At 47.1% G+C, this 71,460-nt stretch overlaps 1 protein-coding gene and 1 pseudogene across 1 annotated transcript; both read left to right on the top strand.

Moving 5' to 3' along the window:
* The first annotated feature begins 3,047 nt into the window (after nt 1-3,047).
* LOC116553930 lies at nt 3,048-28,971 on the top strand (annotated as a pseudogene).
* ADRA2A (adrenoceptor alpha 2A) lies at nt 3,472-7,233 on the top strand. The gene has a single exon (XM_032281609.1). The coding sequence runs from the start codon at nt 4,431-4,433 to the stop codon at nt 5,829-5,831; it is 1,401 nt and encodes a 466-aa protein (XP_032137500.1). The 5' UTR covers nt 3,472-4,430; the 3' UTR covers nt 5,832-7,233.
* Nucleotides 28,972-71,460: the final 42,489 nt, after the last annotated feature.

Raw genomic sequence — 71,460 nt, forward strand, 5'->3', positions numbered from 1 at the left:
GTCCTAATCTAGTACTTCATCAACGGACTGAAAGGACAGGGCTAGGAGGATTTGCCAACTTGTCAATGCTCTCATTTCTGATGAATATTTTGCAGCTTTTGGTAGTGTGATCAAGGCTCGAGATTTCACGGTAAGGCACTTACAAAGCTCATTGGGCTTACCACCAGGAAAAATGGAGTTCAGCTCTGTCCTTGCCGCTTATTAGCTGCGCAGTTAGTCTCTTGCCTAGTTTCCCCCATCTGCAAAGGCAGATAATATCTACATTACAGGATGGTTTTGAGAATTATATAATGTATAGCGCATAAACTGCTTGGCATTGCGCCTGGCATGTGGTCAGTGCTAATTAGTATTTATTTTCATAAATAATTTAAATAATAAAGGACCCCATTTGTGTCCCCAGAAATGACTCCTTCTCAGGCCATCAAACTCAAACTCCATATGTACAGTGGCTCTCGACTGTTTGCTCTGGCCCAGCTCCCTGGAGGGCTACGACACTGTCATAGCAGTCTCACTGGCTCAGGGCAGTGATTCTCAATCTGGGGCCCATTCTTTCTAGCTCAAATTGGCTTCCTAAAAGTCCCCAGGTAATTTGGACACTGCCTCCTGTTCCCACAAGGGCACTTGCTCATCATACCTGTCCCCCACTGAGATTTATTGCTTTGGGTGGTGAGTCTTCAGCAGGGTGTGCACACCTGCAGCTCTCAAGGAGTTTTGTCAAAATACACATTCTGCATCCCACCTTGGACTTAGTAAGATATAATTTCCCTGGTGGGGCATTGCTAAGTGTATTTTCACTTCCTAGGAAATACTGATGTATAGGCCTGGTTGAGAATCATTGTCTTTGTGGATGTCTCTCTGCTCAGCAATGTCTCACTCAGCTGGCACAGCATGAAATCTTCTAGCAAAAATTAATGGTGTCCAGATAGCTTTTCAAAGCTCAGAGATACTGACCCTGTGTGACAAACTAAGGAGGCAGAACCTGTGGTGATAAGGACATATGACAGGAAGAACTCTGTGTATAAAGGGGCCACGTATATCACCGTACACATGGTGTATACTTCATGGTACTTCATAAAGGGCAGCACTTGTTATTATTGATATTCGTTGTGTACTGGCCTCAGGGTTCCTGGCTCCTGAAAAGACCTGTTCCCATTTTAGGAGCAAAGACTCCAAATCAGGGAATTAAGAAACCAGCTGGCTGTTTGAGGAGCATTTAGAAAATGTGACAAGAGGTGTCATACACAGGCTAGCAGCAGACATTTTAAGAAAGGTAATTACTGTAAACTTTGTTTTTATTTCCCTTTTGGGTTCTGAAATTAGATAGGAAGGACAGCAGTGTGTTGGAAGCTGGGGTGGAGATGGTGAGTGACGGTCTCCAAAGACGCAGTCCCCAAGTTCTGCAAACAGCAACACAGCAAACCCCAGATTGGCACAGGCTTTGATTTTTGTCTCTTAGCATTCATTCTTGAGGTGTGGGGTTCCTAGTTGCTGTGCAAAAATGAGTGTAGCCACGTTTCCAACTGAGCCTATTGGCGATGTCTGCAACCCCTGCCAAGAGCCTCAGAGCAGAGACTTTAGTAGAAGATGGAAAACGAATGACTCAACAGAGTGAGGAAATTCTCTGTCTTCTGTTTCTTTAGATTGTCCCGAAAGGGAGACCAGAAATGCTGCTCAGAGCTAAGACTGGAAAGGGAGGTTATACCATTAGAGCAAAGACTGGGAGACAAAGGAACTGAAGTCAAATGGGACTTTTGTGAAATACTTTGGCAAGTACAGATTTTGAGATTAATTACATGAATCGATAACTGTATCACTGATGCAGATTGCAGACATCAGCTGGGAACGAAGGTAATTCTCAGGCCCCTTAATTTAGCCCTTAGCCCCCATCCAGACCTAAGCCTGCACCCGGCTGCACAGAGAGGCAGTCTGTTCCATCCTTGGAATTCCAGCTTAGGTAACTTCATAAGGCATTTTGGTTTAGTGGTTCCTTAAATAAGACAACGTTTCTTAAAGTCTAATCTCTCTCCTGCTGAAATTTCCTACCCTTCTGGGCTTTACCCTTAAACTGCTTGCGGCTCATCTGAAAAGTGCAGCTAGCAGGGTGCAAGCTGGTGCTCTAGCGACTGTTAAAATCAATCCTAGGACAACTAGCACGCACGGAAAAACTTGCCATTCTCCGCTGCCCCCACCTCCGACAGAGAGAACACGGAAAATATTCTCCCTTCCTTGGCCACTCCCTCCTCCCCTTACTGAAGGATGTTGTGTGTGTGCATCTGAATGGGGGTGGGGTGGGAGGGTGGAGTCTAGCTTTCTTGCCTCAACAAAAACATAATGGTTCCCAGCAGGCCAGAGCTGGGCAACCAAGGAGGCAGGGTCCTGTCCTCTCTCGGATCTGCAGGAAGGGAGGGGTGTGCCGGTCCAGGGTGGGATGCTGGTTCTGGCCGGCGGTGCGTGCTGAGCCCTTCCTGATGTGACTTCTTTATTAGACAAACCCTCACTCCCGCCAAGAGTAGACACACTAGTATCTGCTTTACGAAGATTTCTGCAACACGGCAGGGTGCAATTCAAAATCTGGGTTCTCCTTTTCTGAGCTTAGAACCCAATTTGTTCTGAGCTAGGAGAAGGCTCTGTAGGCAGAAGATCCAAGAGAAGGGAGAAGGCGCCCGGCGTCAGCGGGTCGCTTCCAGCCGTGACCACGAGCGGCCAGCAGGTGTCAGTGCGTCCTCGCTCTGCCCCGGCGCTCGGCTCCAGGACCCCTCCCCACCTTGGTCTAAGGGGGCGCGGTCCAGACCTCGGGTCGCGCGGGTCCCGCAGACAGCTGGGCGGCTGGTAGGACACGTAGCCACTTCTCCCCTAAGCTGAGGTCTGAACTCTGGCCTGTTCCACTTCCCCGTGGGTGCTGTCCATTCCGCCCCAGGGGTTCCATCCGAACCCGCGCCTTCTTCCCTCGCCAGGACCCCTCTCTCCCCAGCAGCTAGGAGCACCGACGGGCCGGGTCCGCTCTGGCTCGGGGCTGGGAGGCTCCAGCTGTGACTCACACCGGAGGTTGCTTCCCTCGATTTGGGCCGGGATTCCCCTCCACTCTTTCTTCCCTTTTCTCCCAAGATCCAGCTCCTTGGGAGCACTCACGCGTGCCCGTTGCGTTCTGCTCCGCCGGCCCGGAGCTGCACCGCCAACTCCCAGCAGGGGCCGCTTCCCCGCCGTCCGCCTCCCCCGCCTCCCCCCCCCCCCCCAACCCCCCACCCCCTTCAAGCCTCTGGTTCAAGGTACCCGCCTCTCCAAAAGGTTCATCTCGCCTGAGGGCGATGCTCCCCGGGTCCCGCGTTGGGCGCGGACGCTAGACTGGCAGAGGGGTGGTGCGAGGGGCGGGGGAGGGTCGGCTTCCCACGTGGGGGCTGACGCCGGCTGCTCAGCAACGCCGGCTTGATCCTGGGGCTATAAAACGTGTCCACCGTGAGCGCAGCGGAGCAGCATTGGCCCCGGCTCCGTGCAGACGCCGAGCAGCCGGCGCGCCGCCGCCCGGCCACTCCAGCGCCTTCTTCCCCAGCCTTGCGCTACTGCCCCAACTCGCGCTGTCCTCGGACCCCGGCCCATGCAGCAGCGCTCGGCGCCCCCCAAGCCGACGCCCAGGAGATCCCCTGCTTCCGTCGCAGCTCCTGAAGAGCTGATCGTTCACCTGCCCCAGCCCGCCTGAGGACTGGGGTGCCTTCATGCGGCCCCCACACTCTTCACCCCGCCGCCGCCGTCCCCGAGCTCCGCACAGTGCGCCCCAGCCGCAGCAGGGCGCACAACTTTGGAAGTCTCGCGGCGCTCCGATAGGCGGCAGAGTCAGCGCCTCAGCCCCGGGCCGGACCCGGCCAGCACCGCAGCGTCTGGGGGAAGCCAGAGAGTCGGTAATCGCTTCGGGGATATAAGGAGACAGACATAGGACCCTGAGCTCGCATCAGCACCCCTCAGCTGCCTCCCGGGGTGGGGGCGGGCCCCGCACACGGTAAGACCTCTTGCTTTCGCTCAGGCTCAAGAGTCAAAATATAGCTATTGATATGTATATGTATATTTAATTTCCTGTCATCCTTCCAAGTTATCAGGCCACCGATGATTTTTGTTCTCTCTTCTTGAAGAATAAATCTCTCTTTATCCATCGGCTCGCCCTACTCTCTCCCGCCGCTTAGAAATAAAACTTGGCTGTGTTAGGAGCTCGGAGCGAGAAGGCGCCCACCGAGAGCGTCCGAAGCGCCGGCCAGGCGCAGTTCGTGGGATCCGGGCCATGGGCCGCTAAAGGTCACCTAGCTTGGTCCCGGCCTCCCTGCGGCCCCCTCCCTATGTGAGCCGCGGGCAGGCGAGCGGGGCGCCGGAGGAAGAGGAGGACCCACGGGCGCCTGGCCGGAAGGCAGCTGGCAGCAGGCCCAGGCGAGCGGGCGCCCGCGTTCATGTTCCGCCAGGAGCAGCCGCTGTCCGAGGGCAGCTTTGCGCCCATGGGCTCCTTGCAGCCGGACGCGGGCAACGCGAGCTGGAACGGGACCGAGGCGCCGGGGGGCGGCGCCCGGGCCACCCCTTACTCCCTGCAGGTGACGCTGACGCTGGTGTGCCTGGCCGGCCTGCTCATGCTGCTCACCGTGTTCGGCAACGTGCTAGTCATCATCGCCGTGTTCACGAGCCGCGCGCTCAAGGCGCCCCAAAACCTCTTCCTGGTGTCTCTGGCCTCGGCCGACATCCTAGTGGCCACGCTTGTCATCCCGTTCTCGCTGGCCAACGAGGTCATGGGCTACTGGTACTTCGGCAAGGCGTGGTGCGAGATCTACCTGGCGCTCGACGTCCTCTTCTGCACGTCGTCCATCGTGCACCTGTGCGCCATCAGCCTGGACCGCTACTGGTCCATCACGCAGGCCATCGAGTACAACCTGAAGCGCACGCCGCGTCGCATCAAGGCCATCATCATCACCGTGTGGGTCATCTCGGCCGTCATCTCCTTCCCGCCGCTCATCTCCATCGAGAAGAAGGGCGGCGGCGACGGCCAGCAGCCGGCCGAGCCGCGCTGCGAGATCAACGACCAGAAGTGGTACGTCATTTCGTCGTGCATCGGCTCCTTCTTCGCGCCCTGCCTCATCATGATCCTGGTCTACGTGCGCATCTACCAGATCGCCAAGCGTCGCACCCGCGTGCCGCCCAGCCGCCGGGGTCCGGACGCCGCCACCGCCGCGCCGCCGGGGGGCGCCGAGCGCAGGCCCAACGGCCTGGGCCCCGAGCGCGGCGCGGGTCTGGCAGGCGCGGAGGCCGAGCCACCGCCCACCCAGCTCAACGGCGCCCCCGGCGAGCCCGCGCCTGCCGGGCTGCGCGACGCCGACGCGCTGGACCTGGAGGAGAGCTCGTCGTCGGACCACGCCGAGCGGCCCCCGGGGCTCCGCAGACACGATCGCGGCCCCCGGGCCAAGGGCAAGGCCCGGGCGAGCCAGGTGAAGCCGGGGGACAGCCTGCCGCGGCGCGGGCCGGGGGCCACGGGGCTCGGGATGCCGGCGGCTGGGCCGGGGGAGGAGCGCGCCGGGGCGGCCAAGGCGTCGCGCTGGCGCGGGCGGCAGAACCGCGAGAAGCGCTTCACGTTCGTGCTGGCCGTGGTCATCGGCGTGTTCGTGGTGTGCTGGTTCCCCTTCTTCTTCACCTACACGCTCACGGCCGTCGGGTGCTCCGTGCCGCGCACGCTCTTCAAGTTCTTCTTCTGGTTTGGCTACTGCAACAGCTCGCTGAACCCGGTCATCTACACCATCTTCAACCACGACTTCCGCCGCGCCTTCAAGAAGATCCTCTGCCGGGGGGACAGGAAGCGGATCGTGTGAGCTTTCCGCGGGCGCTCGCGTAGACTCGTGCCGACCGCAGGCAGCGGGCATCGAGGGGTGCTCAGCCCCAGGGCGCTTGGAAACCCGGGTCCTGCCTGCTCTGCGTTTCCTCGCCTGGGGTTGCTCTGCAGCCCCCTTCAGGTGGGCGTCTGCTGCTCCTACGAGGGAAGCCTCCTTGCTGCCAGGCCCGTGCCCCTCCAGTTGTTGGTTTGGCCACTCTTGACCTGGAGGCAGCTTCCTAGTGGGCCACCCCTAATCAGTATTGCTTCCTAAAGGTATTTTCACCCTCTTTCCCTGGTACAGCGCTCTCAGCTCTTCAGAGCAAGCACTGGACCACAAGGGCATGGCTCACAAACGGTTAATGGTTGGGGGTTACCTAGCCCTGGCTAATTCACCTTCCATCCCCACTCTCTCTCTCTTTTTTTAAAAATGCTCATGGCAGCCCTGCCTGCCCTTCTCATCTCCCACTGTAAATATACACTATTTTTGATAGTACACATGGGGACCCCATATCTCATGGCCTTGGTTTTGATGTTGGAATCCTGGCCTTGGGAGATTTGCCTTCCAGGCAGACACAGCTGTCTGGTTCAGGCCAAGCCCCTTTGCAATGCAAGCCCTTTCTGGAGTTATGATGTCCCTCTATGTTGTCCTTTTCACCAGCAACTGGTGACTGTCCTTTAGACATGGACCTGCTTTGAGATTTCCTGACAAGGAAAATATTCATGTCCTTTTTTTTTTTCCTGTGCCTAACAGCATAATTGCCTTTTCCTATGTAAATATTACGATGATGGACATAAGTAAATGAACCTTTCTGCCTCACATCAGCCCTTTGTATAAAGCCATTATTCTCTGATGCACTGTTTGCCCCAGTAACTCACTTTAAAACCTCTCTTTCCAGTGCTCCCTCTCTCCCTGCAGGGCCACTGCTTGAAGAAGAATATGTATGTTTCTGTCTTGTATGTATGCCTGCCCCTCCTGCCCCGAAAGTGCTGACTATGGGGAAATCTTTTAGCTGCTGTTTTTAGATACCAAGGAGTGGAAATTATGTGGAAGAAGCAAACCTGATACAATTTGCCCAAGGTAAACAGTTTGAAAAGACAAATGGGCCTGCCAAGCTGTACAGTTCCTGCCCCCAGAGCTATTAGGTATCAAAGTGTTGTCCTTTCCCCGCTCCCTGCTTTTCTGGTTGAGATCGTGTCATTGATGAACAGCCAAAGTCAGGGGAGGAGGGCGGAGACCTGGTGTTTACATCTGCGTTTCTACATGTTTTAGAGTCAATTTAAGGCCTGCACTCTTATTTCACTAAAGAAAAACTAATGTCAGCACATGTTGCTATGACAGTGGATTTTTTTAAATAAAAAAGTTTACAGATCAAATGTGAAATAAATATGAATGAAGTGGCCCTCTTGTCTGTTATCTGAGTTTTCAGAAGCTTTAAGACTCTCAGAATATCTGATTTTATGGATTTTTTAAAAATAAAAAATACATGTACATTATAAAATTTTTTTAAACGTTTGGTCAATAACAAAGCTACCATTTACTAAGTGTTCCTGATGTGCTAGACACTGTGGTTAACCGGTTGTAGGCATTGCCTCATTTACTTTTCTCAAGCACCCAGTGAGGTAAGTTTTACTATTTCCATTTTACAGGTGAAGCAACTGAGTCTCAGAGCAAGTGACTTGCTCAAGGTTAACAAGTGGTGGAAATGCACTGTACCCAGCTTTATCTGGTTCTAGGGTACGTACTCTTAACCCCAGGACCGTTCTAGAGTTTTGGCATTAACCCTTCTCAGAACCCTCCCAGTGGAGAGGTGTCTATGCAAAGTGTGCTATCTACACCAGGTGTGAGATATATCCCAAGTATGTAATATACACCAGGTGTATACATACTCCAGTGTCTATATGCCCTAATGTATCTATATACCTCAAAGTGTGTATCCACTCCAAAAAGTGCGGTATATGCACCAAGTGTGGAATATTCTCCAGAATGTGTATCATACCTTAAAGCATGATAATATATGATAGGCAGCATATACTCCAGAGTGTGGTTATGCACAAAGTGTGATCCAAACACCTGACTAGAACCATGTATCAGTTGGTGGTTTGAATTATCTCTGGCTGAAAGGCACGCATCTTTCTTGTTGCATTGCTGTAATATCAAAGTCTGCTCTGCTGTCTAGGAGGGCTTGTGTTCCTCACACTGTGGTTATGGCACTTTGAAGCGGGAAGGGGCCTTAGAGATCCAGGAGTCCAACCCCTCATCTGACAGATGAAAAGGCAAATGCAGATTCAATAGGGAGTGACTTGTTCAGGATCCCCCGGCGCTAGGTGACAGGTCTGGCTCCAGGCTGCCTGGGCTGGGAAGTAGCTGAGAGGCGTGTAGTAGTCGTTCTGTGCATGTCGTCAGACGCAGTACTGATGAAGAGCCACTCATGGAGGAGGGGGGCTGGAGGGGCAAACACAAGTGCCAGGTTGTGGTTTTTGGGGGAGGCCAGACTTTGTGAGCCCAGCCCCCTGCAGTGTGTGTAGACCAGCTCTGGACACCCCCCCAGAAGCAGGTCCTCTGCACCCTCTGGGCAGTACTTGCAGCATCTCCTCATCTTCCTTTGCTTCTCTGGTCTAGGAGAGGGTGTCTGTATATGCAGCGGGGGGAGGATGGAGAGCCCTGAGAAATGATCTGGGCACTGAGAGGTCTGGGAGAGGGATGACCGTGGCTCTGAGGGGGTGAGGAGGTGCCATCATCTGGATCCTCTGAGCCGGCAGACGGAAGGGTGGCCAGTTGCTGGGCTCCAGTGACCCTGGCTCAGAGGCTTCACAAGCCAGCCTCCTGCCCTGTGGCGCCAAGGCTGGCTCCCTGGTCTGCTTCTGTGGCCTGCTCCCCACCCCACCCTCACTCTGCCTCTCCTCTCCTTCCTCGCACCAGGGCACCCATCGCCCCAAAGGCAAACAGTGCCAGACAATAGCCTGCCTGGCAGGCCCCCAGGACCCAGGCTGTGTCCCAGCCACAGGAGCAGATACAAACACTGCTTGCTGTTGACTCTTTGCTCTGTCCTGTCTGCCAGGGAAGTGTTTGCCTTGTCTCCACCCCCAGAGGCCCACTTCTCCAGGAAAGGGAGAAGCAGCGTGGGCCATGGTGCTACACGAGGGGCCTCTGGTGTCATGCTCCCTCCTCCTTGATACAGAAGCAGAGAAGCCTCAGAGATGGATGGAGCCTGCAGAAAGTAGGGGAGACAGGGCTGGAGCCCAGCCCTGGGTGGGTTTCTGATTTCACAGTAGGAATCATTGTTTATTCATTTGCAAAGGACTCAAGCAACAGTCTGCCGAGGTATGGGGTGGGGAGGGGAATTGAGGCAAAATAGCTCCTAAAGGGATCTTGGCTTAAAGAGCAGGAGATAAGACTCTAACCCCGTAGCCTCCTGTCCATAGTATCTGTTCCTGAGAATCTGGGCCAAGAGGGTCTGTCTGCATGGCAGAATCTCCTGTTTTATGTAACTTTGGCTGGGATATTGAAAGCCATTGGCTTTTGGGTCTCAAGTGTGTCTTGCTAGATTTACTCCTGCAAGTGCCCTGGGTTGGGGGAAGGGCAGTGCCTTCGCTGGAACCTGGGCACAAGCACGATCTCCTCCTCCCCAAGGCTTTGTTCAATTTCTTCTAGGCTAAAAGGCTGGGGGAGAGAATGATGAAAACATGGCTTGGGCTTTCCCCTGTCTATGAGTCTATAATCAAATCAGAGATTTAGAGCCAGAAGCATCCTCATCAGTCCTTAACTCCTACCTTGTACTGGCAGATCAAGGGACCTGAGACCTAGAAAAGCTGTTGGTTATGCAGCATTCCAGGGGACCTTGGGCCCACTCCTCCCTGTGACTCTCTGTCTGATGCCATATACACCCAACATGTTTTGGGAGTGGTGACTTGCTAATCAACCCCAGAGGACCCCATGTGCCTGCTTTGTGTCAAGCACCATGCTAGGTGCATGCACTGTGCAAAGCTCACCGCTTGTCCCTGTGAAATGAGATTAGGGCCTGCCTCTGCCCTCTGGAAGCTTTGGAGCTACATGGGGAGACAGGATGTGCCTGTGAAAAGCACTAAATAGCCACACACAGTGACAGTGTGGCAGTGGGAGAGTGGATGCTGTGTGCCCACCAAGGGTAATGGGCATCTGTACTGTGAGTGAGCAGTGGGGGAGAGTTGGCTGTGGCTGGGAGCTCAGGGCGTAGGATGTGGGAGTTGAGATGCCCACACTTTGACTGAGAAGGCAAGGCCCACAAAAGAAGCTCTGGTTCTAGCAGCTAAGTCCTGTGGGACCATTGCCAGGTGGGCAGTGGCACCTGGGTCCAGGTCAGACCTCAGCTTTCATCCAACGTTATCCTTGGGGAAGGCATGGCAAGGTCCTGTCCCCATTTGGGTACACCTGTAAGGAAGTTTATCTCCTTGACTCAGTAGCATAATAGGATCCAGGTACCCAGGTCCAGAGCCTAGTGCCAGGCTAGCCCTTGGGCCTCTGCCCTGGGCCATGCCACCTCTCACAGTGGGCCTGAGAGTTCAGGGTGCAGGAAGGGCACCTTCCTCAATAGAGGGCATGCCTGAGGGGGAGGCCGCGACAAGTCACGGGGCGAAATCACTAACACTCGGATTTGCTTTGGGAACATTGATCTCTTTGATTACCAGAAAACCTGGGGCTTCGAGTGAGTTAAATGCAAAAAGAGAGAACACTGCCTGTTGGAAAGGGCCGAGACTGAGCATGATGAGGCCTGGGTTCTAGGCCCAGTTTTGTCTTTTACCAGCGGTGTGATCTTGAGCAAATCCTTCTCTGAGTCCCTGCTTCTTTGTTTATGAAATGAAAGTGGTCAGTCTAATATTATTTAAAAGTGTGTTCTGTGCAGTTAATTCATCTACGAAATCTGTATGATCTCCATTATCCCTCACTATTATCATTCTCTCTGCCTCTGCTGTCTATCAACTACATATCGTCGATTCTGTCTGTCATCTGTCTGGGGAAATGCTGGGGTAAGCAGTCTTCAATAGGAACCTCTCCTTTGGGGTCTCTCAGGACTTTGATGTGCCTGTGTGGTTTGTGACTGTCTGAGAGAGGATGACATGGTGTGCTATGTTTTCCAAACTCCCTGGACTGTGGAATTTCATGTTTTTTTTACAGAGCATCTCAGTGAATCATGTTTGCTGGAACACTCGTTGGGTAATACTGGGTTAAGGGATCTCATGGGGCTTTTCTGCTGATCCGTTTTATGATTCTATGAAATGCTGGGTCTGCTCTCTCCTTCTGTCCAGGACATAGGTGAGGCACACTGCGCATGGCCAAGCCATGTGTTCTCTGTAGGGTTAGTTGGTCTAAGGGCCAGGGGCCTCACTGAGGCTGGGGTAGAAGTGAGGGTTTGGTGTGTTTTCCAAACATAGGCTAAGCCAACATGTATGTGTGTTTAACATGTAATTAAGTGTGTATGGGTGTGTGTATGTATCTGTGTGTGTGTAAACAGGTACAAATGGACACTGAGGACCACCTTGCTCGTCTGGGCCTGGCGTGGAAGCATCTGGGGAGTTGAGGGTATACATGTACAGACCAGGGGAAGAGGTCACAAAGGGAATTAAAGGGGAGTGTGGTGCATGTCGCCGGTTCTCATTTCAGTTGGCCCCACCCTGCTTGTGGGTCTGCTCCTCAGAGATGGAATGCCACGCCCCTTCTAGCAGGAAGATGGGATGATGTGCATTCTGGAATGTGCACATTCTGGAGCAGCCAAAAAACACTGCTTCTCTGGCAGGCATACTCTGTAGCTTCCAGGTTGTCCTGTTCTCCATGAAAGGGGCAGTCCTCTGACTACGGGAAACTCTGGAGGGGATGAGAGGCCAGGGTGAGAGGCTACTACTGTTCTCCCCAGCTTTTTCAAGGGCAGGGACTTGAGACCTCTTTAAAATCTGTACCTGAGAAAAACAAGATGGCACCCTGTGAAGGGATGAGAGAAGGGGAATTGAAAACGGACTATTTGAAAGGTACAGGTGGGGTTAAGAGAAACCTACAAGGGCCAGGGAAGGACCCTGGGACTTACACAGTAGGAAGCTGTCAGCCCCTTCAGAAGGGGCCAGGGGAGGGAGGCACTAGCCACACTATTAGAACTGAGATTTTGGGGAAGGATGCCTGGCAGGCACTGCTGGCAGAGGACCCCTGCAACCATTGCTAAGCTGTGTCTGGACAGGCAGAGAAGGGAGAATCAGCACATTCTCCACTCTCGCTCCTGCATCCTGATCTGCTGGTGGCTGCACTTAGCTGGAACTCGGCAGAGAAGAAAGAGTAAGGGAGCAGCTTACAAGGCTCAGCCTTCTAGGGCCCAACATGGACAAGGGCAGAAACTATGGCTGGGGTGGAGCGCAGGGCGGGTAGCAAGCAGAGGCTGTCTAGTGTAGAACCCAAAGCCTGAGAAAGGCAGAGTAATAGCACTTTGGGGAACAGGCTGGAGGGAGGCCAGCTGCCTGCTTTCTGCAGTTTGTCCAAGGGCCAGCTGCTTGGGTCCCTGGGCATCTGTAGAAGAAAAGCACAGGCCCTCCTTCGTCCCTGACTATGCAGATGCGAGGCTTTATGCGGGGTTGTTATGTGTGATCAGATTACATGATCATGTGTGTGTGCACGTGCACACACACACACACACACACACACACACACTATCCTCTTCCCTGTCTTCCCTGCCACCTGATCAGGTGAGAGAGAGAATGAGAGAGAGCCCCAGGAACCCATGTGGCTGGCTCCTCTTGGCCTACAGTTCTCTGGGCAAACCCTATCCCATGTCTGTGGTTCAGACAGAGCTCAGAACTGCCCAGCAGTGATGGCCACGGAGACTGAGGCTGGGGTGAGGGGAGATGAGGACTGGCCCAGGCAGATATCCTCACCTGTCCCCCCGTTACACTGGGGAGTCTGCTGCTTCGTTCTCAGCATGCTCCCTGGACACATTTGAGGGGTTGCTTTTTATGCCCTTGCCCTAGGGGAGGCACAGAGACATTTAATGAATGAATGATAGAGTCCTTCCTTCCTTTATGCATTCAACTATGTTTTGGAGCTGTCCCCAAGCTAATGTCACTAACATCACTCTATTTGTACTAGGTGTTGGGGTAGAGTGGGAAACAAACTAATTAGGATCTTTACCCCACAGAGCTTCTTCTTTTGTGAGGGGACAGCTTCCTCTTGTGTTGGGGGAAAGCTTCTTCTTTTGTTGTGGGAGAGGTTTTTCTTTTGTGGCGGGAGAGCTTCTTCCTTTGTGGGGGGAGAGCTTTTTCTTTTGCAGGGGAAGAGCTTCTTCTTTTGTTGGGGGAGAGCTTCTTTTGCAGGGAAGCTTCTTCCTTTGTGGGCTCCAGCAAGTGGTAAGCCTAGCAATGCGGGTGCCATGGGGAAAGCTGACCCAGGAGAAGGCATTGGGGTGGGAGCCTGGAGAAGCGTGCAGCCAGATGAGAGATGGGGTGGGGGGCATTGTATGTTCAAGCAACTAATGAGGTCCACTTTAGTAGAACTATGGGATGTGAGAGTGGTGAGGGTGGAGGAGGATAGGGCAGATCATGCAGCCACAGGAAAAGGATTGTATCTTGAAGGCATGGGGAGCCATGAGAGGTTTCTTAGGCAGGAGAGGGACATGATCAGATTTTTTTTTTTTTTTTTGGTTCAGAACAATCATTCTGGCTGCTGGGTGGAGACTGATGGGGGAGGGTTATTGGGGGCAGTAATTCAGCCAGAGGTATCAGTAGCTTGACTAGGGTGCTGACGCCACAGGGAAGTCAGGGGGCCCTTGCTCCCAAGGTCACCCAGTGGCAGTGCCAGTCTCTGTGCAAACCTAGATATTGGGATTTTAGAGCTTCCCCTGCCTGCCAAACACCACTGCCTCCACCCTCTGTGAATTTCCATCTTTAGGGAGTGGTTCCTTGGCTCAGAGCTTCTTATTCATGGTCAAATGCAAATATCTCCTGGAGCATGAATTCAGTCGGCCATGGTGTGCCACATTGACTTAACAGGCCATGGGAACTGACCTGGACTCGCTTCTCATTTCTGAACGTCACCTGTTGTATCCACATAACAGGCCAGAGAAGATTAGAGGAGACACCATGGAGCCCAGGCATGTCAGGTCCCCAAAGATTAGTTGACTGTCGAGGGTGAATGACAGCTTGCAAGGACTCATCCCTGCCAACCCCATGGATTCTGCTTGGGGTCAGAAGATCTGATAAGCCCCAAATCTGGAACTCTCCCTGCTGACTCCCGTGCCAGGCTGTTCAGGCCCTCAGAGATAAAAGTCATCCATTTCCAAGAAGTTAGGGAACCTGTGACTTGACAGGGATGTCTACTTTGCCTGCCATGAGGAGCTCTCAGCACCGAACTCGCTGCTCTTGGGTGGGTCTTTTCCTTTGACTCTCCACATTTGTTTGTTTGCCTGAAACCTAATCCTTCCATTTTGAACACTTACTTGGAATGGAGCTGTCCCTCCCAGGAGTTCCCAGAGAGGGTGTCCAGGTCTTGGAGGGAATGTCTGGTATTCCTGAGAAGGGCACTTTAAAGCTAAGACTTTGGAATCAGGAAGATCTGAATTAAAATCCTGGTTCCATCACATAGCTTTGATTTAACCTTGAACAGATGGCTAAGCCCCAGTTTCTCCACGTGTAACTTGTAGAAGAAGTTGCCAGTCTTTTAGTGGGTTGCCAAGCCTGTGCTTGACATCTGGTAGAGGCTCAGTAGTGCTAACCTTTTCTCTCCAGTTTGGGAGCTAGGCGGCTCCTTTGGTCCTGTAACTGCTCTGGGCTGAGCTGGGCAGGGCAGGGCAGGGCAGGGCAGGGAAGGGCAGGGCAGGGCAGTGTTTTAGGGTGATTTGTGGCAGAGATTTGACCTCTTAGGTCTTAGCTTTCTCTCTTTCCAGCCTGATGGAAGACCTTACATCTTCAATAGCACAAGAGGTTGGGCCTGGAAGAACTCCAAGACCCATATGAGACCTGAAGCAACCATGCTGCAGTTCTAGACTTGAAACTGAGGTCTCCTGATGCCAGGTTAGTGTCCTTGTAGCTTCGCTGCACGCCAGGTTGATTTAACGATCTCCGGAACATAATGCTTGTTTCTGCCTCCATAACTCTGCTTCAATTTGCCTGCATGTGGAATGCCACATACATGCTCCCTCTGCTGCCTCCCAAAATCATACCCAAACTTTAAAGCCAAGCTACATCACCACACATGACAATGTTAATAGTGGAAAGAACCTGGGGTTGGCATCAGTTATATGGTGGCTTAATCCTTGGATCTGTCTTCCTGTCAGTTCCCCTGCCCACCTCCAAAGGTAGCAAATGCCCAATGGAGGTATCTGGGCGAGGGCGCCATGCTGCTGCTAAGAGGAGCTACCTATGGGCTTGCCCCCCTCCCCTCCCATTCTTGAAAGTTCCAAGGGAGGGTCTTTTCTTCTCATTCAAATGAATTGGGGCCAGAGACTGGTATCTTCACCAGTTCTTCTATGCCCACTACTGGAGAGCTTTTGGTCAGAAGAGTTTCAGACCTAAACTGAAAGGGCTGGGAGTGGTGGCTCGTGCCTGTAATCCCAGCACTTTGGGAGGCTGAGGCTGGTGGATCATTTAAGACTGAGAGTTCAAGATGAGCCTGGCTAACATGGTGAAACCTGGTTTCTACAAGAATTGCTTGAACCCGGGAGGTGTAGGTTGCAGTGAGTGGAGACCGTGTCACTGCACTCCAGCCTGGGTGATACAGGGAAGCTCTGTCTCAAAAAAGAAAAAAGAAACTACATAAACCTAAAGGAAAACATGAGAAATGTAGAGTTTCTGCTTTGGGAAAGTTTTCTCCCCTCTAAGCCACCCCTAACTCATGAGTTTTCCCAAGCTCTCCAGCATGGGGCTAAGAAGAGCTTAGATTTTGGTGTTTGATGGACTGGGGTTTGCATCCTGGCCTCATCTCTGGCAGTCTGCGTGACCCTGGACAAGTTGTTCTTTTCCCTATGGCATCAGGTAAAAATGGGTAAAATATTACCTGTCTCATGGGGCTGCTGTAGAACTAAATGAGGAGATGACTTTGCAGTAATAACTCAGCATGTAACATAGAGGATGGCTTTGGTCCTGTGAGCTATAGGTCCGGGCACAGGACTGTCTCTGTGTAATCTCTGACGCTCTTCCAATTCCATCTCCAACACTTGCTTCCTGCTCCCCAGCTTTGTGGAATGTGGCCTTTGGATCCATATTTCACTTCAGGGCTACACCAGGGTTCCCTGTCTTAGTCCCAGTCTAAGTTCTGAAAGTGCAGAGCAAATAGGAGGAAGTAAAGAGAGCTAATTGCAGTAATTTCTTTACTGTTTTATGCTTTGGTTTATTCATATGTAAAAAAATATTTTTTTTTTTTTTGGGTAAGAAACACCTCAATATAAGTTAAGTGTTTAGAACAATGTCTGTGCAAAGTAATTGCTCAACAATGGCTAGCTTTTATTTACTTATTTATTTGGCACTTACTGTGAATTCGTCACTTACTGTGAATTCGTCACTATGCTAAGTCCTGAGGATACAAATGGGAAAAATCTAATTCCTGTCCTGAGTTTCATGTTGGCGGTAAAGTAAACAACTCTAGTAACTCACTGTGTTACAGACAATGGCAAGAAATTAGCAACAGTAGTTCTCACCAATAATAGGGCATTAACTCTGCAACATGTATTTCGTTTACATACTGGCATATTTTGTGTATTTAAGAAGAAAACAAATCTATGTAAAAACGGTTCATAATATAGATTTAAGAGAAAAAGACAGATGATAACCAAGAGAGTATGACCTCATAGAAATTGAAGGCAAAGCAAAACAAAATTGGAAACTGTTAGTAGTTATCTTTGGTGGGCTGCAGTCAATTTTTTCATAAAAATTTATTCTTACATTTTTCTGTAATGATCATGTATAACTTTTGTAGCAGAATTAAAAGTTCTTTGAAAGCAAGAAGGAAACACTACAGTGTCTCCAGTGTGGAGGGAAGATATGTTATTGTCTGTTGAAGACATGAAGGCTGGGATGAGAGAGGATGGACATATTCAATTCATAAACATTTAAAAATAGATGTTTACAGCAGGAAAAAACCCAGCTTCACCAAAAAGGAAATCAACACGATGGGAAAAGACATTAGGTAGAAAATATTCAGAAAAATTTCCAATCCTGCACGTTTAAGACTGATTCCTTATAATAAGAGGAGTTTGATATTGATGTTGATGGTTGGCACTTAGGGAAATAAACACATCCCCATTTGGTTAATGGAAAAACTTCCTAGCAATGAAAGAAATGAGCCTGAGAACAACTGTGGGAGATCTCACAGAAGAAAATGCTGGAAACAATAAAATCATGTAAAATACTAAAATCACAGTGCAAAAGAGAAATCATAGAATGCAAGGCTAGGAAAGCCACGGCTGGGCTGGAGTTGGATGGCAGGTGTCTGTTCAGACTGCTGCATGCTCGTGCTCTGTTGGATGCTAGTATTTTAAATAGCCTCCCTAGAAACACGTGTCTTCATACACACCTGGTATCATATGTAAATTGAGCCTTATCTTCTGGAGAGAGATCTGGCAATATTGTAAGAAAAGCCATAACATTACATCCAATATTTTTTTTCTCCACTGTCGTGTTCTTGAAAAACACTCATTAAAGAACTAATATTAAGAGAAAAAAGATGCCCACAGTAATGCTGCGTATGTTAGCAAGCATTGAGAACTATCCAATGTCCACTCATAGCTTGAATCACTCAGCACAACTCACTTGCCTTGTGCTGCACAATCTTACTCTCAGTTTTCCTAACGACCAGTGTGGTCCCTTGCTCTCTCGCTTTCTAATTGGTTTGTATTTGGTACATGCTATTGTTGTCTTCTGGGTCTTGTCTCCTCTTAGTGATGATGATGGTGATACCTGTTTGTTGATAATGACGCCTCACTTTCTATCCCAGGAATGCAATGGAGAATTGTCTTATGCACATTTTCTCTGACCCAGCCTTGGGCTCCTACTATCATGGGGCAGGGATGACTCAGACTCTGCTGGTCTCAGCTTTGCAGATGTGATCCGGACAACTCCCCTAGCTGGGGGCAGGATGGGAGCAAAATTGACGGAAGCAGTAGACATACGACACGCTTTGTGAGGCGTCAGCTCCAGGCTCTTTGCGGGGCTGGAGACTTTCTTGTACCTTCTACATATGCCCTGCTTTTCTACAGCACTCCCAACACCCTCTTTTCACTTGGCAGAGAGAACTATGGTGATGGTATTGGACTGGTCTATAGCTCATCAGGGTCATGTGTGGGATGGAGGCCACAATTGAAAATCAACCCACTCGTTATGTGGTAAATGTCTGTGGTTGGCCTCCCCAGCCACGGCCACCATTCCCTCTTCTGGCAACAGCCTCACTTCCATCTGTGTATTACTCTCAATCAGTGTGTTTGGGGTGGGCTCCAGGGTGACTCTATGAGCTAAGCCCGAGTTTGTGGCCTGCCAGTGTATCTCCCATTCTGGCCCAGTGATTGAGTCAGGAGCCCATCTCTGAATCGGTCAGAGCCTATAAGAGGCCAGAAGACTTTCATTGGAATTGTTGAGAAAGAGGCAGTGTTTTTTTACACTGGATGTGCCATGTGCATCCATGATCTGGGCCACCATGGGAGATGGAAGAGCTCTGAAAGAGGAAAAGACATGGAGCCCTAATAACACCAATTGAATCCTTAATCTAGTTGTGTGTGAAGTGAGACCCATCTCTGGACTTCTAAAAAATTCATGAGCCAATACACTTCCTTTTTTTAAATTAAGCCAATCTGAGTTGAGTTTTCTGTCACTTGCAACAAGAAAGTCCTGACAGATACAGTCCTGTGACCTTTGGGTCAAAGTTACCTTGTCAATATGCTCAAAGATTGCATGAATTTGAAGTGAGTTTATTTGTTTTGCTTCTTTAGTTGGGTGTCACTTTGTCCTTGGGTTATGATCAGTTTTGTAATCCAAACTATATTGACACTTCCTTAAACGGTTCTTTGAACTGATATTGAGTCCATCGAACCAAGGTCAGAAACCCATAACTCACATGCTGTCCTAAGGGGGCCAAAAGGTTGGGTATATAAGGTTACTTGAAACAACTCCTTGGACCGGGTGGGAGGAACTTTCAGTTATCCATCAATTTCTGGGATTCTTGTATGTTATTGGATAGGAGGTAAAGGACTCCTGACCATCTGGGCTTCCAGTCTCAGGGTTCAACTTACCATTTGCATGTTTCTCAAGAGGACAGAACAGTTGTTCTCACAACTATTTCCTGTCTCTGCAAACAGCATGACACTGTCATCGTCCCAGAGGCATGGCCCAAATCCTCGCTGTCCTGTAACAGGAGCTGTTGCCCCCGAGTGACTTATTTCATGGTGAAACCTTCCAGAAATGGGTTTAGACATTGTTGGAATGTGTATGCATTTTTGTGCATTGCATTTCGGGGATGTTATTTGATCTAGTTGGCAAAGTGAAACCAGATGAGCTGAGAACATAGGTCATTTGGACTGCCAGCCTTCTGCACTTAAATATTCTGCTTTATTCCCCTCACATTTCTATAGAAGTTCAGCTTTCAAAACTATGTAACAGTATTTGGGCACAAGACCGTGTGAATCCCAATTATTTCTGTGAATCATCTGTGTGTGTACATGGATCCAGTAGCCCTGACTCCCCAAATTCCTCCACGTCTCCCATTTACAGTCTTTCTGGGTGGCTTCATCACACCACGAAAGGGGATGTATTCTGGATCCTTGTCTTGCCATATTATTTGGTTACTTATTATTTATTGGTCTCTGTAAGTGTTTCCTCCCTCTCTAGCCTGAAATTGCTGGGTAGGTCAAGGCTGTGCCTCTCCCGCTCCCCGCCCAAGGTCTAGCACAGCGTCTGCATGCTGAGGGTGTTTGCTACGGCCTTGTTGACCCTTGGGCCTTTGTTGCCATGGTGATGGGGTTGGCCAGGAGGTGTGGGGGAAGAGCCTGAAGGCAAAACTTAGGGGTGGGAGGGGAGGTGGGGGTGAGAGGGGAGGTGTGTGTGGGGTGGCTCAGGGAGTAAGGGTCCGGGGAAAGAAGGAGGCTAGAACCTTGCTTCTTTGTCCAAGGAAGGTTCATGTGGCCCATTAGCTTCATTGAGAATGAACCTGGATTCATGGCTTGAGGTGGAGCTGGAGACTTAGAAGCAATGCCCTGCCTATGTGGGGTCTTTCCCCTGGGCCAGCCCTTCTCTTGGGCCAGTTCTGTTAGGTGGTCTGTGTCCTTCCCCATGGAATATGAAGGACACAGAGGGGCTAATGGCCAAAGAGCTATGGGCAAAGGATGTGCCCTTGTTCTTCTTGGATGGGAAGCATGGAGGGCACCTGGAGTTGGTCCCCTGTCCTCTGCTGTCTGTAGCCGTGTTCTCAGGATCTCATGGAGGCAGCAAGACCCAGCCTTGCTCTCAAAGCAGCAGGTCTTGATTCCTACCACCTCTGCCTTAGCTAGCCCGCTGTGCCTCTGTGGGAGCCCCTCCTCAACCTCAGGCCCCAGCACATTGTCAGCATGCTCAGCTGTTGACCAGGGAAGAAACTTACAGCTCACTAGAGGAGTGGCCCTGCCCCTCCATCCCCCACCTGAGATGGCCTGGGGCTCTTGCTGGATCCCAGATCTGCCTCTCTGTCTCTCTCTCTGTCTCTCTCTGTGTGTGTGTGTGTGTGTGTGTGAGTGAGAGAGAGAGAGAGAGAGAGAGAGAGAGAGAGACTATAAAATTGGGGAGGGAGAGAGAACAAGTGGAAAGTCACAGAGAGCACTTCCTCCCTCTCGGCTACCCCTGTCCCCAGCCCTACGGAAGCTGCCTGTCCTGTACCTAAGGAAGTTGAGAAGCGCATGCAGTCTGGAGGGCGCAGTGCTTCCAGGGCTTCTCACTTCCAGGAGTGTGCTTTGGGGAAAGGAACTCAAATATACAACAGCTCCTCCTGTGTTACCAAGTGTGTAGACTTGTATAGGCAGCTGGGCCTGGCCCCTGAGCTGATCTCCCAGGGCCATGAAAAGAGGCTCTGATCCTCCTATTTACTCTCCTCCCGACTCAAGCACAGCCTCTCCCCTTCCACTGTCTCTACTTCTTCATCTGTAAAATGGGTATCCTACTGCCTCCCTCCAAATGTAAGTCTAAGGAGTGGTGGTGAGGTGGTGCTTTGCAAACTCTAATGTTCCTTGCCACAGTGCTGATGGACAGGGCAGATGACAGAGCACAGGAGCCCTGCACTGAAGTGCTGGGTTGTCCGCAGAGGGATGAGGAGGGACAGGAGAGGCTGCTCCAAGGAAGGAGTTTGGTTCCCGCAAGAGTCTTGGATCTTCGTCTCCTTGCACTGGGCCACAAGGAACCAGAGGCTCAGCAGGGCTTTGGGCTGTTGGATGTAGGAGCTGCAGGGAATGGAAAAATAGGCACAGTTCCTCACTGCCTCAGATTTATCTAGTTCTTTGTCCCTGGTCTCAGAGGGCTCCTTTCCAGACTGTGGCGGGAACTACAGGGGCCCTTGGATCTTCAAGTGTGATATTTTTTTATGGAGGTGGTGTTAGGAAACTCAGGAAGAAATCTGGCATCCTGGCATTGCCCACCCCTAAAAATAAGATGTGATGTGGCTAATGAGAAAGCATACAGGCCTGGCTCTGCATGGCCTAATATAGCCTGGCATTCAAACCCCAACCAGGACATAAATGGGGACTGGTAATTGAAAACATGAGAGGTCTCTTGGATGGGATGGCGGGGAGCCTGCTGCGAATTCTGAGGCGGGCACACCAGGGGCATCTGAAAAGAGGCCCCAGGGGACTGTCTTGGGTTTCCCAGTGTGGGCGGGGTTGGGGCCTGGCTGAGGGCACCCCGCTGCAGCCTCCTGTCCACACTCTGCCTAGCGGGTTAGCATTGGATTGACTGGTCCAATTAGCCCTCATGGGGAGGAGTGGTGGGCTCCATGCCACCAGAGGTCATAAATTCCATCACCCTGACCTCTTGAGAGCAGAGCAGACCGAACTCTCCATTCTCCTGCCCTGCCAGCATCCTGGCTAGCTGGTTTTGGCCCTACATGGACTCTCTGAGAGAATGTGGCCCAGTCCTCCCCCTCAAACAGCAGATTGATGCCAACCTCGAGTGTGGAAACATCATGGAGGCAATGCCAGGCGCTTGTTCTTCCTCATCCTCTCTCCTCCTGTAAAGACACATCCATGAGTCAGCCAAGAAGCTAAAGGATGCTGTTTGGTGCTGACTTGCAACTCAGGTCTGGGGAGGTAGAGGGAGCAGAACGCGGGATAGGAGAAACAAGTTTGGGAGTGAGGATGGTTTCCCTGTGGCCACCTTGCAGGGTGACCAGTTCATCTCTGTTTGCCTCCGACCTTCCTGATCTTGGCACTGAAAGTCCCAAATCCCAGAAAACCTCTCAGTCCAGGGAGAACCGGGATGGTTGGTCATCCTTTCCCATGAAAACCTCAGAAGCCTGCTCCTCAGGGGAGCACCATCTCTGGACTGGTGTCCTGGGTGACTCAGCCAAGGACCCAGAGCCTTCTGCTGGCAGAGCTGGGACTTGAATACAAATCCAGGGCTGTTTGCCCCCAGTCTGTATGACTCAGGTCCTTCCAAGAAGCGGGACACCTGGCTCTCTCCAAGGTTCTTGGCCAAGACCTTTCCCCAGGATGGAAGTGGTGGTGGAATAGCCAAAAGAGGGAGGAGGGGGTGAACGAGTCACCCTTGGAGATAAAAAAGTAAGACCCCTGGCTCAGAGATGCGGGATCTCAAGAGGGGAAAGGTGCGATCTCTGCCCTTAGGGAGTTCACACCCTGCTTAGAAAAGTGCAGTGGGCTTGCCTTTGGGTGCCTGGCTTAGGTGCCACTCGGTGGCACCTACCCACACTCACCAGGGAACAACAGACAAAGGGTGTGACTTATCAAGATTGCATTACTCGAATTTCCCTTATAGAATGTATTCATTCAAGAAGTATGTATTGAATATTTGTTCTTAAGTGTATTGTTCCCTCTGTTTGAAACATACTCTTCTCTTTCCCCTCCTTCTCCTCCTTCACCCCCATGTCCCAATTCCACCCATTCCTCAGGTCCCAGCTCAACACGTAATATTACTGAACACTGAGTATGGATCAGGTACCGTAGTAAGCATCTTACACTGCTTTAATTAAATGTGTAGAGTCCTCATGAAAACCATGATTCTGTTATACCCATTTTACAGATGAAGAAAGGAGTGGTTGACTGGCTTGCCCAGTGACACATGGCTCTTTACTGTTAGGCTGGGTTGCAGCCTGGCTTGCAGCTTCCTTCCCTGCAAGGAAGGCTTTCCTGAGCCCCAGTGCCCAGTGGCCAAAGTCTCTGCTGGAGTACTTGTCACCAAGCTGTGACATGCAGTCTCCTTGTCCGTCTCCTCCATGAGATGGGGTTCCTAGAGGGCTGGACTCCATCCTGGTGTATCCCTGATAGTAGGCATTTAAAAGGAGTTTGGTAAATACCTACTGGATGAATAAATGAATGAACGGATGGATGAATGATTGATTTGCCTCAATGGCTATAGGAGCTCTGAGCTCCTCAGCAAAGGCTTTGTTTCGTTGCTATGGGATACTCCATACTGGCAGCGTTGGGTGGAGGAGCTCCCGAAGGCACAAGGCAAACACAGCCCTCCTAAGTAACCATATAACTGACATCAGGAAACAAACCTATTTTTAAATACTAAAATAAATTTAAACTTTTAATGTAAATGACATATTTTTATGAATTCTTAGGATGAGACTGAGATTTGGAGGAAATTTCATGCTTGTGTTGGTATCCACAGGCAAGCCTCAAATTCTACCCTTCACCTAGCCCCCTGCAAATTCTCCTCTGCTGTTGGAGTGTTTGGGGAAAAAGTTTGAGAAATGCCACTGGGAGGAGCTGGCTGGAACTCAGGACATGGGATGTCTGGACTCAGCTCGGGCTGGAGGGAGGGCATCTCAGGGAGGGGCACTGCAGGAACAAAGGTGGGTAATGCGGACAGGTGGCTCTCTCCTTGTTCCTTGTTCCTGGATCTGGGCGAGCAGCCAAGTCCCTGTGAACGGCTCTGTACATGCCAGTGGCTGTCGAAGCCACATCCTGAAGTACCACCACCACCACTACTTGGAAAACCTCAAGCTATTTTTAGTCCCTTTAGCTCAAGAAAATATTATATCATCTCTTTTCCTCCCTACAAGCCAATTCATTGTTGATCCTGTCCCATCGTAAAACGCTGTTCTCCTTTTTAGCTATGGGAAACCAATCAGCTGCAGGGTGGAGTCCCTCTGCTATTTTCATATTTTGTGTCACTTGTTCACATGGGAGAAATCTTGACATTTTCCCACGTTGGGGCCCTGGGCAACCTGGCTTTGAATTTTAGGGATGTAATTGCTCTGGATCATGCGAGGGGGCCAATGAGAATGACCGACCCACAGGACTCAGGGTTCCAGGCGCCTGATGTTGGCATGACTGGGGCTCAATGCCGACGATCTTGTTTATTTTAGAAGCCTTTCCAAGAAGAAGAGGAGGAACCAGTGCCCTGGCCACATCCTTCATTGAAGGAATCTGCTCTGATTCAGCAGGAAGGCTGGAAGATGCTTGGCAGTTCCAGTTCATTGCAGGTTTACAAAATGCTTTTCCATCTTGATCTCTTTTGGTCAAAGTTCTGGGAGTTGGGGTTGGCAGAAGGCATCATCTACCTCCTACCAACTTGTGGCACTAAGGAAACAGAAACGGGCAGAAACGTAGCCCAGGGCCCTTTGGAACTAGAAGTGGCAGAACAGGGGTGCAACTGGAGGGGCATGGTGACTGATGTGAGGGGTCAGGGGTACAGACAAACATGGTTGTGTATCAGGCTTTTCCATTTACTGGGTGAGTATCTGCACGGTCACTTCTCTTCTCTGAGACTCAGTTTCCTCAGATGTAAAATGGGGATAATAGCCTCTCATAAGTTGGGTACTATGTGATAATGGATGTGAAGTATGTAGTAAGTGCTCAATACACAGTCCCTATTCGTACTGTCAGTAATACTATTTCTCGCTGCAGATGTCCCATCTCTCTATGTACCTTGCCCAATCTTCTCCTCTCCCCTCACAAGAGGGTCCCATCTGTTATCTCTTTCAACTTGCAGACAAAGAAGCTTAAGGAATATGTAAATAGTTTAAAAATGCAAGGCACAGGCATATCTCTGTTTGTTTGATCTGCCAAGAGACATCCTTGCCACTTCTCTGCCACTTCTAGCTCCGTGGGGCCTTGGGCTACTTTTCTGCCCATTTGTTTCCTTAGTTGTAGGAGGAAGATGATACCTTCTGCCCACCCTAACTCCCAGAACTTTGACCAAAAGAGATCAAGGTTGGAAAGCATTTTGTAAACTGCAACGACCTAGAGATGTGCGTGTCCTTTCAGCGGTGAAAGGGGAGCAAGAGAAGCTGTCGCCATGGGCTGGAGTCTGACCTGGCATTGTCTGGACAATGGCTGGCATTTGTGGGGCTGTGAGTTTCTAAGAAAGAAATTGTCTTGGCAGCTCAGCACTATTAAGCATTGGGCAGCTGTCTAGAGCCCCATCTGTAGGAGACACACACAAAAAAACCCACTGGAAATTTAACGTCACGGGCAATGTTTACCCAAGTGCTTTCAGGGAAAGTTTGATGAAATTGGAAGATCCTTTTTGGATGAGCTGTGTGGGAACTGGCAGTCTCCTAGAATACCAAGAGCATAAGATGGTCCCTAAATAGGGTGGAGACAGCCATCTGATGAGCCTTCAGTTTGCTGGGTATATTTGGAGCCAAAGCTGAATGGTTTGGGGAACCCCCTTGCCAGGGGATACATGGGTCTCTCTATCATGAGTCTGGGCTGAGGCTGGAAAGCTGGAAAGGGAGGAAGGTGCAGTGAATATCAGGCATGTGACTGTCCTGCTATTTAGGAATTTACCCAGACTATCTCCCCCCAGCGTGGGGTTGCTATGATAGGGGTGCATATATTAGGCAGATGCTGTGGGAACTCCCTAAATGGGTGACCCGATCTAGGGTGGACCTGGGCATGCTTAGAGGAAAACAAACCCTGACAGGAATTCAGGTGGCCCAGGAGGTGAGGGTGCTGGAAGTGAGTGTGTCTCACAAAAGCCCTGCCCTTGAGGCAAAGGCTGGATGGAGGCTGGCCCAGTTCCTTCTGTTCCTAATCCTACACGATCTCCTTGAATTTCATGGGCCTCAGGGGTGACCATGGGCCGATGGTTGAGTGCTCCAAGTCAGAAGCTTCCTCTCTACTTTGCAGTGAAAACAACAACCTCCCCACAACCAGTACGAATGAGCCATGGCTTGCGCTTCCCATGGGCTAGGAGGATGGTCCAGCTAGACAACCAGCTGTGCACGTGCTGAGCCCCTGCTGCGTGCCAGCTACCTTGTGAGGTGGCTCCTCCTGTACACAGTTTTTAATAAGCTTGCAAAGTCAGAATTCCCATGTTACAGAGGAGGAAGCTGAGGCTGGGGTTAAGGACAGCCTCTAGTGGGTTAGTCCTGGTCTAGAAGGACCCTCTCTCCGGTGCATGTCTTCCAGTTCTAATGTCCACGCTGGATGAGATTTCCAGTGGCCCTGCCCTCCCTGCTGGATCCTTGTGGGTTTTTGTTGTGGGTCAGGGAACTTTAGGGCTCACAGGTGCCGGCTGACTTTCGGTGTGGGGAGCTGGGCTCCAAACTCAGCCTGCTGGTGGGCTCCCACCCTATTAGGGACCATTCATAGCTGCTGGGGCCTCTCACTTAGGTGAAGAGGAAGCAAATAGGTAGTTGTTTGTGGGGCCCTGCACAGAAGGTGGGATGTGCTTAGGGGAATGGGGTGGGACTCCTTGTCCCTGCACCTTGCCAGCTCTCCTGGGGACTTTGTGGTGGGAACCCCAGGGGCCAGTGTTGTCTTTCTTCTGCTTCCTGGGGTGGGGTCTGGGGAGGTGTGAAAAGGAAATGCAGGCCCTGGGCAGAGGTCAGGTAGAGAGGCTCGAAAGACCAATGTGGTATTTGCTTGCCAAAGGCCACCCCTGGAGCACAAAGCCCCGAGCTTCAGAACTTGAGCCCCACGGTTGTTGTGGAATTCTGACTGAAACGGGGCAGGGGGCCTTGGCCAGATGGATTCTTGCCTTTTTCCAGCCAGGGCACAGCCTACGTGTTGGGCTGGACCAGGAATATGGCTAGCCCCTCACTGACTTCAAGAATCCCAATTGATTTCTTTTTTACTTTGCACTTTTCAACTCCCTTCTCCTGCAGGTGAAAGGGAACTTGGAAGGTGAAACCTGCAGCGGCAAGCCCTTGAACATGGCTTATCATCTCCAAGTGCAGGGTGGGGAGAGTGACAGCTTTATGATGATTACCCTGTGAGTTTACTGCATTGGAAAAAAATTAATCTTGAGGCTCAAGCCCCTCCCTGCTCCACCCCAAGCCACTTTTAAATGGTACTTTCTCAAGGCTGTGAACTTGATTCCTCCCCTCCAACTCCTTGTGTTTACTTCTCAGGAACTTTTACATTAAGCTTTCCTAGCTGATGTTGCTTGGTTTGGACTAACACCAATATGAGGCTTATTTTCCTGAGGTAATAATGGAAAATATGCTTCGTTTCATGTGCCGCCTCAGCTAAATCGTGGTGGCAACCTAGAGCTCTGTGTTGGGAAGAATCTGGGGCCAACGCCAGACTCAGCAGAAAGTAGTGCTGTGATTGATTAGCAATTCCTGTCATGGCCACGGGAGGCAGGAGTGGGGGCACCTGTGCTATCCCCTATTTAGGAGATTAATTAATTTAATTTCCCACTTCTGTCTGTCTAGTCTGTAGACCTTTAACATAAAAAGTCAATCCTTTTCTACAGGGCTTCAATACACTGTGAATGGCTAGGCATCTTACGCCCTGCAGAATGGTCTTACGTCCACCCAGCTTTCAGAGTGGATTTTCTACAAAACAGATACCATCAGCTCCCTGCCAACTGCAGCAACAGATGTAGCCCTTCAAAATCTGGACCCTTATAGTTCAGGTATGTGGGATTTTTCTGTGTTCTGAATTCACAGCGCCCTTTCCTACATTCTTGCATTCTCCTGTGCTGTTCCCTTTGCCTGGGACATCTCTTCCTTTCTTATCCTTTAAGATCCAGCTGCCCTCTTCTGCTGCATGCGGGATCATGGCACAGGGGCAGCACAAGTTGCAGGCGCACAAGCCAGCGAAGAGGCAGTGGCGGCGGCCTCTGAAAGGGACCAGGGCCTGATGAAAGGCGGTCGTGTTATGCTCCCAAGAAGGCGTGCGTCATTCAGCAGCAAAATCTCAAGAAGAACCTAGAAGTGGGGATCTGGAAGAAGATCGAACATGATGTGGTGTTGACAGCCAGCAACAGCCTGCCCAAGAAGCTGGCACTGCTGAAGGCCCTGGCCAAGAAGAAGGGGGCGGCTGCTGCCACCTCCTCCAACAAGACACTTTCCTGAGGACGCTGGCCCCAGCGCAGGCCAGCAACGCAGCCCCCACCTCCATGATGCGACCTTGCAGGTGACCCACAGGCCACACTGTCAGGAAGAGGACCCTACCCCCCAGCACTGGGTCTTCATCGCTGAGCCTGGCCTGTGGGCAGCAGATCCTAGGGTGCTGAGAACCCAGCAAAGGCCAGTAAGATGCAGTCACCAACTTTATCTGTCCCTGTCCCCCTTCCTAGGCCCCGCCTCTACAGGTTTAACCCAAAGCAATAAACCCGGCTTTCTCATTAAAAAAAATCCCGCTGACATGTCAGTTCCCTGTCAAATCCTCTCTGATCCCTCCACACAGATTAGTCCTTCCCTCCATCATCTGTATTCCCACAGAGTTCTGTTCATTTCACCATCACAGCACAGGAACATAGACAACTAAAGACACAGTAAGCTGTTTCCCGTTTAGAGCAGCAGCCTCTGGCAGGCAGAGACGACCATGGCATGCCGCGATGTAGCCCTGCCCCTGGCCCACAGAAGAGGCTCAGTGACCGATCACTGAGGTGATCAACGTGAGGACGAATGAACGCCAGCATGTGTTGTAAAGTGACTTGAATTTTGATTCCCATTTGTTCGAGCCTGCCAAGGCTTAAATCGCGTTTGTTGGAATGCGAGAAAAGGAGGAAGAGCGATGATTAAATGTCCTTGATAAAACTTCTCTATTTTGTGTTTGGAATAAAAATGGGAAGCTTGAGATAGAAGGGTGCTTGTTTCCGTGCTGAACAGGCTTCTCCAAACAGGGACTCATGCCTCTAATCCTTCCCTAGAGGTGGGGAGGGTGGTACCAGTCTGGGCTCGGTCATGGGGGCAGTACAAGGGGTGGCAGTGGGATGGAGGTGGGAGGCATGGACGGTTCCACAGAGGAGCAGCCTCAGCCCAACATGCAAGGGTGGGAGTTTACCGGATGGGGCAGCTGTTCCCTGCCACCATACCCGGTGTGCCGTGCTGAGTGGGGGTGGGGGTGCTGGGCATTCCCTGCTTCTTTCTCTTCCAGATCCTCAGCTCCACCAGGCTGCCTCCCAAAATGTAGTGTTCACTGGCCTGTTGATTTTACTTTTCTTGGGTGGCTGGTAGACATAACGTGTGTGTCTATGTGGAATATAGCATCTCTGGGAGGTGACTGGTATTGTAGGGTTTCCTACAGAGTTGGCTGTGACCTTGTCACCATTCTCACACTTGGTGATACGGTTTGGCTCTGTGTCCCCACCCAAATCTCATCTTGAATTGTAATCCCCGTGAGCCTAGGGAGGGACCTGGTGGGAGGTGATTGGATCATGTGGGCAGTTCCCCCAGGCTGTTCACGTGCTGGTGAGGGCGTTCTCACTAGATCTGATGTTTCATAAGAGGCAGTTGCCCTGCGAGCATTCTCTCTCTCCTGCCGTCTTGTTTTTGCTTCCCCTTCGCCTTCTGCCATGTAAGTTTCCTGAGCCATGTAGAACTGTGAGTCAGTTAAACCTCTTTTATTTATGAATTACCCAGTCTCAGGTGTGTTTTTATAGCAGTGTGAAAATGGACTAATACACCAGCTTCTCTGGCTAACTGGAAAGGCAGGGAGGGAGGGTGTCCCTTGCCGAGCCACCTTTGCAGCCCGCATCCCTTCATCTCACAGCCAGAAAGGGCAGAACCTGAGAAGCATAGCTGGGGTGTGAAGGGGGTCTGTGGCCCCTCTGGGGCTGAGCATGTGTAGAGAGCAGAAAGAATTCAGGACATCCCAGGTGTCCCCAGACCCTTTCTCCATCTCTTCCCACAGGACTGAGCAGGTCAGGCCGCCTCACAGGGCTGAGGAAGGTCAGCGCATTCAATCTGGCCCCCACAGAGTCTCCCCTGGGAGGCAGCAAGGAATTCACTTGGGGTTCTGCCATGGTCATTCTCTGCTGACCCTGACCAAGGCCATATGAGGTGGCTGCCACCATGCCCTGGAGTTTACCTGTCCTCTATGTGCTCAGAGCTCAGTAGAGAAATGAGATTAATACTGACAGGCAAATAATGCAGTTTGTAAACAATCTGAAGCTATTTGGGACACAGGCACGTCCTCAGAAAGTTGTGCGAAATTAGTTTGTCACCAGTAGTATACGGCCTAAGTTTCCCATGCCCCGTTCTCCCTAACTTATGCCTCGAAGCAGCGCTGCCCGATAGAAATGTAATGGGAGCCACATATGTAATTGTAAAATTTCTAGTAGCCATGTTCAAAAATTAAGAAGAGACAGGTGAAGCTAATTGTAGTGAAACATTTTATTTAATCCAATCTATTTGAAATGTTTTTATTTCAACATGCAAGTAATATAAAAATTGTTAATGGACTATTTTACATTTAAAAAAATACCAAGTCTGAACTGTGATGTATTTTGAGCTTACAGCACATCCCAATTCAAACTAGCCACATTCAAGGGCTCATAGGGGCATGTCCTCAGTGGCTATTGCATTGGGCGGCAAAGCCTCAAAGACTTAACCAAGTTATTTCGTCTTTCTGTGCCTCGGTTTTCTCATCTGATGGACAGGGATGATAATGATACCTAGAGATAATACATACAGTGTTTAGCACAGCCCCAGGCTCAAGAAAACTTTTGGTAAGTGCTCATTCATTATATTGCTAGTGTTGAAGGTGGGGTTGGGGTGTGTGCAGTTTTTCCACTTTGAGTTCGGCTTTGGGAAGCAACTTTCCTTGAACTTGGATGCTGTGTCTACCTCAGTATTAGCTCTTACTGCCCTTTAGTCTACTGGTCCCTGCCTTCTGGCTCGCTAGGACTCCCAACACCTGCCTGGGCAACGAGCTGCCAGGCCATGATGCTGGTGGGTGGAGGGGGAGATGTTTTCCAAAGGAGAGGACCACACCTCTGATCTCCTAGGGGACCACTTTGGTAGCTCGGTGTGTGTAATGGGTATCCGGTTTATTAAATCCACGTGGCAGCTCCTGACTCCTTTTGGCCAAGAGCCTGGGGCAAGGTAACCTGTATGGCATTTTCCCATTTGGCCAGTTTCTCTCATGTGCGTATCGGACAGTCCTCACTGGGAGCTCTGGAAGTGGTGGTGTCAGAGCAGAGGGGCCCAGCCTTGCTTCTTGCCCCTGGGCTGCCCTTAGTGTCTGCCAATCAGAAAGCCTTCAGTGATGAGGGCTGAAGACCAAGGTTTCCTCAGCCGTTGGTGGGATCCACTGGCTCCCTGGAGAAAACAAGGTGTCTGTCACAGCCAAGTAAGGGGTCAGGGCTTGGTGTGGATGGCAGCCCTGGTCCTGGGCCCCCCTCCGTGGGCTGCTGGGCCGAATAGGGTCTCCCTGAGGGGCCTGCTCCTTGCCTTGCCTCCTTGTCAGCTTCCTTTCATTGTCTTGTGTATTCCACAATGCCTTCCTTCTTTCATTTATTTAACTAATATTTATCGACTGCCAACTGTTCGCTTGGCATATGATATACAATGGTAAACCCTGCATCCTTGCGCTTACTGTCTAAGAGGGTAAGACACTAATCAAATAATCACACGAACAAATGTGCCACTACGACTGAAGCTGGTGCTGGGTGCGAGGGAGGGCCAGCTGCTTGCTTGGTTTGGTGTGTGGTCGGGGCGTTGGCATTGTTTTTTAAAGCTTTCCAGATGACTCTAAGGTGCAAGCAGAGCTGAGGCCCACCTGTGTAGGGGTGGGGGCAAGTGGGGGGTGGAGGGAGAGCATGTCGTCGGGGTGGGGCTTGGGTGAGAGGGAATGCTTCGGATTCTATACCTTGCGCTCTCTGCAGAGAGATAAAAATAAAAAAAATTGCTGTTTTTTTTATTTTTTGGAGATAAGACCTAGCTCTGTCGCCCTAGCTGGAGTGCAGTGGCACAGTCATAGCTCACTCCTGGGTTCACGTGATCTTCCCATCTCAGCTTCCCAAGTAGCTAGACTATAGGCAGGCCACCATGCCTCGCTGACTTTTTTTATGTCTAATTTTTTGTAGAGATGCAGTCTCGCTATGTTGCCCAGGCTGATCTTGAATTCCCAGCCTCAAGTGATCCTTCAACCTGACCTCCCAAAGTGTTGAGATTACAGGCATGAGCCACTGCACCTGGCCTTCCTTGTAATTTCCAAGTAACACACCCATCAGTTATTTTTGACTTTCTTTTTTTTTTTTTTTTTAACTTAGATGGTACCTGAGCCTCAGTCCAGGATTTGGGATAGGAGGAGGCTGAGGGAGTGGGGAAGGATGCTTGTTTTCACACGGTATTTGGTAAACCATGAAAAAAGTTGAAAACATAATATTAAAAATTTTAAATTTATTTTTTAGAACAGGTAATATATTCATGTGGTTAGAGAAAAAGGTTTAAAGTGAAAAATCTCCCTCCCAGTTTTACTTCTGTGCAATTACCGCCCCCTTCCCTTAACTGGCAATTATTTTTATTTTTTGTTTTGCAAGTTTTAGTTTTCATTGAAAATGTAAGTAAATTAAACAAAAATCCTTTCCGCCTCCCAGTTTTTTTACACCAAAAGCAGCATAATATAAACACTAGTCTGCCCCTAAACAATGTATCTCTTGGAGCTCTTTCTATGTCAGCACTTAGGGAGCTTCCTCATTCTTACTTTTTTTTTTTTTTCTGAACAGCTGCACAGTTCTCTGTTGGGTGGATGTAACATAACGTGGTAATTTATGACCAGTCCCTATTGATGAACATTTGTTTGTTTCCCATATTCTTCGGCCATAATAAATTATGCTGCATCTTCTTCTGTTATAATAAATTATAACCTTATAAATACGTCACTTCACATGTTTGCAAGTCTATCTGTGGGATAAGTTCTCAGAAGCGGGATTACTGGGGTAAAGAGTATAAGCCTTGCAATTTTGATGGATTTTACCCAATTGCCGTCTGTGGGGGTTCTCCCACCAGTAACGTAAGAGGGAGCTTATTTCGCCACAGACTCTCCAACAGAGTGAGTTCTTAAACTTTTGGCTTTTGGCCAACTTTGCTCGACAAATGATATTATCTCAGTGTAGTTTTCATTTGCATTTTTATTATGAACAAAGTTAAGCGTCTTTTCATAGAGTTACGGGTCATTTATACATTTTTTTTAATGTTTAAGTTTAGGGGTACATGTGCAGGTTTGTTATACAGTGTAGGCAAACCCATGTCATGCGGGTTTGTGGTACGGTACATTTCTTTTCTAGGAGCTGGTCTACTCACATCCATTTGTGTGACTGTACTTTTCTTATCAATTTGTAAGAGCTCATACATTTTTGAGAGATTAGCCCTCAATTTGTGATATGGCTTATAAATATATCCCCTTAGATTTTTCTTGCTTATTATTATTATTGTTATTTTTGAGAGACAGGGTCTCACTCTGTCACCCAGGCTGGAGTACAGTGGCACAATCATGGCTTGCTGAAGCCTCAACCTCTCAGGCTTGAGCAATCCTCCTACCTCATCCAAGTAGCTGGTACCATAAGTGTGCGCCACCATGCTTGGCTAATTTTTAACTTTTTTTTGTAGAGACGGAGTCTTGCTACGTTGCCCAGGCTGGTCTCGACCTGCTGGCCTCAAGCAAAGCTCCTGCCTTGGTCTCCCAAAGTGCTGGGATTACAGGCATGAGACACTGCACCTGGCCTGCTTATTATTCTTTTTTTCCATACAGAAGTTTTAATATTTACTAGTCAAATGCATCAGTCTTTTATGAGTTCTGGAATTTGAGTTTTGGCTAGAGCTGTTACCCATGGCTGTATAGGAATTCTGCTGCATTTGTCCAGGCATTTTAAAATTTCATAGTTTTTTGTTTTAAGTCTTTGATCCCTTTGAAGTTTATCCTGAACTACAGTGTGGGGTATAGATCTGACTTTATTTTTCTCCAGATGGGCACCCAGTTGGTCTCATGCCATTTATTGATTCGACTATATTTTCCTCACTGATCTGAGATGTCACATGTATCACATCCTCAGCTCCACACACAGCGGGGTCGATTTCTCACATTTTTATTCTGTTCTGTTGGGATATCTGTCTGGGCATATGCCAGTGACACTCTGATTTGATTACTGGGAATAGACAGTATGCTCTTTTTCATTGCTCCTCCTTCTCAGTTTCTACAGATATGTTGGTTTACTTTTCTATACAAACTTTAAAGTCAGCTTGTCTACTCCTGTAACTTTATCCTCCACCCCTAATTGTGTTAGTATTTTATGGACCAGTGGTTAGGAATGTAGATGCTGGAATGAGAGACTGCCTGTACTCAAATCCCAATTGCCATTTTCTCTGTGAGTGGGCAAATTTCTTAGTTTTTTAAAACTTCAATTTCCCCATTGAATATTCCACACAGTATCCTGTTATGAGAACATTCACAGAAGGAACCCAGCTAACACGGACTTCATTTACTAGGAACTATGTACAATACACTTATTACTGATGTTGTGATTCTCACAATCATTATTGAAGTGTCTCCATGACAGTGTCCCCACCCCAAACAGCCATATCTCAATGTCATTGTCAGTGGAGGGGGGCAGAGGGAAGGGCTCTGGCAGCTTAGCTTGTCTATAGGACCATGAGATTGGGTGTAGAGGGCCTTCGTGGCCTCCTGTCTCCAGTGGGAGAGACTCGTGTGTCCTGAGATTTAACACACATTGCGACCTCTGGGGGCTGGGAGTGTTGACTGGACACATTGCGCCCTTCTAAATCTCAAAACACAACCCCGTCTTTCCTCCTCCCTCCGCTTCTCAGCACCTCTCCTCAGCATAGATCCATTCTTTGGTTAAAGAAGAGAGAGGCCTGAATAATAACAAGAATGATGATAATAACATTTGCTGCTATTTCGAGTCTCTTATCTGCCCAATAACTTGGAAGGAGTAGCTGGGAAGGAATCGAAATCATCATGACCATTCCACAATTGTTAGGATTTTTGGTTTCAATGCATAGCTTCCAACAAACCCTGTGGGGCTGAAGCGTGCCATCTTCCTCTTGCTACCTGGAGATGTGCAGCAGTGAGAGTCAGTCTCAGGCCAGATTCTACCATATGAAGAATGAGAGGTAGGTGTCCTTCAAAGCACCACCCCCATGCCTGTGAGTGCAGAGAGTTCTTGGCATTTGGACAAGCACCGTGCATAAGAACACTCCAGGCAAAGGAAACAGTGTTTTGGTGGGAGAACCAGCCATCCTTCTAGGAACACCAGGTGGCAGACCCCTCCATTAAGTAGGGGTGGGGACATGCAGAACCAAAGGGAACTCTGGTTTCTGCATGCTTGAACCCTGTTTATGCAAAGGCCAGAATGCTGGACAGTCTTTCTAACCAGCCATGATTCTTGACCCCTGTTATTTACCCATGGCAAGTGGATCTGACCTACATGAGGTTAGGCTGTAGACCCTATGGTATGAATTTAGATAAAGATAGTTGAAGTCCTTGATAGCACCTTCTAGAACATGGATTCTTGATAGGGAACCTCAACTGTTAACTAATTGCCTTAGGGTGAAGATGAAAGTAAATTTATACACATGTCTACATTTACTTCACATGGTTAATGCTTAAGTATTTTAAGGTAATTAATAGATGAGATGATAGGGACTTAATTCAACCCTGACTTCACACATGGGGAAGCTAAGGCTGAAGAAGGCAAGTAACTTGCCCAAGGTTACATGGCCACTAAGTGGGGTTCTGGAATTGAAACCCAGGTCTCTGCTGCTTTCCTGCCCTGTGATGACTGACTCCCCCCAGATGAATGGACGCTTTAGGAGCCACTGTCCTGACCATGCCCCTGACCCCAGCCCCAGTGCAGGGCTGGGCCCCAGCCATGCTGCCTGCATCCTCCTGCCCTTTTCCACCTTGGGCCTTCGCACGTGCTGCGTCTTCTGCCTGAAAAGTTCTTCCCAGTGCTGGAGGTTTTATTGCCATTAGGGCCTAGTCCACATGTCACCTCTTGGTGAGGCCCCTGACCACCAGAAAAGCCACACTCCCCATGCTTCTTTATCTCAGAGCTTATGTTCCCTTCACGGCACTTTCCACGATGCGCGGTTGCTTCACGTGTAAGGAAGCTGTCCTACAGACGCTGGGGCCAAGGCTGCCACCTTCACTCTTCTATCCCCAGAGCTTAGCCCAGAGCCCACAGCAGATGAGACAATCGACTTTCATTGAATAGATAATGAAGGGTAAGCGTTAGTGAACCTGAAATCTAGTGTGGACTCAGGGTATCCGCGTGACAGCTGCTGCCCTTTATCCTCCTTCCGTGTCTCTGCCCACTGGGCTGCTGTGGTTTCTGTTTGGGGCCCTGTGAGCATTCCTGTTTCGGCTGGGCCTGGGGCCACCCTCTGAGTCACAGCCTGCCTGGCGGGACTTCCAGGTTCCTGGCTAGCTGTGCCAGTCTCTGCACTTCTTCAGGTAGTGGCCTCAGCTCTTGCACCCCGAGCTTGTCAGCACCCTGAAAGCATCTGGTTCTATGGGTGTGATGGGGACGGACAGGGTGCTTCCCTCCTTTGTTTCCATGCCAGCCTCACTTGGGAGGCCAGCCTGGTATCTTCATCTGCTTATCTCTCTTCCTCCTTGAAACCACACAACCTCCAGCAGCCCTCCGAGTAGAGATCTTAAACTAGCTCAACTAAACTCCCCCTTACTTCCTCTCTTCCCTCCCCTTCAAGGTCCTCATCCTTGCTTCGTCACCCCCACTTCCCCTCCATGTCAGAGCCAGGGATAGTCATGGCCGCAGCCCTCGTGAGCCTTCTCCACATCCCAGGCAGGCGTGCTGCAGGCAGACCCACGAACGAACCCAGGTGAGTGCTCTTCTTCCATCTCAGATGAGGAAACTGAGCTTGCACAGGTTGGGAAGTGAGCTGTGTTTGTTGGCCAGGATTTATTTTGACTGGTGACTGCTGGGGCTTGGGGAGGAAGCCTAATGGCAACCCCAAGGCCATGGAGCAGATGGCCTGTGCAGCAGTGGTTGTCAGATGGGACAGTGTGGCTGTCTGACCATCCTGGCAACATGGTAGCCCTGGTCTGGGGGTCTGGGGAAAGGACAGGCCAGTGTTTTCATGGGGGGCAGGCTGCTTGGACACTGCTGCTTCCCTGGCCAGCACACGCATTGATTCTTTTTCCCATTTGGCTCCCACAGGGCCTGGTAATGGAATTGAAGAAATCTGAATGAATTGTCTGATGCATCATGACTAAGCTTAGAATGTGCCAAGTGTCTCCCAGGAGTGGCCCTTGGACAGCAGGGCTGGAGTGCTGGGACTCTGTGAGCAGGAAGGAGGCTGTGCTCAGGGAGAGCCACCGACTGAGCCGCTCAGGAGTTCTGGAAGTGCTTGGAGGGTGTGGGCAGTTGTCAAATGAATTTGTGGCACCAGCCCCTTGGCTTTCTGGTGAAGGGGTGGTGGCACAGTCTGTCGTCGTGCCTCTGGTGGTAGATGGGCAACTCAGTCCACACAACCTCCTTCATAAAGCCTTGGATACTCCCAAGCTTTACGGATCTCATTTTGACTTCCCAGGAAGCTCCATATATTGGTCTTTGTGAATTTTATGGAGCATTGCAGGATAATTTTCATTTTTTTTCCATGAACACTCCATTTCAAGTATGTTCAGGAAGCCTTTCATCATCTCTTTTGGGCCTCCACTTCCCTCCCACCTCCTTCCTACATCTGTTCTTCTCTAGGGTGAATAGTTTCAATTTTATCAACGTTTCTTCCTGTGGCTGTATGTGTAGGTCCTTTTCCCATGCTGATCACCAAATATAAGATTTATTTATATCCTACCCAACATGTACTCTTTAAAATTCAGGTGCCCGTAAGAATGATAGTAGCTAAGAGCTTTCATTGAGCTCAAATGCTGTCCACATGCTTCATGTTCATTTTCCCTTTTAATGTCACAATGACCTTTTGAAATCGATATTATTGTTACCTCCCACTTTGTCAATGAGGACACTGAGATTCAGGAAGGTTAAGTACCTCTCTTGCTCAAAGGTACACAGCAAATGAGGAGGAGAGCTGGGATGAGACCTAGGAATCTGGGCTCCGAGCCCCTCCATGCTGCTACTCAAAGTACGGCCCAGAGACCAGTGGCTCAGGCAGCCACCGGGGCCTTGTGAGAACTGCTGACTCTCAGGTCCACATCCAGACGTCCCGGATCAGGAGGCCAGTTGGTTCACATACATGCTCAAGTTGGAGCAGCTCTGGTCTAGTCTCCCTGGAAGGACATGTACCCCTTTACTTTCACTGATGCTGCCTTGGAGCATGTTAGATTCCGGTGTCACAGCCCCTTCTCTCCATCCTGAGTTGGTGCTGTCCTCAGGCTCATCTCTGTCCTGCACAGGCCCTTCCTGCAGAAGGCACATTTGTCAGAATGATAGTATGATGGTTAATTTTATGAGTCAACTTGGCAAGGCCATGGTACTCAGACATTTGGTAAGCATTATTCTAGATATTTCTATGACGGTATTTTTTAGATGAGATTAACATTTAAATCAGTGGACTGAGTAAAACAGATTACTGTCGTTAATGTGGGTGGGTCTCCCTCAATCAGTCGAAGGCCTTAATAGAAAAAAATCAAAACAAAACTGACCTTCCCCTTAATAGAAAAAGACTGAAGAAGAAGCATTTCTGCTGGAAAACTGCATTTGGACTTGAACTGCAACTCTTCCCTGGATCTCCAACCTGCCAGCCTATCACATTCATGTAAGCCAATTTTTTAAGATAACTCTTTCCCACCTTTCTCTATTAATATCTATCTATCTATCCATCTCTCTCTCTCTTTCCCCCTCTCCTGTTTGTTCTTTTTCTCTGAAGAACCCTAATACATCTCTTTTCTGCAGTCAGAATTCACAGTTTGAAGCAGACTTGGCTCTAGAGGTCCATGGAGATGGATGAATACAGAGGGGAAGGCTGGCTGATGTTTTCCCAAGGGACAACCCTTATTTCTCTGAAGAAACAGATAGTGTTCCTCATCCTACAACTCTCACTGGGGCTCTGCTCTGCAGAAATGGTCAGCAGTGTATACCTGGGCTCAGACCTGGTTATGCAGTCACATCTCACATGCCTACACCCAAACCCACTGCTCCCATGGCTCTGGATCCTCCTGGTACCTGTCTCCCTGGTGACCAAGCTTAAGGGTACCTCTCCTCCAACTCTGCTGCTTGGCCCAGGGCAACTCTGAGGTCATAGCAATGTCCCAATCAGACTGGTTAGGAGGAAGAGGGGTTGGGGCAGAATGAGGCAAGGGAGGCTTTCAGCAATTCTACTATCATGTGTCAGGTTTTGCTGTTTTGTGGTTTTATTTGTAATTTTCTTAACCTACTTGAATAAAAATAGGGTAAAACATTGAGCTTCTTGGTTCTGTAAGCCAATATTTTCCACCAAATTTGGATTTTTTTCCTGTTAATGTCTCCAAAAACTTTCCTGGAGAAATTCCCATTCTCTTTTCTCCTAGCACTCAAATTATAGACATACAAAGTCATTTGATAGTTTCCTATTAGTTATTGAGGCACTGGTTATCTTTCTTTAATCTTTCTGTTCTTCAGATTAATACTTTCAATGGATTTTTTTTTAGTTTATTGACTCTTTCCTCTGCTATCTCCTATTTGATGTTAAACCCATCCAGTAAAATGTTTGTGTCAGCAATTGTACAGCTCTCATGTTTTTTCCTGTTGAGATAGCCATCTGTTCATGAATTAGGATAATATTTTCCTTGAATTCCTTGAACTCTGATATCTTATTTGGGTACTCAGCATGTTAATGAGGTGTGGGTCAGAGTGCTAATGTCTACCATCACTCTTTAGCCTCTGTATTATGCTTTCAAACTTGTAGTAGGTGTTCTCTGGTCAGACCTAGGTAGTTACACCCTGTACATATACAGCCCACTCCTCAGTCTTCAGCTTCCAGGGTGCAACATTTCTAGAGTTCTGTCCTTACCTTTTCCCCGTCATGCAGCGCTCAGCTGCTCCAGCTGCCTTGAAGTCTGTTTTCTGCCTCCTCAGCCCATTGTTACTGCCATGCTTTGTTTGGACTCATTCATTGCTCTGAAATTGGAAAATTTCCCTAGAAAGAGAGTAGGATGGTTATTGAGCATTACCCTTGTTTCCTCTAACATAACACCTAGTAAAGTTTGAATTTTTATCTTCTATCTCTTATATTGGGCCATAGGTTTGAGTAGTTTCTCTGGCTTTCCTGGTTCTCACACAATGGCATCTTGCCTTTCAGTTCATCTGATGGTCGGTCCAAGACTCCCCCGTCCTTTTTTTTTTGTTTTTGTTTTTGTTTTTGTTTTTGAGACAGTAACTCACTCTGCCACCCAGGCTAAAGTACAGTGGTGCAGTCATGGCTCACTGTAACCTTCTTTTCAGGCTCAAGTGATCCTCCCACCTTAGTCTCCTGAGTAGCTGGAACTACAGGTGTGTACCACTATGCCTAGCTAAATTTTTCACTTTTTATAGAGATGGGGCTCTCACTATACTGCCTAGCTGATCTCAAACTCCTGGCCTCAAGCGATCCTCTCATTGTGACCTCCCAAACGAAACAGTGGGATTTCAGACATGAGCCATTGTGCCTGGCCACAAAGGCCTTTTTTTTTAAAAAAAAAATTGTGATAGGTAGTCTTTATTCCCACTATGTGGCACTCACTATATGCTAGGCATTGTGGTAAATGCTGTGTATCTATTTCTCACTCTCATATCGGCCTCTTCAGGGAAGTGTTTATACCACCCCCATTTTACATGTAAGGGAGGGGAATGTAGAGGGGTGAAAGGGCTTTCAGTGGTCACAAAGAAAGAAGTGGCAGTTGAGAACTGAACTCGGGACTGTTCCATCTCATCCCATGCTCTAAGCCATTGCTTTCTTGTTTCTATACACCTATCTACAGCCCAACTTCTCTGCCATTTCAGCCCCTTAAAGCACTAACATAGGTTTCTGGAAAACAGTTTTCTCTGCCACTGATTGTTTCTGCCAATGGACAACACAGTATACCCTGCACTTGATACCCCTGCACTCCCAGACACTCTCCTCTCCCCAGCATAGCAGTGTTTGATCAAGTACCTTCCAGCACCATCGATGGGTACAGTAGTATCCTAGGGACCCTGGGAGAAGGTGCAAAAACAATTTTTTTACCTAAAGGGGTCTTAGAGACAGTTATGTCATCCATTTTGCAGAGGAAAAGACTGACCTAGAAGGGAGTGGCCTCGCGAAAGGCCCATGGCTGCTACAGTGCCAGCACTAGAACTCAGCTCTTCAGATTTCCAGGTCTATCTGTTAAGATTCTGGCAGGAAGCACATGTCACTTGGGTTGCAGTTGAGGAGAATTCAGTGCGGGGACTGTTTATGAGGGAGTGGGCAGAGTTAAAGGACACTAACAAGGGATGATGAAGGATGCTAGGATTTGTAATAGCAGAAAGCCATTGCTACACCTGTGCCTGTAAGGTTTAGGGAAGGGAGAGCTAAAGCAAAGGAGAGGGCTACCTGACAAGAGCTATGCCCTTGGGTAGAGGAATGCAGCCCAAACAAGTCATGGCCCATCAGGGAGGGAGTTGGGGAAATAAATACCCTGACTGTCTCTCCACCCACCTTCTGATCTCCTCTTAGCACCTCCCATTGGCTGAAACCATCTGGAAGCCAGACACCAAGGAAACCTTGTTGATGCGTTTCATGGAGTTTGGCCTCCCTGGACACAGAGCAGAGCAGAAAAAGGTGGAGGGAGGCTCTGGAGGGGCAACTGGAGAGTAGCCAGCACTTCATACTGATGCCTCAACTCCGTCTGCTCCGGAAGACAGAGCATCTGTACACTTCAGGAGTTTGTAAGTCCAGATAGAGGGCCAGGTGTGAACAGGTAACCAATAGTTCAAGACTGAAACCCCTGTGAGGAGCAGAGAGGATTGGTCCCCAGGCTGGATGTGCATCCGCCCCAGGGAATGGGACTCTTAGGGAGTTGTTCTCCTAGGTAGGGCTTGTCGCTCTCTGTACCTATGGAGAGAATAGGATTCTCTCAATGCCATTAAACTGAACAAGCATTTATTGAGTGTGTACTGTTTGGAAGGTGTTGGGTCTCTAAAGATGCATAGGCGTAACCTACCTCTGCCTTTGAGAGATTCGGAGAGGCATATAGGTGACCAACACAACATCACTTTTCTGCATGAAGGTTGGGGGAGGCACATGTGCTTCTTGGTTTACCAGCTGACAAGGTGAGATTTCCACGGTGGGTGTTGAGTGTGTGCATGGACTTGGGCATGGCTTCTAAGATAAAGGAGTTTTAAACCTCTGTCTTCTGCCCTGCCATCTCCGCCACTTTCTAGTTATAAGAGGAATGGCAAACTGTGGCCATTATGTGAGCCATCAGGGTCTGGGGACTTGCCAGGGTAGACATTTTCCTGTTGGCTCTGAATGAAGACATCATCCAGTGGCTACTCTGAGAGTATGCGGAGTGGGCGTGGGTGATGGTAGAGACTCCCAAGTGTCTCAGGGACAGGCATTATAGGATGGTGGCTCTTTCCTTATTGGGGTTGAGGGGCGGGTCTGTGAGCGAACACTAAAGACTGGAGCTTCCAAATCCTACAACTCCGCCTTGATGGTATAATAGTGAAAATAGCTAAAATATATTGCCAGGCACTGTGTTAACTGCTCTGCAAGCATTCTCTCGATATATTCTTACAATGATCTTAAGAAGTAGGTACTAGGAGCAAACGGAAGCTATGAAGGATTAAGGGACTTACCCAGGGTCACACAGTTGGTACATGTCAGAGCCCGAATTCCACTCATCCCTGTGTGCCTGTTGAATGTTACCTGGGTGTGGAGGTGCTGAGAACGGTGTTGGACTTCAGAAAACAGTTTGGCTCTTGAACCATTTTCTGCATTGTTCTCTGCTTAGAAGTGTTGGAACCTCTTGTTCTGAGCATGCGAAGGACTCACTGACCTTTCCTGATGCTCCGCGGGGCCCAGGTTCTCCTCTGAATGACAGAGGTTCTAGGGACCAAGAACACAATACAAAGCTTCACCTCCCAGGCCTCCCTCCCCACCTGACTGGCCAGCTCTCCTTCCTGTCTTCCCATAAGGCCAGAGAAGGCATCAGACGGCAAGCAGTATTGAAGTGAGACGTGATGGGAGAGAAGGCATTCATCCTTCAAAGCTCAGACACCCTTCCCTGGAATGCGCCCCTGTTGTTAGTCTTTGCTCTTGGTTGACCTGCTTTGGTAGGAAGCAGGATGTGCTCCACTCAGCTCACTGGTTCACATTCTTCTCCACTGGGTGTGGTGTCCACCGGGCTGTTGACCAGGGGTTCATTTAGTCACTCATAATATGTGAGGACTCCACAGTTCACAAAACCTGTTCATGTTTCATTTGATCTTCACAACAGCCTCACGAGGAAGGAACTCACATCGTTCCTAGTTTAGAAAGAAAGAAACTGAGGCTCAGGTGTCTCTAAGCCAAAATGAGTCTGGCGGTTTATTTCACCAGCGCTGGTGGAGCCCCTGTCAGCCCTATGCCCTGCTGAGCAAGCTGCCTGGATAAACGTGGGGCCTGGGCACAGAGGGCAGACATTTCCCAGTCTGCTGCTTCTGTCTTCAGGAGTCAAGCCATTTCCTGAGTACCAACTCTGAACTAGGCATTCTGGTGGGTGTGAGAACTCAGTTACATCATTCTTGACTTCTAAGAGCTTGCAGTTTCCGTGGAGAGATGAGAATTTTGGGTGTAAGAGTAACCAATGCCACTAGGCCAAATCAAGGTGGCTTGGGAGAAATAAAACAATTTAAGAGGCCAGGTGGCCTCAGCTGCAAATGGTCCTTAGAGGAGGTGGGATCTGTGCTGTTTTCTACAGGAAGAGCAGTTCATGTTCAGGTAGGGAGGACATGGAACAGTATTCTAAGAGGAAGACCGTGCTGAGGGCCTGGAAGGAAGACAGCAGGAAACTGGAGACAGGGAGGCCAGTCTGTTGTAGACCAGGGGAGTAGAGAAAGGCAGCGTGGGTCTTTGTACAGGAGAAAAGAGAGATGTATTGAGTTCCAGAGGGAGCTCTCGAGCTGGGTCCTGCTGGGGGAGAGAGAAGACTGGGACAGTGGGTGTCATTTACCCCCAGGGCCTTGGCCTCAGCTTCAGGCTGTGTTGTCCTGAGCGTCCAGCTACCTTTTCCCCGTGTGCTTTAGGATTACCTCAGACTCCTTTTGCCATGGGGGAAGGATACCCAAGGATCTGGGTCAGGCAGCATGAACACATACCCAGAGGCTGCACAAGCAGCCCTCCACTGACCGCTCTCAGCTCACCTCCTACCACATCTCCCATTACTGACCACTTCATTCACGAAGCCCCTGCCACACTGGCCTTCGCCTATTCATGCAGCATATTGATATCTTTCTGCCACAGGGCCTTTGCATTGGCTGTTCCTTTTGTCTGGAATAATTTTCTTCTAGCTCAGCACAGGTATGGCTCTTTCTCATCTTTGAGTTTCACTGGTCAGAGTGACCTTCTCTGACCTCTCCATGTTCAGATGGAGTCAGTCCCTCCTACCTCCCAGTAACTCTTCGTTACATCACACTATGTCCATTACGTTGAGGGCACTCACTATCTGCTGTAATTTCCTGATTACTGTCTTTGTATTCCCTCTAGAATAGAAGCCCTATGAGAGCGTGAACCTGGTCTATCTTGTTGCCCATACAACATGTACTGGTCTGAGTAGACAGTCAACTGCATTTGCTGAATTGATGAATGAGCACCATTTCTCCCCAAATCTCCTTAGTCACACTCAGACAGTATTAAGGGTGGACAGGGTTTGGGGAGTGAGCAGGTCTGTGGATCTCTTGGAGTTACAGGCATCCTTCTATACTTGCATTCTTTTCCCTGGGAAGTAGATTGGTGGTAATCACTATGTTCTTCACCAAATGCTTCTGGCTCTCCATCTTCTGGGCAAAGGATAGAATTGTACTCCCTTGGCCCTTTTGAAATGAGGCCTTGTCCTGGGATTTGTTTTGGCTTCTGAAAAGTGAGTGGAAGGGATGTGTGTCTCTTTGGGGCAGACACTGTAAGAGCGAGTGTATGATTCACCACGCTCCTTCCCTCCACCATGATCGCACCATGACTGTGGGTTGTATATTGAGAGGGAGCCTCTATCAGTCTGAGTCTCTGAATGACTTCAGTGAGCAGAGAACCCACTGACCCATGCTGGACATGTAGCAGGAGCAGGAATTAAACTTTGGCTGTGTTAAACCATGAAGATTTTGCTTGTATAGCCTAGCCCATCCTGACGGATAAAGAGTCCCAAGTTTTTATTAGGTCCTCGGAGGAGTCTGTTAGCCAAATACAATCAAGAACCATTGGCTCAGGGATCAGCTGGAGTGGTAGAGAAATGCAAGAAAGGTAGAACTCATGTACAGTACATGCCCCATTATGTGCAAGACGCTTTGCTGCAGTGCTTCATGTATGTTATTGCATCAATTCTCCAGCAACCTTGTGAGGCAGCTAGTATTAACTCCATTTTGCAGAAGAAACAGACTTAGAGAATTTAAGGCATTGCTACTAGAAGTGTGGTGGGCAGACCAGCAGCATCAGTATCACCTGAGAGCTTATTAGACATGAAGAATCTTGGACCCTTTCCCAGTCCTATTATATCAAAATCTGCATTTTGACAGTGTCTCAGGTGATTTGTGTGCACATTAAAGTTTGGGGCACATTGATTTGAGGAGTTCACTTGATGATCTCTATCTAGCTCATAGACAGGGGACCCAGGCAGCGATGGCTCAAGAGATAGGATAGCATCCCCACTCTGCCCTACCATCCCTTGTGGGGAGAGTGGGAATCAGGATGTAGGATTTGAGTTAGGCATCTGATCTCCCTCCCAGCTTGTGTTCATTGGCTCCCCTGGCAGATACATCTTCAGCCAGTTTGAATGGTTGGTTGTGACCATTTATTGACTTCGAAAACGACTCAGACCATGTGTCTAGGGTTGTGTTCCTTCCAGCTGTGGATCTGTGGAACAAACAGCAGTCGTGGACTGGAGGTGAAGTCAGACTTGGGTCTAGAGTGGGGAAGACCTACCCTTGCTATACCTGATATGACTGGGGATCTGGGGTAATACCTTGATAATGGCAGTCACATGTCTTGGTGCCTCTGAGATGACAGAATTGGGTCCCCTTGGCATTGAGCTTGATGCCTCTGATCTTGAAGTGCCTCAGTGGGTGCTAAATATTCCAGAAGATCTTGCATGTTGCCTGAATCTGCCAGTGGCCAGAACACAGATCTTAGAACCCTACATTTCCTGCTTCCATCTCCAGGGGCTGAGTGATGCTACTCTCTTACCATGTTATAGATGAGGAAATGAGCAGGAAACTGTGCCAAGAGAAAGATTGCAGCCCCCTGCAGACATGGCCAGAGCTGAGCATCTGTGGGAAGAAGATCCCAGTGGCCCATGGCCTCTGGCACTCTTATCGGTTGATGGCATTCATCTCTGCAGAGCCACAGTGGACTTGCTAAGGAAATTGAAGCTCCTAGGCAGGGGAGCACAATTTGGCCTCTTCCTACTAAAATTACAGACCATTTTTAGCTCTTTTCTTTCCACGCATTTAGATTTTCCGTAAAAAAGGCACAGTGCCCTCTCCCTCAGTTAAAATCTAGTTATCCATTCAGCTAAGTGAGAAATCTCATATTACAGAATTATTAATTAATTCAACAAATATATATTGGGTGCCTGCTGAGTGCCAAGCACTGGGGCTAAGAAAAGTAATAGAGTGTTTTGTTTTTTTTTTTTTTCATTTGTTTAGACCCTGGGTTGGTTCAGATATAAAGAATAAAACAACAGTGACCTGTCTTCAATTGCCCACAGTCCAGGGAGGCAAGATTTTACATTGCTGCCATATGGAGGATTGAGGTGTACATAGAGTAATCCCTGGGCGTGCACAGAAGTAGATGACAGTGTGGGGCAGTGGCTTAGTGTGTTGGCTGAGGACTCAGACTTGGATTCCTGTTCTTGCTTTAGAATTTGCTCCCTGAGAGCCACATCTATTAGACAGAGATAGCAAGAGTATCTGATGGTGAGGATAGAAGGAGAGCACTGCCATTGATTGAACTCTTTATTATAAGCCCAATGTTGTGTTAAGTTACCCGAGACGCAGGATTATTGGAGGTTTGCGCAGCTGGTGCTAACAGGAATTTGGGGCGAATGGGCATTACCATTTGAGAGCCTCCTTTATTAGCTGGGGAGTGAGTTGTCCAAGGTGCCAGATCCAGCTGGTGGCAGAGCTGTCTCTTGTTCCCAGGCCTCTAGCCTCTTTCTGCATTGACTGGGCACTTGCCCCACTTTCCCAAGCTGGGCTCAGGTTTTGTTCCGATATGGAAATGTGGCTGCAGAGGGGCTGAGGGTAGCAGAGGCTCACCCAGGACGGCCGCCAGCTCCCTTCCCATGGATCAATGGAGCCCACACCTCCAGTTGGCAATCTGTAGAAAAACAAATTAAAACAGAGAAGCTCTCATTTCCTTTTTCCCCTCATCCTGCCCTGATAGATTTATTTTGGAAAGCGACAGGAGGCTAATGGAATCACTTAATTTCCCTGATAATAAATTACTCCCAAGTGCAATAATTAAACGTTTCACAACAAACAGTTTCTTTCTGCAAAACCTCCCTCATAGGTTTCTCCTGCTCTGCCAGCCCTCCTTCCTCCCCCTTCCTCCCCGCTGCCCCCTACTCCACCCTGAGTTGGCCTGGCCTGTCTAGTGAGTCATCTTTCGTTTCTGGGCTTAAGGAAGCTGACCCAGGCAATCACCCGGGGCCAATAGGAGAACCCTATAGGAATATGGGACAGAAAAGAATGTGTCAGGAAAGAAGCAACCAGATCAGGGTTTGAATCTTGGCTCTGGCACTTCCCAGCTGCATGACTTGGGAAAGTCACTTAATTTCCATTTGCTTCGGTTTCTTCATTTGCAAATGGGGATAATACCGCTCAGCTGGCAGAACCTTGATAAGGCTTAGAATCAGTGTGTGCAAAGTCCCTGGTGCATAATAGGTCTTCAGCAAATAGGAACTGTCAAAAATTAATGTTTCCAGTTTTTTTTTTTTTTTTTTTTTTTTTTTTTTTTTTACTTACACTGCCCTGAATTGTTGGAGTGGGAGAGAAAGAGAGCCAGAAAGAGCGACAGACAGAAAGAAAGAAAGAGAAAGAGAAAAAAAAAAGAAGGAAAAGAAGTGAGCTGAGGTGGGCGTCTCAGACCACTGCAGGGCTGGAGAGAGCAAATGAGGCTTTGTCAAGTGGTGCTCAAACCTTTATGTAATCATGCACGCCACAGCTAAGGGACAGCACATATTTGCCAATCTTCCTAGCCAGATGTCTGAGGCTTCACAGCAAGCTGAAAGGGGCCAGCTGGAATTTGGAGACCTGTCTTTGTTCCCTTGCAACTCAGAAGCTGGGTGCCCGTCTGCACATTAGCAGATTTGGAAGCGATGATGGCATTTCCCCTATGATGCGTGATTAATGTACAGTTGACTGTGGAATGCACAGCTGTTGGATATTTTCAAGGCAAACACCTCCATAAGACTAAGAAAATACCTGGGTTTATATGATGCAAGGTCCAGCCTTGGTGTTAGTTAGATACAATAGGCAAGGGTCAACCCTGCCAGCCCTCCGGCCTGGAGGATGGGGACAGGGTACTTGGTCATCTTCTCACTGTTATCATCTGTGAGAAGGACATTATGCAAAACATCCTGTTTGCTCATGGTTTCCTCTTATGTCTTGCATATGTCATCATGCACGTCTGGCTCCAGCACTGGGCTCAATGCAGTTGGGATCCACAATGGACAAGTCCCTCCAAGGCCAGTCCAGAGGGGTATTAAGGGTGTTCACATCTGTACTAAAAAGGGCAGAGGCAGGGGAAAGTGTTCTATATTGGAAGCTTCAGAAAAGCAACCACTTTTTTTTTTTTTTTTTTTTTTGAGACAGAGTCTTATTCTATCGCCAGGCGCCAGGCTGGAGTGCAGTGGCATGGTCTTGGCTCACTGCAGCCCGCATCTCCTGGGTTCAAGCAATTCTCCTGTCTCAGCCTCCCAAGTAGCTGGGACTACAGGTATGCGACACCATGCCCAGTTAACTTTTGTATTTTAGTAGAGACGGGGTTTTACCATGTTGGCCAGGATGGTCTCAATCTCTTGACCTCATGATCTGCCCACCTTGGCCTCCCAAAAAGCAACCACTTTTAACTGGCAAAATGAGAAACACTTTGTGGACTAGTGGGTGAAAGGAATTCTCTGAATTGAGGCTCTGAAAAATGTTTTCAGCCTGTTACTTGGATCTGATGGAAGCTATCATTTTATTTTCTCGCAGGCAGTCTACCTCCTTGTGTCTCAGTTCCATCATTTATAAAGAGAAAAGGATAATTTCTGCCTTACTTGAAAATTAAATGCATTAATGCTCATAAAGCATGCGGCATTTGCTTGACCCACCTGAGTACATAAGAGTGGGCAGCTACTCTCATGCTCTTGGGGGTGCTTATTCAGTCAGCCACGTGGGTAGCGGGGGTCCTGCTCAGATCCCAGCGTTCCCTTTCAGTCCTCTCTCTCATGCTTCTATTAGAGAATCTTGAGTCCTTTGTGCTAGAATTGTTGTCGGGGCCTGGCAGGGCCTGAGCTACCTGAGGAGCTGGGCAGAGTCGGGACAGGTTGCCATAGCTCCTCCTTCGCCTTCCCTGTTCTTTCCTGCCTCCTTTAAGGGTGCTGAGCAGTGAACCCCTCATCCACTTGGACCAAGAGCCACCTTGGGATGTGCATGCTATGCCTACTTTCAGCCAGCTTAAAGCAAGGTGCCTCCTGGGCCTTATTGCAGCTCACTTGGGAATGAATTTCAGTTTGTTTCAAAGGTTAAGTTTTAAGTCAAGGGAATTTATCTGGGAACGTGGGGGGTAATCCAATAACCACAACACACCGAGGAGGAAAGCTGCAGACGCCTCGCCTTTGTTCAGGCAACCTATGAGATTAACTGGGCGGGAAGGCCGTGTTATTTACCCATCAATCCTGTGGAGACTGTGGTTCAGGTGGGTAACCTGAGAGGCTTGTGTGGCTGGAGCTGAGCTGGTGAATTTCAATTTCAATTTAGAACAGAAAAGGCCTTTACAGCCTGAGAGTTTCCTTTACAAAAGCCAGGAGACCAATGCTCAGAAAGTCCAAGAGTCTCTTTTATAAGCAAGTGACCAGTGTTCAGAGACAGGCCCTTGGTTCTCTGTGGCCACCCAGCTTTCTGTTCTCTCGACTGGGGCAGGTTAACTCAGACCTTAACTACAGTCCCCTGCAACATGTGAACTGTATATTCTTGAAAGGAAAAGTATTATGTAGCTGTGTGTCCCATAATCAACAAATATTTGTTGAGAGAAGGGATTTGCTCCTTTGATTTAAACTATTGTCTCCAGAAAGCGCATTGAAAATGCAAATATGTTTTCTGGGAGAGTCAGCCTGTTAAACTATTAAACCGATAACCCCAGTTTGTTGACTTAGTTTTGGTTACCCAATGCCATCTTCAGGAGCCCCAGCAGGTCATTTTTGTGGCCGGATATGGAAACTCAGGACAGGACTACAGGGTGGGGTTGTTTTCAGTCCAGAGAAGTCCCACGCTCAGGAGAATGGCCTAGTTCCACATTTTGCCAATTCCGTTGGCAAGGTTTTGGACGCTCCAGAGGAGGAATTGAAAATCATGTCCCTTCAGAATCTTCCAAGTGCTCCAGAAGGGAACTAAAGTTGGCCAGCTTGGGAAGTGTCCTTCAATGCCAGTTTACCAGCTATTACATTGAAACAATTAAAGGGAAATTGAGAACCATCCCCATCACTGTGTTGTCATTGAGATGCATTATGTATAAAATATACTTATATTGGATAAAATGTATATATAATATATACTTAATATAAGTATATAAAAAGTATATAATATATACTTATATATAGTTATGCATTATATATTATATGTACATATATATAATTTCCCATTTTTATGACAATGTGTTCTCAATGTTTAGCTCCCACTTATAAGTAAGAGCATGCACTATTTGGTTTTCTGTTTCTGTATTAGTTTTCTTAGGTTAATGGTTTTCAACTGCATCCACGTTGCTGCAAAAGATATGATTTTATTCTTTCTTATGGCTGTGTAGTATTCCATGATGTGTATGTATCACATTTTCTTTATCTAATCCACTGTTGATGGGCACCTGGGTTGATTCCATGTTTGCTCTTGTGGATAGTTCAGTGATGAAAATACAAGTGCATGTATATTTTTTGGTAGAAAGATTTATTTTCCTTTGGGTGTATATCTAGCAATGGGATTGCTGAGTTGAATGGTGGTTCAACTCTCAGCTCTTTGAGAAATCTCAACGCTAGTTGCCACAGTGGCTGAACTAATTTACGTTACCACCAACAGTGTATAGGCGTTCCCTTTTCTTTACACCCTTACCAACAATTGTTACTTTCTGACTTTTTAACAAAAGGCATTCTGACTGGTGTGAGATGGTATCTCATTGTGGTTTTTATTTGCATTTCTCTGATGATTAGTGATGATGAAAAGTTTTCATATGTTTGTTGGTTGCTTATCTGTCTTCTTTTGAGAAGTGTCTGTTCATGTCCTTTGCCTAATTTTTAGTGGGGTTATTTGTTTTTTGCTTGTTAAGTTTCTAATGGTTTCTGGATATTAGACTTTTGTTGGATTCATAGTCTGTGAATATTTTCTCCCATTCTGCAGGTTGTCTTACTACTCCTTTTATAGTTTCTTTTGCTGTGCAGAAGCTCTTTAATTTAATTAGGTTCCATTTGTCAGTTTTTATTTTTGTTGCATTTGCTTTTGAGGACTTAGCCATAAATTATTTGCCAAGGCCAATATAGAGAAAGGTATTTTCTAGGTTTTTTTTCTAGAATTTTTATAATTTGAAGATTTACATTAAAGGCTTTAATCCATCTCAAGTTAATTTTTATATATGGTGATAGGTAGGGGTCCAGTTTCATTTCTCTGCATGTGATTAGCCAGTTATCTCAGCACCATTTATGAACAGAGTCTTTTCTCCATTGTTTATTTTTTTCATCTCTGTTGAAGATCAGATGATTGTAGGTGTGCAGCTTTATTCCTGGGTTCTCTATTCTGTTCCATCAGTGTATGCATTTTTGTACCAGTACCATGCTGTTTTGCTTATTGTAGCCTTGTGGTATAGTTTGAAGTCAGGTAATATGACCCTTATCTTTGTTCTTTTTGCTTAGAATTGTTTTGGCTGTTTGGGTTCTTTTTTGGTTTTATATGAATTTTAGAATAGATTTTATTTTCCTAATTCTGTGAAAAATGGCATTGGTAGCTTGACAGAAATAATGTTGAATTTGTAAATTGCTTTGGGGAGTATGGCAATTTTAATGATTTTGATTATTCCAATCCATGAGCATGGGATGTTTTTCCATTTATTTGTGTCATCTCTGATTTCTTTCAGCAGTGTTTTGTAATTCTCCTTGTGGAGGTATTTCACCTCCTTGGTTAGCTGTATTCCTCAGTATTTTAGTATTTTTAGGGCTATTGTGAATAGAATTGCATTCTTGATTTTGTTCTCAGCTTGAACATTATTGGTATATATACATGTTATTGATTTTTGAACAATGATTTTGTATTTTGACACTTTACTGAAGTCATTTCTCAGCTCTAGGAGCCACTTGATGGAGTCTTTAGAGTTTTTTTATGTATACAATCATATTATCAGTGAAGAGAGACAGTTGACTCTTTTTTGCCTATTTGGATGCCTTTTATTTCTTTCTCTTCCCTGAGCCCTCTGACTAGGACTTCCAGTACTGTGTTGAGCAGGAGTGATGAAAGCAGGCATTCTTGTCTTGTTCCAGCTCTCGAGTGGAATGGGCTCAGCTTTTGCCCATTCAGTATCATGTTGGTTGTGAGTTTGTCATAGATGGCTCTTATTATTTTGAAGTATGTTCCTTTGCTGCCTAGTTTGTTGAGTATTTGTATCATAAAGCAATATTGGATTTTATTAAAGGCCTTTTCTGCATCTATTTAGATGATCACATGGTTTTTGTTTTTAATTTTGTTTATATGGTGAATCACATTTATTGATTTTTGTATATCAAACCAACCTTTTATCCTGGGAATAAAGGCTACTTGATTGTGATGAATTATCTTTTTGATGTGCTGCTGACTTCAGTTTACTACTATATTCTTAAGGATTTTTGCATCTATGTTTTTCAGAAATATGGGCCTGGAGTATTTTTTCCTGTGTCTCTGCCAGCTTTTGGTATCAGCATGATGCTGACTTTGTAGAATGAGTTAGGGAGGAGATCCTCCTCAATGTTGGGAATAGTTTCAGTAGGATTGGTACCAGCTCTTCTTTGTATGCCTTGTAGAATTTGCCTGTGAATCCATTTGGTCTAGGTCATTTTTTGGCTGGTAGTTTTTTCTTTTTATTATGGATTCAATATTGGAACTTGTTATTGGTAGGCTTTCAATTTCTTCCTGATTCAATCTTGGAAAGTTGTGCGTTTCCAGGAATTTATCCATTTCTTTGAGATTTCCTAATTTGTGCGCATGGAGGTGTTCATAATGATCTCTGAGTTTCCTTTGTGTTGCTGTGGTGTTGGTTGTAATGTCATCTTTGTCATTTCTGATTGTGCTTATTTGAATCTTCTCTCTTTTTTTGGTGTTAATCTTGCTAATGGTGTATAAATTTTGTTTAACCTTTCAAAAAACCAAACTTTGGTTTCATTGATCTTTTGCACGGAGTTTTTGCATCTTGGTTTCATTCAGCTCTGCTCTGATTTTTGTTATTTATTTTCTTCTGCTAGCTTTATTTTATTTTTTACTTTTCTAGTTCTAGTTGTGATGATAGATTATTGGTTTGAGATCTTTCTAACTTCTTAATGTAGGTATTTAGCACTCTAATCTTTCCTCTTGACACTGCTTTAGCTACATCCTAAAGATTTTGGTATATTGTTTCTCTGTTTTCATTAATTTTGAAAAATTTTTTGATTCCTACCTTAATTTCATTGTTTACCCAAAAGTCATCCAAGGAGATCTTCTTGGTATTGATTTCTATTTTTATTGCAGTATGGTCTGAGAATGTGCTTGGTATGATTTTGATTTTTTTGAGTTTACTGAGACTTGCTGTATGGCTGACCATGTGGTTGATCTTAGAATATATCCCACGTGCAGATGAGAAAAATGTATATTCTGTGATTGTTGGGTGGAGTATTCTGTAGCTGTCTATCAGGTCCAATTGGTCAAGTGCTGAGTTTAGATCTAGGATTCTTCATTGGTTTTCTGCCTTCATGATCTATTTAACACTGTCAGAGGGTTGTTGAAGCCTCCCACTATTATTGTGTGGCTAAATCTTTTTATCGATCTAGGAGAACTTGCTTTATGAATTTAGTACTCCAATGTTCGGTGTGTGTATATTTAGGATAGTTATATTCTTGTTGAATATAACCTTTTGTCATTATGTAATACTCTTCTTTGTCCTTTTCCACTGTTGTTCGTTTAAAGTCCTTACATGACATAAGAATAGTGAACCCTGCTATGTCTTGTTTTCTATTTGCCTGATTGACCTTTCTCCATTCCTTTACTTTGAGCCTGTGGGTATTGTTACATGTGAGATAGGTCTTTTGAAGACAGCAGACAGCTGGGTCTTATTTTTTTATCCAACTTGCCACTCCCTGTCTTTCAAGTGGAGATATTTAGACCATTTACATTCAAGGTTAATATTGATATGTGAGATTTTGATCCTGTCATCATGTTGTTAGCTGGCTGTTTTGTAAACTTGATTGTGTAGGTGCTGTATAGTGTCTGTGGGCTATGGATGCAGTATTTTACATTTCTACCAGCAAAGCACGAATGTTCCGATTTCTTCGTTTCCCTGCCAACACTAGTTATTTTCCGTTTTTCTTGGTTAATTGCCATCCTAGTAGGTATAGCCATATATATAGTTATATATAGATGTATAACCATATATATAACCATAAATATATAATTATACCTTTTTTTTATATATATATATGTTTAAAGTTGCTTTTTTCTTGGTCATGGATATCAGCAAAAACAAGAGCCAACACATCTTTTAATTTCTTAAAATAAAAACTATCTGATTTCAACAAATAAGCAACACATTATGAAGATTCAGTATGCATAGTGACATATAGCCAGGTGAAACTAGCAGATATTTGATAATATGCATTTGCATAAAATTGGGCACAAATAGTAACTGGTTATCATAAAGGAAAGAACTTTGTCAAATTTTATATAAACGAAATAAATGGAATTTTTCTGTTAATATTTCCCTGTGTCATACTCAGCATCTCATGTGGGAGAGATGGTTTTCCCAGATGCTTTCCCTTGGCCCTGTCTCTAGTTCAGACAAGGCACCTTTTCTGCCATAGAGTTAATCCTTGAGTTCTGTTCTCTGCTCTTTCTTCATCCTCTTGTTTTGGGTGTTTGTGAGATAGATACAAATACAATTCTGGATCCCAAAGCTGAGGGTCAGAAAAGAAATCTAGCAAAGCCACAGAAGTGTGGTCTGTATACACTGCAGATATCCACTGTCCACTGTGTCAGGTCTGTCTGACATATAGCTGTTCCCCACTTACCTGAGGGGAACGTGTTCCAAGGACACCCAGTGGGCGCTTGAGGCCTCAGATAGTACTAAATATTATATATACTATGCTTTTTCTTAAGCATACATGCCTATGATGAACTTTCATTTATACATTAGGCACAGTAAGAGATTAACAAAAATTAATGAAATGGAACAGTTATAACAATACAGTGCAGTAAAAGTAATGTAAATGTGGTCTTTCTCGTAAAATATCAATGATACTATATTCAGCCTATATTTAGACTGCAATTGATTTCAGGTGACTGAAACTGTGGAAAGTGAAAGTAAGGATAAGGGGGTCTACTATACCTTATGAAGTATTGATCTTGTGGAGCCCCTACAAGGCAAGGGGAAATACTCTTATTTTACAGATGAGGAAATTGTTACCTAGAGAGGCAAGTGATTTGCCCAAAGTCACCCAGCTTGTCAGTGTCAGAGCCAGGACTTAAACTTGGGTCAACTGACCGAAGCCTTTTCTTCCTTGCAGCATTGCCTGTTCCTCTATAACTGAGGTGGTTGGATCAGAGGCGTGTGAATAGTTGACTTCAAGCAGCACCACAGGAGAGTGCCTCACACAATAAACACCTACTGTGCTATGAATATTTACCAGGAGCCCACTGTGTGCCTTCCCTGTGAACGCAATCTTCAGTGTTGCCCCAAAGCAGGAGTCAACCTTCAAATGGCCTGTGTGCTTTTGAAATTTCACTGTGAACAGATTGATCATGTGAGGAAAATAGTTCCATCTCAGACCTCTGAGAAAGCCTCTTGAGTACCATTGACCATTTAGGAGAACAATGCAAGAAAATTATCCACAGAGGGTTTTCTGAGTTAGAAATAGGACCTGAATATTTAAAAATCTTATCCTGGGAAAGATATTATGTTTTTCAATTCTGTTTTCTTGCTTATGTTTTTTCAGTTACATAGGCTGTATTGCTGGGATCTTAATGGTCTTGACAATGACGACACTGATGAAGGAGCTATTATTTACTTAGCCAGGGTGATTTTTTTTTTACTAATATTTAAGCTTATCTATTAATCTATATGTTGCATTCAAAAATATTGACTTGGTACTTGATATGTACCAGGTATTAGAGATTTAAAATTAAAAGTTGACCAGGACATGACCCTGACCCTTGCCCAGCTCACTATTCACAACTAACAGTGGAGGCAGATACATAAACCTTTAACTAGCATGGAATGTAAGAAGGGCTGTGGTAGATAATTGTACAAAGTACTGTGGCAGCAGGGATGTGGTAACAATGAACTCACCCTACAGAGATCAGTAAAAGCTCTACTGAGTAGGGACATTGGAGTGGGGTATTGAAGGATGAATAGAAGCTTGCAATATGCAGAAATGGAAGGTTAATATGGGAAGTGGCTGGATTCTTAGCTTTATAAGATTCATAGAGGGTGAGCTGAGGCATTTGAACTTCTATCTCCTGGCATTGAGCACCTGTTCAAGCAACGGTTCTAAATAAGTTATTGAGAACACAGGGCTCTTTTCAGTGTCTCATTCCCTGACTACGCTTTCTCAGCAGGCAATGATGCTAGGAAAATTGGTAAACCTGTGTGTCTGAAAATGTGCTTGTCATAAGCATTCCGTAAACTGTAGAATCACTTTCAAATTACCTACAGGATACTTTTGGATATTTTTAAAAATTTCTGAGGGATCTTCCAACTTGCAGTAGTTTCAAAACACTTTTAAGCCCTTCACCTCACAAGCCTCCCTGTCAAACTGATTTTACCTTCATAGGCTGTGCTTAGGGTTTAGTGGGCTCATGGCTAAGAAGTACCAGGTGCATAGGACTGAAAGAGTGGGATTTCATGGTGCCACCTTGCTGTTTTATAGGTGAGGAAGCTCAGCTATGAAGGTGAATGTCTTGAACAAGGACACACAGCTGGTAAATGGCAGAGCCAGGATTTCAACCTGGTCTGCCTGGCTGCAGAACCCTATTCTTTTATAAAATTTTTTTTTGAGATGGAGTCTCGCTCTATCACTAGGCTGGAGTGCAGTGGCGCGATCTCTGCTCACTGCAACCTCCACATCCCAGTTCAAACAATTCTCCTGCCCCAGCCTCCCAAGTAGCTGGGAGTACAGGCACATGCCACCACACCCAGCTAATTTTTGTATTTTTAGTAGAGACGGGGTTACAGCATGTTGGCCAGGTTGGTCTCGATCTCCTGACCTTGTGATCTGCCTGCCTCGGCCTCCCAAAGTGTTGGGATTACAGGTGTGAGCCACTGCGCCCGGCCAGAACCCTGTTCTTAACCTCGATGCTGTTCTACTCCAACAAAAACTCCTAAGTACAGCCCAGTCGCTCAGAGTCTGCAGCGAGAGTCCTAACATTTACCAAGGAACACTGAATAATGGAAAGAATGTGGATATGGAGTTAGATCTGTGGTTTAAATCTTGACTTCATACATTTCAAGTCCTTCGACTTCTGGCACGTCACTGAACTTCTGAAGAGTTAGGACTTACCTTGTGGAATTATCGTGAAGATGAGGAACCATACTCAGAGAACATAGAATAGGTCCTGTTTCATAGCCCCTGCATAGTAAATGAAGGTGATTTATAACAATAATTGTGACAATTATGGTTTATTTTGTCAAGTAGGGATCTTTTCCTCACCTCACACTTCAGAGTATTAGGTAGGTAGATGTTTATGTAATAAGGGTTGTTGAGAATGTTGATAAAACCCTTCTTTTTAATAGGAAATGAGAACCTTGGAAAGTCAAGGCAATGCACCCGAAGCCCACGTACGTGGTTTTGTGCTCTGTGCAAAGCATGAGAGTGCAGGAAGTGGTGTTCTTCCCTCCCTGTAGGAGCTGACATCCTCCTTCTCAATGGCTTTCCACATCCTTACCTCACCCCCCACTGTCTGGGAAATGCTAGAGAGAAATAAAACAAAATGCCCCGTGGGCACTAGTAATTCTGGCTAGTGAGAGCTGGGAAGACTTCAGGAGAAGGTGGCTGCAGCTGGACCCTAAAGGACAGGAAGGACAGATGGAGATGCCTGGGAACGGGGAACACTGGGGGCGAGGGATAGGAGTGGGGACAGCAACTGGGAGCACTTTGCTTCTTAGCTGAGGATTGAGCTCCCAGGGATGAGGGAGGCAAGTGGCCTGGAAGAGTTCTGGAGGGTAACAGGAAGGAAAGGGACCACGAAGAGACAGCATGGCAGTGAGTCACAGGACTGGCTGTGGTTCTGGAGATGAGGGATGAGGGCACCAGTGTGGAGCCAGCTCAGGGGTTTTCAGGATAAGCTCGCAGAGGTGCTTTGCCGAGGCCAACAGAACCTGCCCCTAATGCATCCAGGGGACGCTAACCGCTTTAGTCTATTCTCTGATGAATAATTTCTCCAACTCTAACTACATTAGGGACACAAGGGGCCAGGGCTCGGTGCTCTGTCTGTCAGATATCGATGCCACTTAAGTGAGTGATGCAGTGTGGGCCGGTCACAGTGCCTGGGCCTGTGGACAAGGCAGGCAGCCAGGAGAGCTGGCCCCAGAGGTCTTATTTCTTTGGCAGTGTAATCAGATTGGAGGCAGAATGTTTTTCTGTGTCTCCTCCCTGTAATCTCTGTTTTGGTACCGTTTCCTCTCCTCTACCATTCTGATCCTTGTTTTCCCTGCCTGTTGGTATGGTAAACTGTTCTGCCTCTCATCCTTCCAGGCCCACTGCCCATGCAGGACTGACACAGAGGAAAGGCCCCATAGTGGCCCATCCTCTATTCTGTACCCACAGTTGGTGGAGGAGGGAAGGGAAAGCGTGCTTGTTAATTTCCCAAAGGTGCAGTGCCAGGATGCTCAGGCATCTCATGACAGCAACAAGCATCAAAAGACCCTACCCGGAAGGCTGAAACTCAGAGTGAAAATGATGGCATTCTGCAGGGATAGATTAAAGGCCGGAATTTAGCTTCAAAAAGCCAACCATCCAAGATCAAGAGAAAATGTTTCTGAGTTGTATTTTTTATTAAAAACTTAACATGGGCTAATTGTGTGATAAAGCTACCCAAAACACTAAAGCTTACAATACAAAGTGCTGTTGTTAGAAAAGAAACTCATATCCCTTGCAAAAAACTTGAAAATTTACAAATATGGGCGAGAAAGAGAGGCAGAGGTAGAGACAGAGCTGCCTGTATGGAGATTACTTAATACTATCTCTTGACAATGATCTGTTAATCCATTAGGTTATAACCTTCTATTTCTTTTCCCTAAGCATGTATTCAAGGTATATTTATAATTGTATTTTTGAAAATATGTATTTGCAACATGGCCTTTTTTTTTTTTTTTTTTTGGAAACAGAGTCTTACTCTGCTGCCCAGGCTGGAGTACAGTGGCATGATCACGGCCCACAGCAGCCTCAACCTCTTGGGCTCAAGTGATCCTCCTACCTCAGCCTCCTGAATAGCTAGGACCACAGGGGTCTGCCACCACACCTGGCTAATTTTCAAATTTTTTGTAGAGGCAGGGTCTCTCTATTTTGCCCAGGTTGGTGTCAAACTCCTGGGCTCAAGGAAGCCTCCCACCTCAGCCTCCCAAAGTGCTGGGATTACAGGTGTGAGCCATTGCACCTGGCCACAGCTTGACTTTTTTATATAATTAAATATTGTAAATAACTTTTAAAGTCATTAAATACTTTTCCATAATGCCATTTTTGAATGTTGTAAAAGATTCTATTTTATAAATTTACTATAATTTATTCGTAAAATTCTGTTTTGTACATTGATTTTCGCTCAATTTTTCTGTAATACAATGAATCCTGGGATGCACAGCCTTGGAAATAAATTTTTGTGTACGGCCTTGAGTATTTTCTTAATATAAAGCCCTAAAAGTAAAGGTATAGAATTCAAAGGGTTATGAACATTTTGAAGGTTTTGATTTACTGGTTTGCTGATTTGTTTTTGATGTGTCTGGGCAAATCATTCCTGAGGCTACACCACCAATGTGTGAGAGTATCTCTGTCTCGCCATATTTTCCCCAGTACTGGGCACTATGATGTTGAAATATCTTGCCAGATTTATATGTAAAATGTGGTATCTTGCTTTAATTTATACGTTTTGAATTATTAGTGAGGTTAAACATTTTTTTCTTTTATATTTGACATTTTAAATATTATGAATTACCTATTTGTGTCTTTTGCTTATTTTCTGCTGATATTTTCCTTTTCTTGGCTGCTTGAAAACTTTTAAATGTTAAGACTATTAGCCCTTTTTCTGCCCTCTAGGTTGCAAATATTTCTTTTCAGTTTACTTCTTGCCTTTGATTTAGTGTATGTGCATTTCAGGTATTATACTGGCAAACTCATCAAAATTTTACTTAATTTTTCTTTGGTGTCATATAAAAAACTCTCGTGACCTAAGATTATGTGTTCATCTATATTCCCCTGCCCATACATTTTAGGTTTTGTTTTTACATTTAAATCCTCACAGTTTAATTACAGTGCAGTGTAATATCCAAATAAAAGGAGATAAGTTATGAGGAGAAAGATTTTGACTTAATACAGAATGAAACTTCTAACGATTGAGAGCTACACAGAAAGAGAAGAGACTGACAACCGAGGGAGCAGCTAATCCCGTTGCTTGACCTTCTAAGTTTTAAGAATTGCCTGGCATTCTCTAAGTGCTCAATTAACATTTGCTGAGTGAATGATGGAACAAGTGACCTCCATGGGATCTTTCAACGCTGATTCCCTGGTCTTGGCTCACTCCATCTACACAGATTATTTCAGAATTGGAAATTTTGGTTCCTAGGGGTGAAGCAGGCAAGGGGACGGGGGTTGGCATGGAGAGAGTCTACTCCTCAATTCTCAGCCTCCAAATGTGGAGTAAAGGCTTGCTGGGCTCTGCTGCTTGCTGGACAATGGAATGGGAGGGAAATAGGCAAGTCATCTAGTCCTTAGCCAAAGGGAATTACAAACAGTTTGGGAGTGTGAAGCAGGCACCCCTGAGAATTGAAAGAACATCAAGGCAGAGGGCTATAGCAATGTGTGTGTGGGGTGGGGAGTGCTGCTGCTATGAGGTCTTAACCCAAAGAAGACAAATGTAGACATCTACCATTGTCTTATTACTGAGATCATTTCATAGATGAAGAGATGGAGGGTCAGAGGATTTATGGAATTTGCTTCAAGATCTGACCACTGGAAAATGCCACAGCTGGGATTTGAACCCTCATCTGCTGTATCCTAAAACTCATCTCCTTTCCATTATTTGGCTTATTTTCAGAGTTTCCAAAGATATTACAATTTATCCCTCAGATGTATCTACTGTGTCTTTCTGTTGGCTTGGATTCCTACAGGTAAACTTGTGAGCAACTGGAGCCAATTATCAAAGAAAAAATTAGCCAGTAACACAGGCAGGGGATTAGAAAAGAGCTCTGAAGGACATACTACTAATCCAGTTCCTGTACATGGGGAGTGGAGCCCAAAGAACGATGTCATGGCAGATAGATAGGCACAGAGCCAGTGTTTCTCAGGAGGCAGGGAAGTCATCAATGGCTTCTCTCTCCTGAACACTACTTCCTGGGGCCTGCCTTTCCTGTGGTAGCCCCAGAAGCCACAACCTGAGAGCTTTGAGGTGAGGTCCCCTACCGCTGCTCAGGAAGGGATGCGATGATTGTGGCTTCTGCTGCTTCCCCTACTGAGGGAGGAGAATGAACTTGCCACACTGATATGTCAGTAGAAAGCCTTCTGCTGGGCAGTGTTCTCAGGGTGCATTGTAAAGACAGGCACGTGGGTTTGGTCTGTTCTGGCACTAGCAGCTCCCCTGTGGTTATATCAAGGCAATTGCTCCAGATACTTGGAACAAAGTCCTTTCACGTGCTCCCTGGCTACTTGCCCACAACCCTGGAGTCTTGTATCTGCAAGTGCTGGATGGAATCCTCTGGTTGCACCTGAGCTGATTTCAGATGGGACATACCTGGGTATAGCATTAAATAACAGGGGCACGTGGTGGGAAACATACTGTCTTCTCAATTCTCCATCACTCCCTCTGATAAGCATCTCCCTGAGACTTTGTCCTTGATGTACACACCTGCCAGCACCAGACCAAATTTCATTTTTTTTCCTGACACTAGCAGGATGAGCCAACCTCAAATGCTTGGGGCCTGTGACAGGCAGGAGCATCCAATTGGAATTCCATGGCATTGCACTGGATTTTATTGTATTTCTCTTTATGGCTTCCCTCCATTATGGAAGGTGGTGTCAGTTTTCTACTTAACAGTAAGGAGGTAAACTTTGTGTGTAAAATATATTTATTTTAGTAAAATTAGGTGAGTGGATTGAAAGCAAACTTTCTAATCATATGTATCTGTCAGAGTTTTTCCTACCAGAAAAATCAGAGGCAATAGGTGATATATACAGGGAGAGATTTATTGTGAGGAATTGGCCCACGTGGCCAGCGGTGGGTGAAGGGTCTGACTAGGCAACTCCAAAATCCACATTGCAGGCCGTCTGGAAGGGCAGTCTGGAACTCTTAAGCGTGGGCTGAATCCCGAGTCTGCAGGTCGAATTTCTTCTTCAACAGGGACGCGTCACTTTAGCTCTTAAGGCTTTTCAGCTGATTGAATCAGTCTCGCCCAGATTACCTAGGATAAACTCTTACTTAAATGCAGCTCATTATGGGCCTTAATCACATCTACAAGATACCTTCACAGCAACACCTAGACTGGTGTTTGATGGAATAACTGGGAACTGTAGATAGTTAAGTCAACCTGTAAACCATCTCATTATATAATAGCAGGTGACACAGAGTCTGGTCGAGGCTGTGAAAGAGTTTAGTAAATGCTGGGCAGCTGGCAAACCTGAGCCCAGCAGGTAGGGTGAATGGCTAAGATGTTAGATTGTGAGTGAAGGAGCTAGAAGTTTGAGGTCTGCCTGAGAATGAGGCTTTTTCTATGTTGGGTAATGAATATTTCAGCAATCTTGGGCTTGGCAGTAGGGGATGGAGATGAAGTGAAAGGAGCAGAACACGTCATCCTGCCTTTTCTGCCTCCCCTTCGTCAGCCCCTTTTCCAAGGGACCAGCTTTTGCTTGCTTCTGTCGTCCTGATTTCATCACTAGTATCTGTTCTACTTAATAGAGGTAAGCTTATTCTTAGTCTCTGAGAAAGGTAAAGTCCCTGAAAAAGGTGAACTCCAATAATTTAACCACACAGTGACTGCAATGCTCCCAACCCCACCCTATCTCCCATGGTACCCCCTTTACCAAAGGCTTAGATGTCAGAATTATTGATGGACTTCATTTTTGCAGCTCTGAGGTCACCTCATCCAATGATAGTGGTCACTGAATTGGAAATGTAATTACATAATTATTAATCAAATGTTTTTTCTCCGGATTGAAGAAACAACTAGGAAGGTCCGGAGGGAACTTTTTCTGTGAAGGCAATTAGAAAGGGATATAGAACTTGTGCTGAGAAGATTGACTTTGCGAAAGTCTCCTGGGGACAGGAGGTGGAGGGGAGAGGAGTTGATTTTACTTTTTAAAGGCTAGAATTTTCTGTTTCCTATGGAGACCTTAATTAATTTTCTGGACCGTGAGCTGTGTCTTCGTGAAACACGGAGGGCTGATCAGATTTCCAGTGCCTGACCTAGAGTCGTGGTGGTAAGCCAACATTGCTGCTGACATCAGGGATTGACATGCTGACAGGTGAAATGTGGCCTGGAAATCTCTTTTCCACGAATGCCAACTGTACAGTTGTTTGTTAGGGTAATTGCTTTGTGCCAGGCCTCTTTCTGAGCTTTGAAAGCAGGAGTTCCTGCTGGTAGACCAGCTGAAGAGTTGGATCACTTTCCAGTGCTAGTGAGGGGTGATGGGTGGGTTTGGATGCCTCTTTAATATCACTGGTATCTGGGAGACAGATACTTTTCTGAGGGTCTCTAGGGGTAAATTGTCATGAGTCTGTTGATATGAGAAAAAATATATTTTAACTCTCTGTTTTTGTGGTCTGAAAGCTTCAAGTTTGCTGATGACATCAAGCCAGGTAAATAGGTCTCATTTCAAGGGCTGGCCTTAACTGAGCGGTAGGGGTGGTCTGGAGAGCAGGGAGGATTCCAAGCCTGCCTTGGGTGGAGAGGAGAAAGAATGATGCGCCTCTGGCGGTGGGATTGCCATGGGCGGCAGCTCTGCCGTGCTGTCAGTTTTCCAGGCGTGACCTAGCTTTGCACGCCACCATCGCTAGCACGTGGTTTTCATTCCCCTGCTTGTTATGTCATGGTAGCAAGACGACTGCCTTCCCTGTTGGCCTCAGATCCATGGTTCAGGTAGGAAGGAGGAGAGGAAGGGAGGGCATCAGGCACTTGCCAGTCTCCTTTTATCAGGAACATCCAGCAGAATTGTTTCCATGTTTATACCTCAGTGGCCAGAATTGGGTCACATGGCTGCTTCTAGATGCAGGGTAATTGCTTTGTGCCAGGCCCCTCCTCAAGCTTTGGAAGCAGGAGTTCCTGCTGGTAGACCAGTTGAGGGATTTGATCAATTTCTGGTGTTTGTGATGGGGGATGGGTGGGTTTGGAAGCTTCTTTACTATCACTGGTATCTGGGAGGCAAATACTTTTCTGAGGGTCTCTAGAGGTAAACTGTTGCAAGTCTGTTGAAATGGGAAAAGGTATATTTTAACTCTATTGTTATGTGGTCTGAAATATTCAAGTTTGCAGATGACATCAAGCCAGGTAAATAGGTCTCATTTCAAGGGCTGACCTTAACTGAGCGGCAGGGGAGGCCTGGAAGGTAGGGAGGATTCCAAGCCTTTCCTGGGTGGAAACGGGAAAGACTGATGCAGCTCGTACTAAAGTCTGTCACGGGTGGTGTGCCTGTGGGTAAGACAGTGGCTCAGGAATGTGATGCCAAGCTGATAGTGATGAAACTATAGAAGGTAAAGTTTAGTACTAAGACCAATGTAGAATTTCTCTGCTCAGTTTCCTCAATTAGATGGCAGACTACTTGAGGGCAGAGTTTGGGACTTGTCCCTTTGTAAGAAAGAGTGACTTTGTCATGCCCACTTCCCTCTCAGAGCTCTGATCCTGCCAAGGATATTCAGCTGTAGTGATGAGTAATGCTGATCTTTCTGAAAGATAGGGAGGTAGGCCCGTGGCTACCTCGAAGCAGCCTTCCACCTGAGTCTCCTTTGGATGATTTAGGATTTGCATTTGTCTGCATGGGATGCTAGCTTGATTTCATGGCTTAAGTCCATGTGGGTTTATTTTTCTCACATAACAAGAATTTGTGGGATTTCCACAAGCAGCAGCTCTGCCACGCTGTCAGTTTTCCAGGTGTGACCTAGCTTTGCATGCCACCATCTCTAGCACGTGGTTTTCATTCCCCTGCTTGTTATCTCATGGTAGAAAATGAGGTAACATTTCCCTGTTGGCCTCAGATCCACGGTCCAGGTAGGATGGAGGAGAGGAAGGGAGGGCGTCAGGCACCTGCCAGTCTCTTTTTATCAGGAACATCCAGCAGAATTCTGTTTCCATGTTTATACCTCAGTGGCCAGAATCGGGTCACATGGCTGCTTCTAAATGCAAGGGGATCTAGAGAGGTTTTGTGCTTAAGCAAGAAAGGCAGAACAGACATTGGGTAGACAACCAGCAGGGATAAGCACAGCCACCTCTTGCCCTGCTCCCGTGCCCTGCAGACATTCCCTACGCCTCCAGCCACATTCCTTCCAGCCTGCAGCCTCCCAAGGATCTTCTTCTCCTTCCTCCCCAACCTCCTCCTACTCCCGCAACCCCTGGGTAGTCATGGAGATGCTCTGCTCAGATCTCCTCGCTGTGGGGAGCGCAGTTGATGAAGAGCCTCAGCTGCCCAGCTTTGGGTCCACTGTATGTTCACGCTGAGACCACACTTCCTGTGGGGCCCACCCAGCCAGTGACTGAGACAGTGAGGACACTAGAGTTGGCCATTCCTGCTCATGGGACTCCTGGAATGCGCAACCTTTGCTCAAAGCCTCTCGATCCACCCGGCAGAGACTTTCCCAGAGCTGCTCTGCACTTAAGGCTCTTCCTAGCCAATCTTCCTTTTTCCCTCTGTCTGCTCTCATTTGTGTTAGACCTGCATTGTGGTCCAAGCATTCTCCTCTCCTGTTCCCTCTTTTTTTTTTTTTTTTATCTTTTACAGACATTTCCCCAAATAAAGGTCCTGCATATCAATTGCTCTGTTGATGTTTACTTCTTGGAGGACTGAAACTGACATGCCTTCCTTCCCACATATTCATGTCCTTTCTCTTACCTGGAGAATTTTCCATGTCTGTGACCTTCAATTTGCAACGAGAGGGGCATAGTTTTACCTGTAATCTCATCCCCTCACTTCTTAAAACAGGTGTGTCCAAGGTGGATTCTTTGTTTGAATACTTAGGTTACTTATTTTTTTTCTTGCCACAAAATGAATCAACCATATTTATTGAGTATCTGTTATGTGCTAGGCCCTGTTCTAGGTGCTGCGGGATGCCAAGATTTATCTGAGGGCCTACCCTGGTGGAGCTCACAGGTTGGTGGGTTTAGGAAAGAGCCTCATTTCCCATTGGTGGATGACGTGTTCTCTCCACCAACCATCTCTCTAAACTCTGTGGCACCTTTCTTGTCCAGCATTTCTACCTTTTGAGCCTCTCTGCCACCTTTCTGGCAAATTACAGAAGAAGGAAAGCCATTGTTGCCCCTGCATCCAGCACATCAGAAGTCCAGGTAATACAGGCCTGGGGTAACCATGGCAACCTTAATGGAGCTCAATGACCTAGCATAAATCCCGCCTGAGCTGATTGTGAAATATGAGGGAGCTCTGTCTGCTCCAAACCGTTTGGAAGGAAAGGTGCCTTGCACTCTGTGGATGACTGATAGAAGCTTTCCCCAGAGCACAGAGGAAAAGCCAAGGAATGCTACACTCAGAGTGAAAAGGAAAGGAAGAGTTGATGTTGGTGAGGAATGGTTTTCTATGGCCTGTTGACATGGCCTGCTGAACCGGCTGACATGTTCATCTGGTCATTTATTTCCATGCTCTGGGCCTGCCACGAGCTTGCTAAATAAAGTCAGATGGGCAGCTCCAGCTATGAAAGGAACATGGAACATCTTCCATACAACTACACACATGCGTGTGCACCCGCTGTGTCAGGCACGCAGGTGAGGCGGAACTGCCTTGTGCTCAGCTCCTTAGCAAGGTCCACTCTCTCCTTTCCCCTTACCTGGCTGGGAACGGCTTCATGCGGTGTGGACCGCTGATGCCGCCTTTTTTGCTCCCTTTGCTGGAAGCTGCCTTGCACATATACTTCAGGTTTTGGTCCAAGTGTTGTACCCTCAGAGTGGCCCTCCTTGACATTCATAGCAGGTGCCCGTCCCCGTGACTCCCTCTCTCACCCTTTTCCTACTTTTTTCTTTTTTCTTTAAATATATTCACATGCTCATTTCTTTATGTGCCTGTTTGTGATCATTTTTCCCAGTATTGGGAATTCACATCCAGGGAACTACAGGCAAGACTTCAATGTTGAAGGATTTTTTTTTTTTTCTTTGAAGCTGCCCTTCCCTGCCCCTCCAGACACTGTGGCATGTAGGCGAAGCCTGGCTGCAGGCGGTGCAGGTAGGTAAAGCCTGGCTGCAGGCAGAAGCACCTGTCTGAGAGTGCAGTGCTTCTCTTCTTGGGTAGCAGAAAATCAAGCATGCAGGGGTGGTGTGGGAGGGCAGCAGGAAGAACTGGTTTGATGCTCTGTTTCATGTGTGGGTGTGGTATTTATACTTCTTTATCCTACTGCCTTATTAAAAGCAATCTGGGCTCTGTACAGCAAGCTGGGAGGTCTTAGGTAGAACCACACAAGTGTCTCTATTTAATTCACAAGCTGATTACCTCCTGCTGTTTCTAAAAAAATAAAAGGAAAAATAAACTAAACACTCCTCGACCCTTCCTCTTTAGAACTTCTCTTTCAGAAGATGCAAGTCCTGATCCTTTGGTAATAGCTCTGCAATAGAAAGGCTCGTGCTACTGTCACTCTCCTGGGTGCTCATCTACTTCCCTTGAAATCCTGACAGGGATAAGCAAGATTATTGATTGTTTGAATGGCCTATGGCTAGAAGATAGCTTATTTTTTTGATTTTTAAAATTTTTATTTTTTATTTTACTTTATGTTCTGGGATACATGTGCAGAACGTGCAGGTTTGTTAGGTAGGTATACATGTGCCATGGTGGTTTGCTGCACCTATCAACCCATCATCTAAGTTTTAAGCCCCACATGTATTAGGTATTTTTCCTAATGTTCTCCCTCCCTTTACCCCCATCTCCTGACAGGCTCCAGTGTGTGATGCTCCCCTCCTTGTGTCCGTGTGTTCTCGTTGTTCAACTCCCACTTATAAGTGGGAACATGTGGTGTTTGGTTTTCTGTTCCTGTGTTAGTTTTCTGGGAATGATGGCTTCCAGCTTCATCCATGTCCCTGCAAAGGATGTGAACTCATTCTTTTTGACTGCATAGTATTCCATGGTGCATATGTGCCACATTTTCTTTATCCAGTTTATGATTGATGGACATTTGGGTTGGTTCCAAGTCTTTGCTGTAGTGGACGGTGCTGCAATAAACATACATGTGCATGTGTCTTTAGAGTAGAATGATTTGTAATCCTTTGGGTATATACCCAGTAATGGGATTGCTGGGTCAAATGGTATTTCTGGTTCTAGATCCTTGAGGAATTGCCCACTGTCTTCCAGAATGGTTGAACTAATTTACACTCCCACCAACAGTGTAAAACTGTTCCTATTTCTCCACAGCCTCCCCAGAATCTGTAATCTCCTGACTTTTAAATAATCACCATTCTGACTGGCATGAGATAGTATCTCATTGTTGTTTTGATTTGCATTTTTCTAATGACCAGTGATGATGAGCTTTTTTTCATATGTTTGTTGGCTGCATAAATGTCTCCTTTTGAGAAATGTCTGTTCATATCCTTGGCCTACTTTTTGATGGGATTGTTTGTGTTTTTCTTGTAAATTTGTTCAAATTCCTTGTAGATTCTGGATATTAGACTTTTGTCAGATGGGTAAATTGCAAAAATTTTCTCCCATTCTGTAGGCTGCCTGTTCACTCTGTTGATAGTTTCTTTTGCTGTGCAGAAGCTCTTTAGTTTGATTAGATTCCATTTGTCAATTTTGGCTTTTGTTGCAATTGCTTTTGGTGTGTTAGTCAGGAAGTCTTTGCCCATGCCTATGTCTGAATGATATTGCCTAGGTTTTCTTCTAGGGTTTTTAGAGTTTTGGGTTTTACATTTAAGTCTTTAATCCATCTTGAGTTAATATTTGTTTAAGGTGTAAAGAAGGGGTCCAGTTTCTGTTTTCTGCATATGGCTAGCCAGTTTTCTCAACACCATTTATTAAACAGGGAATCCTTTCCCCATTGCTTGTTTTTGTCAGGTTTGTCAAAGATCAGATGGGTGTAGATGTGTGGTGTTATTTCTGAGGTCTCTGTTCTGTTCCATTGGTCTATAGATCTGTTTTGGTACTGGTGCTATGCTGTTTTGATTGCTGTAGGCCTGTAGTATAGTTTGAAATCAGGTAGTGTGTTGCCTCCAGCTTTGTTCTTTTTGCTTAGGATTGTCTTGGCTATATGGGCTCTTTTTTGGTTTCATATGAAATTTAAAGTATTTTTTTCTAATTCTGTGAAAAAAAATTCAATGGTAGCTTGATGGAATTAGCATTGAATTTATAAATTACTTTGGGCAGCATGACCATTTTCACAATATTGATTCTAGAAGATAATTTATAAATGGCCCTGATATGCTTCTGTTTAGTTTGGTGCTGGTGATGCAATATTTTGGGGGCAGGGCCTGAATGAAATGCCCTTTGGAGGCCAGGCGTGGTAGTTTGTGCCTGTAATCCCAGCATTTTGGGAGGCTGAGGTGGATGGATCACAAGGTTGGGAGTTCGAGACCAGCCTGGCCAACATGGTGAAACTCAGTCTCTACTAAAAGATACAAAAAAGAAAAAGAAAAAGAAAAATTAGCTGGGTGTGGTGGTGCATGCCTGTAATCCCAGCTCTTTGGGAGCTGAGGCAGGAGAATCGTTTGAACCTGGGAGGCAGAGGTTGCAGTGAGCCAAGATCGTGTCATTGCACTCCAGCCTGGGCAACAGGGTGAGACTCCATCTCAAGAAAAAAAAAATGCCCTTTGAACAAAGTTTTGGGGAGAGGGTGATGTACTCTCACATTCCACTGGCCAGTGAATGCAGCCACATTTGTACCAGTCCCAGTAATGTTGAGAGTTTTTCAAGCTGATGATTGCCTTCTCCCTTGTTAGAGAGGCTGGCATGCAGGCAATCTATCTGGAGAGCTGGGGGAAGCCCGGTCCTACCAGAATAAATGGGGAGGGACTGACAACTGCATCAACACCATCTCAGCTTGCCTGCTGTCTGCCCCTCACCACCCCTTTCCCTTGCATTGAATTGTTTTTACCATAACTCAACAGAATGGCTGGGTTGTAATGGTGTGGTCCCTTGGTAAGGACTGTTCCCGCCTTTGGATTGAGCTCTCCAGTTCCTGAGATTTCCTGATACTGTTACTGTGAGCCCTCACCCCCTCTGCTCGTGGTCCTGGCACAGACAGGCTTGACTGTCCCTTGCTGAGGCTGGTGTGGTGAGCTCCAAATCTGTCCTCATTCATGTTCTGTAGGTACTTTGTAGTTATTCAATAATTTTCATTTCCCAGCTTAC

This window comes from Sapajus apella, unplaced genomic scaffold (assembly GCF_009761245.1).
Source record: "Sapajus apella isolate SASKATOON/1434 unplaced genomic scaffold, GSC_monkey_1.0 scaffold13, whole genome shotgun sequence".
NCBI classification, from domain to species: Eukaryota; Metazoa; Chordata; class Mammalia; order Primates; family Cebidae; genus Sapajus; species Sapajus apella.

Excerpts from the sequence above, each read along its gene's own strand:
- ADRA2A (XM_032281609.1), top strand. The coding sequence starts at position 4,431 with ATGTTCCGCCAGGAGCAGCCGCTGTCCGAGGGCAGCTTTGCGCCCATG.